At 32.2% G+C, this 62,500-nt stretch overlaps 4 protein-coding genes and 1 pseudogene across 4 annotated transcripts; 4 read left to right on the top strand and 1 right to left on the bottom strand.

Moving 5' to 3' along the window:
* Positions 1-10,942: 10,942 nt before the first annotated feature.
* LOC132741071 (uncharacterized) lies at positions 10,943-14,136 on the top strand (the record flags this gene model as incomplete). The annotated part of the gene is made up of 5 exons (XM_060729156.1): positions 10,943-11,026; positions 11,494-11,532; positions 11,764-12,017; positions 12,429-12,533; positions 13,508-14,136. Coding segments are annotated over 5 exons (1,022 nt in total), but the record flags the coding sequence as incomplete, so codon positions are not given.
* Positions 14,137-25,065: 10,929 nt separating this feature from the next.
* Positions 25,066-30,903, top strand: LOC132741070 (uncharacterized). The gene is made up of 4 exons (XM_060729155.1): positions 25,066-25,114; positions 25,437-25,519; positions 28,902-29,006; positions 29,810-30,903. The coding sequence occupies exons 1-4, from the start codon at positions 25,066-25,068 to the stop codon at positions 30,341-30,343; spliced, it is 771 nt and encodes a 256-aa protein (XP_060585138.1). The 3' UTR covers positions 30,344-30,903.
* Positions 30,904-32,792: 1,889 nt separating this feature from the next.
* Positions 32,793-34,216, bottom strand: LOC132741069 (histamine H3 receptor-like; annotated as a pseudogene).
* Positions 34,217-38,649: 4,433 nt separating this feature from the next.
* On the top strand, positions 38,650-44,202 carry LOC132741067 (heat shock 70 kDa protein 12B-like). The gene is made up of 5 exons (XM_060729153.1): positions 38,650-38,743; positions 41,816-42,118; positions 42,720-42,941; positions 43,315-43,471; positions 44,069-44,202. The coding sequence occupies exons 1-5, from the start codon at positions 38,741-38,743 to the stop codon at positions 44,179-44,181; spliced, it is 798 nt and encodes a 265-aa protein (XP_060585136.1). The 5' UTR covers positions 38,650-38,740; the 3' UTR covers positions 44,182-44,202.
* A 169-nt stretch (positions 44,203-44,371) lies between these two features.
* Positions 44,372-45,133, top strand: LOC132741068 (heat shock 70 kDa protein 12A-like). The gene has a single exon (XM_060729154.1). It carries the CDS (start codon positions 44,372-44,374, stop codon positions 45,131-45,133), a length of 762 nt encoding a protein of 253 aa, XP_060585137.1.
* Positions 45,134-62,500: the final 17,367 nt, after the last annotated feature.

Genomic DNA, 62,500 nt, shown 5'->3' with positions numbered 1-62,500 from the left:
TTTGCGGTCACGACGATAACATTTTTAATTTTAATGCGAATATGTACATGCAAATGAAAAAGATAGAGAAATGTGACTTAGATTTTTATAAGATATACCGCAGGATTTAAATCACGTTTTGTCCGAAGAATGTGCCGCAGAAATAAAGTCCGCAGAAATAAAAACATGCCAAAATTTTGAAAAACCGCAGAATTTGGAGCCCGCAGAAGATGAATGCATTAAATAACAAAATAATAAAATTAGTAAATAATCGTGCTTTTTAGAATATTAATCAAAATGTGAAAAATCTTAGTTCATAATAAAAAAAAGTTTTAAAAGGTAGACATGTACATTCTAGCAAAGAAAAAAAACACAACAAAAACAAGCAAACATACATACATAAATTCATATCGCTATTCATCGGTTATTATTTAAAGTTATTTTCATAGCTTAAAACTTGTTTGTTTGTTTCATTTTACGCCTTTTCCCAACAGTATTTCAGTCATATAGGCGGGTAGTTTCCTAACAATCGTTTCTGGAGAGTTACACCAGTACAAGATTACCTTCCTCCGTGCTAAACCAACAAATCATCTCCCGGGGATCGAACCCCCGCCAGAGAGGTAACTGGATTAGAAGTACCTAACTCCTCGACCACGGAGGCGGTTAAAGCAAGCTTAAAACAATTTCTAATGTAACAGTGATATTTTTCTCTGATTTGACAAAACATACTTATGGTAAAATACACATTTATATATAGAACGTATTTATCAATGATATAAAAATATTCCTTGTTGAGTTATTACCCATTATATGAAAGTATGTCAAATATATTTGTTATTCTCAATTGGGGAATGACAAACAGTTTCATCAAATGCTTTTAGCGCATTCCTCTATGAATAATTCAATGTTGTTATATATATAACATTAATGTATACTTTATGAATTTGCACAAAAACAAATACCGCATACTGTGTGTGTATGATTGTTCATAAATATACCAAGTAATTTCGTTGACAACAACTAGAACGGTGTATTCCATGAGAATAGAAACGGGCTTTGGTTTCAATTTATTCCAGAAAAAGGCCAATAATCGTGGGTTTTGTCAGCTTGATTGTATTCTCTAAGGCTAGAAACAGGTTTTGTGTTCAGTTTTGTAACTACTAGAAAGGCCTGTGGGTTTGGTCAGCTTGACTATATTCTCTGAGGCTAGAACAGGTCTTGGATTTCATTAAGAAATACTAAAAAGGCCTATCACCGTGGGTTTGGTCAGCTCAATTGCATTCCCTGGGTCTAGAACCGGGCTAAGTTTTCCGTTAAGAACTACTGAAAAGTCAAACCACCGTCGGATGGTCAGCATAAATGTATTCCCTGAGGCTAGAACCGGGCTTGGGATTTCGTTTTGAAAAACTAGAAATTATTATCACCGGGAATTTGGTCAGCTTGAACCGGATCTTGTTTTTAGTTAATAACAACTAAAAACTTAGTAGTAAAAAGGCTAAAACCGGGATTTGTTTTCTGTTAAGAAATACGGAAAAGACCTATCACCGTGGGTTTAATCAGCTTGCCGCCTGTATCCACTGAGGCTCGACGCGCGTCTAACTTTGCGTACAGAACTACTAGTAAGGCCTATCACAATGGGTTTGGTCAGCTTGACTGTATTCTCTGAGGCTAAAACCGGCTTGACTTTTCGTAAAGAACTACTAGTAAGGCCTATTACCATCGGTTTGGTCAGTTTTACAGTACTCCCTGAAGCTAAAACCGGGATAAGCTTTTCGTTAAGAATTATTAATATCGCCGTTGGTTTGGTCACCTTAACTGTATTACATTAGGCTAGAACAGGGCTTGGATTTCATTAAGAAATACTAAAAAGGCCTATCACCGTGGGTTTGGTCAGCTTAATTGTATTCCCTGGGTCAAGAACCGGGCTTAGTTTTCCGTTAAGAACTACTGAAAAGTCAAACCACCGTGGGATTGGTCAGCATAAATGTATTCCCTGAGGCTAGAACCGGGCTTGGGATTTCGTTTTGAAAAACTAGAAATTACTATCACCGGGAATTTGGTCAGATTAAACCGGATCTTGTTTTTAGTTAATAACAACGTAAAACTTAATAGTAAAAAGGCTAAAACCGGGATTTGTTTTCTGTTAAGAAATATGGAAAAGACCTATCACCGTGGGTTTAATCAGCTTGCCGCCTGTATCCACTGAGGCTCGAAGCGCGTCTAACTTTGCGTACAGAACTACTAGTAAGGCCTATCACAATGAGTTTGGTCAGCTTGACTGTATTCTCTGAGGCTAAAACCGGCTTGACTTTTCGTAAAGAACTACTAGTAAGGCCTATTACCATCGGTTTGGTCAGTTTTACAGTATTCCCTGAGGCTAAAACCGGGATAAGCTTTTCGTTAAGAATTATTAATATCACCGTTGGTTTGGTCACCTTAACTGTATTACATGAGGCTAGAACCAGGACGTGGATTTTCGTAAAGAACAACTAAAAAGGCCTGTCACCGTGGATTTGGTCAGCTTGACTGTATTCCCTGAGGATAGAACCGGGCGTGTCTTTTCGTTAAGAACAACTAAAAAGCCTAACACCGTGGGTTTGATCAGCTTTACTGTATTGTCTGAAGCAAGAGCAAGGCTTGGTTATCCGTTAAGAACAACAAGAAAGACCTATCATCGTGATTTTGGTCGACTTGACTGCATTCCTTAAGTCTAGAACAGGGCTTAGCTGTCCCTTTAATTTTATTAATAAGGCCTATCACCGTGGGTTTGGTCATTTTGACTGTATTCTGTGTGCTTGGCTTTTTGTTAAGAACTACTAGAAAGGCAAAACACCGTGGGTTTGGTCAATTTGACTGTATTCCCTTAGGTTAGAACCGGTTTAACATTTTAATAAGAAATAATAGAATTCTTATCACCGTATGTTTGGTTTCATTAATTAGTTTGTGACAAAAGCCGCTAAAGAACACGTTGTTACACTCACTGACATAGTGTTTAGTAAGTCAACGCTGCGTTGTTAAAATGAAAAGTTTCAGTAATGTCGTTATATCTTAGCAAATAATTCTGAATCTCTTTCAAACAGCAATATCAGGTAGAAAAGCCTATCTCAAGCAGACTGTACGAGGATTTCGGCTTAGCATGGCCGTCTTTTGCTCAAACTTTTTTGCTTTTCTGTGCATTAAATGTATACATTTTTGTGAATAAAAGAAAACAAGATTCTTAGGCCAACTGCTTAAACACCATTTGTCTAATTTCGTTGCGAACTCGATTTTGTACAAATTTTAAGGGTTTGCTTTACAAAAATAGCTGGCTCAAAGCCCTAGATAAAGTAAAAATGCGCATTGGGCACTTACGGTAGAAATGGCTCTACACTTGAGATAATTAAGTAGCATATGGCTAATTAAGATAAAACATTAGGCCTCGTTAAGACAAGTTTCTAATTGAACGATCATTTTTTATTACTCAATTAATGTTACATTCGGGCGAATATTGTCCCGCTTTTGCGGTGCTCTTGTTGGATTATACATTGGAACTTTCGAAAACACGTGTAGCGCCGATATATGTCCCAACGTCGAAAAATGTCCAAACGACGATAAATGTCCAAAAATTGACGATAAATGTCTCAATCGCCGATAAACGTCCAAAACTCCTTTAACGATAAATGTCCAAACGTTAACGAAAAATGTCGCAACAAATAAGGTGCTCATAAATGTCCAAATCAGTTAACGATAAATGTCTCAACTTAATATGTTAATTTGTAATTTATTGTATTGGATACTGTAACAGTCTATCCAACTAACCCGTGATTTTACCCTCTGGTTTACCCCCGACGAAATGTATCATATATTATTGTGCATGGCCAGTTGCAGATCCGGATGGGGCGCGGGGACATGTGCCTTCTTAACTCACCGGGGCAACCGCCTTAGAGTTTTGAAAGGCTACTTACATGTATCCCTTCAGTGTCAACCCAGATCAGTTTTCACGCAAATACGTCACCAGATGAGGGTATGCGCTATCAAACACCAGTAATTGGCAGTTAAGGTTTTGTATGTCCCTACAGTGTGGCACATTCAAGATCAACTTACATGGTTATACATGAATATAATGTATATATACTCAGGTAAATAATTAACTAAATAAGGGAAAGAAACTGCTACATTACCATTTTACAGCTTCTGATTGGCTATAATTATGTCGTATGAACAAGATAATTATTTCGTGAGAACAAAATATTATCTCGTGGGAACAAGATAATATCTCGTGGGAACAAGATAATATATTGTGGGAACAAGATAATATCTCGTGTGAACAAGATAAATAAAGACACCCATGTGTCACATCTGTGCCACCGTAATAGACACTTGACGTAATAGTATGTTTTCTTGCTGGGCTGGTTGGATACAAACATGTTCATTTAAAAATTACTTATATGTAAAATATTACCTTAAAAATATTATATAAATAACACATGGCTTTCATTTTGCATTATGCTAACTGGTTACTAAAGCATTATCGTTTTTATCAATACAGAGTAATGAAAGAGTTATGTACCCCAGGGTGATATAAGAAATATTCCCTGGGAAATATATTCTAGGACGGTGATATTCGATCAAAACTCATTGTAGGCCTATGGGAGTTTTACATTGAAGGATATATTGAGGTATAATAATATATAAATAACATATTTCTGTCGGGGTGATAGAGGATATTGTCAACCCAAGAAGTTGTATTTTACCCCGAGGCGCAGCCGAGGGTGATATGCCAGTTTAAGGGTTGGCAATATCCTCTATCACCCCGACAGCCATATGTTATTTATTTTATTATACAGAAAAAAACCTAAGGTTCCTAAACATTCATAAGAGAAAATACAGATCAACACTTCAAAATTACAGCGATTTTGATCTGTAAACACAAAAATGTATTGATAATAACAAGACAAACAGACAGACAGACAGACATATCGTTATTTCGTCATTAGAAATGAAAAACAACAACAACAAAATAAAATTATTATAATTATTATAAATGGATGCAAAATTACAATTATTTTTAATTATCTATCTATAGAATTTTCATAATTATGTAGTAATTTTTATACACGTGAACATGTACAAGCTTGTAACGGTTTCGCACGAACTTTTCGCTTTCCACGTGGGATTATTTGCTAAATAAAGATTTGTTTTATTTTTATTTAAATTGTATAAGCTAGTATGTATATTTTTGCATTATGTTAACTTGTTACTAAGGCATTATGACTATTATGAATACAGAGTTATGTAAGTGCCCCAGGGTGATAGAAGAAATATTCCCCGGGGAATATATTCTAGGAGGGTGATATTCGATCAGAACACATTGTAGCCCTATGGGAGTTTTACATTGAAGGATATATTGAGGTATAATAATATAAATGTTTAAAGACACCATCATATAGCAATTATAATGTTACTATTCGAATACTGTGTAATATTTTTTTTAATCTGTTGACAAAAACTTTTAACATTTCTTCTCCATTCGACAAACGTTATTTTGAAACTATCACAATTTGTCAATGAATATGAATAGGTGTTTGTGTGTAACGTATGTGATATATAATCGATATAATATGTACCCCTGTGCATCCCAGTGTCGTTGCCGTTCAGCATCATCAGACACAATTCTATGAATATTCAAAAGTACCAATCTAATGATAACAACCATTTTTGTACGTAAAGACAAATTCATCAACTGTAAAGAAAATTATTAGTTTATTTGCAGCAACTGAATAAATGAATATGGTAGAAATAAACATACCTCTTTTTCTGTCCAAAATGTTTCACATTTTCAAGTTATATTAGTGTTCGCTATTTATCAAACTGCGCTTTAGTCGTGAAAATAACTAAAATCCTGATTAATACATTTTCAAAAAACGTAGAATAAATTAATTCTGTCGATAGACTTCAGCAATTTGATGGTAGAAGCAAGAAATAATTTAAATATAGATAAATTATTATTGTACACAGACCACTTGCTCATTAGTCAACGTTTTATTCTTCAAATCATTTTCAAAGTACATGTACAAATAATGTCTGTACCAAACTCATATTTATGATACTTTCAAATCAATACTTATCTTGAAATCCAATTGATTTACATATGAATTATATAATTATTTTATATTTAATTGAACAGATCACCTATAACAGTGTTTTTACGGGTGATTTGCTACTCAAATCTTCCTCGGGTAAGTCGAGGAAGACTTTCAAATATGAATACCAATTCTACACTTAAGTTCACCTTGACCAAGGCATCCTCAATCCGTCCTTAACGAAGCCTTCCCCGAGTATGAGTGGAGGTTGAGTTCGAGTGACGACACTGAATATAGCTTTAAGTGTAGAGTAGCGCAATGCAGATGTTAACATATGTTTGTAAAACATGTATGCCACCCTAAACACAGCCAATTTAATATTATAACATTAGATTTTTAAATGTATATAAAAATTGCATAGTAAATTTGTTATGGAATACATGTATATCATTGCCATGGGGCAGAACCAATATGACCCATGGGTCCATGAATTGAGTAAACCTGTAGTTGTCAATGACACAATGTTACACACAAAATATCTTCTAAAAACAACCTTTTCATGGTGAGGTCACTGTGACCTTTACCTTTGACCTACTGACCCCCAAATCAATATGGGTCATTTACTAGTCATGACCAACCTTCACAACAAATATGAGGACCATCAGCCAAAGCATTATCTAGTTATTGAGCGGAAATGGCATGGTCTACGGACCGACGGACGAACAGACCGACCGACATGGGCAAAGCAATATACCCCCACTTCTTCGAAGGGGGGCATAATATCTTATTTTATTTGACTTTTTTATCGTTGACCATATAACCAACGTCCCCTGACGATTGTTAGTATATTATTTTTCGGGGGATAGTGCATGAAACAGAAGACGCCCCGTTTCAGAGGCGACCCTGGTTCTTTTAAGTGCCCGGTGTAAAGCACCAGTACAATGCACATCGGTTTAATTTATTTTTTTCCCTTTTAATAGTAAGGATAGACTGTATCCAACAATCAACTTATTTTCAAATACCCTTTTTAAACTTTCTTAACAATCTCACAAGCATTCCGCTAGAGTCCCGTCGGTCGGTCATGTGATCCAGGAACGACCGGGGTACGTCCGTAACTCTGTCGGCAACGTCCGGAATGATCAAGGGCTCTGCCGGGGCTCTACCGGTGATTGTCGGCACTCTATCTGACCGTACCGGGGCTCTGCCGGGATCATCCGGGACTCTGCCGACATCATCCGGGGCTGTGCTAGCATGGATCTCAGCTTTTATGATCTCTTTGATCGAAGACTTAAAAGCGTTTGAATATCGTGTTAGGTCATCCGTCGTCCATTACTATCTGCATTATCCGTAGTTTCAACTGGACTCTGCATGGATGGCCCGGAGTTCATCCTGGTTGTTATAAGTATGGACATTGGGTATCGCCGTAGTGCTACCGGGGTTATTGAGACTGCGACAATATTTTCATCCCGGATCGTCTGGGGTGGTCCTGGGCTTTGCCGGATGCTGGTGAGAACGCTACTTAAATCGGTACTTTTAATCCCTACAGAAACCTTTATAACTGACTGATTCATTACTGTTGATCATAGAAATAAGTGCAAATAACATATGAAAAGTTGAGACATTTATCGTTAACCGATTTGGACATTTATGGGCACCTAATTTGTTGCGACATTTTTCGTTAATTTTTGGACATTTATCGTTAAAGGAGTTTTGGACATTTATCGGCGATTGAGACATTTATCGTCAATTTTTGGAAATTTATCGTCGTTTGGACATTTTTTGACATTTGGACATATATCGGCGCTACAACACGTGATAGCTGTTTGATAACTCTAATTAAATGGAAAAAACACGTTCCATTTGTCGGCTTACATATTATTTTCTAAATGTTTCAAATATTTTCCCAAGTAATGAAAGAAATTGATGCTTGTTTCATAATTCTCATTTACTCCCAAGATTTATAAATTCATTCATTCATACATTTGATTTTTTTTTCGTTCTTTCTTTTTTTTATCAATTTATTTGTTCATTTATACAGCCGCTTATAACTAATTCATTCGTTCTTTCATTCGTTCAGTTCATTTTTTATTTTTATATTAATTGGTTGGTTTAAACAAGAACTTAAATTTAAACCAGTCATGTGGTTTATTTCCCAGTACAATCAGGTAAATTATGTGATATTCTGTACGAGTAAGGCATAACTTAAATTGTTAATGCAAGGTACCCATTTATCGACCAAGTACAAACTTAAGTAGAAACTTTTTTATCCAAACTGAAGGAAAGTTAGCTTCTAAAAGCATAATTCTTTCAAATTGAATGATTTAAGTAAGTCGTGGCCACGACATAGTATCTCCTCCTGCGCACGAGATAAATAAACACACACACACATGTCACCTTTGTGCCACCGTTCATATCGATTCAGTTCGATTTTTTTATGTTCTATTAACACTCATTAGGAAAGGGGGAATTAATCTTACTTTCAAAACATAATAATTTTTACTGAGTTGCTTTTCCTTCTTACATGTGATTAACGGTATATTAACATGTAGACAGCAAATTTTATACTGCTTTATACTTAAATTTGCAAAGCTTATGTACGAGCTCTGGTGGTTATTTAATTCATTGCATGATTATTGTGTTGATTTATTTTGGGTAGTGATTCATAAAATGCACATAATTATACAATTTTGGAATGATATGGTACTTATAATAGTGCAATCGTTTTATATAATATCATTATATAGCTTAAAAGAACTGTATGCTGTAATAAAGGATGTGACAACTTTTTTTTATATATGTACGTGTATATAATTATTCTTCTAAAACAATTTCGAAACACCCAAGAATATGTTAAATATACACCCAAATATTTTTACGCATTATAAGTAGTCATTAACATATATGCATCACTTTCTTATTTTAAAAAAATGGCTTATAATTGTTTTATCACCTACCTTTACTTACATCAAATGCAAATTCAGTAATATCTTTACAAATAATGCTTATTGGAACTTACAATATTGTTAAATCTTTATTTGAGCATTATATTTACGGAAAAAAAACTCATAAAAACTTTGGCGTCACATGATCTTTAAAGATCCAATTTATTGGATTGTTTTATATGAAATTTTTTTTTTCGGTTCAGCTTTTTGGAGATGGTACGGTTCTTTTAGGGTGCTTGCAAGAATTAGATGGCAACTGCCTAACTCTGTTCAATTTGTTGAAATTAAACCATTATGGAGGCCTTAGAGTGTGTCTCCAGAATAAGTTTAACACTTCCTTAAGTCAAACACGTAAACTTTTATTTCAATGAAGTAGAGATGACTTTATTGTAGATAAATTAAAATGTTAATATCTTAAAGGCATAGTTAAGCCTGTAAAATATACATCAATAAAGTTTGAAATCAGTTTATTGTTTTGCTTACAGAAATAATAAAATATCAGATTCATAGATGAAAGGTCAATGTTAAATCGTTTTAAAAATGAATTTAGCGGAAATATCGTGAATTTGAAAAGAGTTTTGCAAAGTAAATGTGAATTTTTAATTTTTATCACTATAGACAATTTCCTACGACCGTAGTGTCTAAATAGTCATTTTAAGTATTTCTGTATCATTCATGGTCCTGGGTTGATTGATAGTTTTAATTGTTTATTCGCTTGTATGACACTTTAAAAACGTTGGAAGTTTTCACAGATCAAGGACGTAGTGTACAGGTAATGACAATTACTTATTTTGTTTCTAATCTTTTTATTTCTTTCTTCTTCTTTTTTTTTTCATTTCTATATCGGAAGTACAAGTAATCTTTATTCCATGTATGTTGACATGATATATTAACTTATTTCAAAACAGGAAACGAAATTGTGAACGAAGTATTCCAAGTAATATGACGTTGCACTTAATGGGCATAAAAGATATCGAATGTGTTAGAAACATAGGATAACTATAAAAAAGGGTAAATATGCTATTAAAAACATACGCATTTGTATCATATACAAAATCATGATAACCACGTGCTTTACGTGCTGTGAGTTATTTATTAAGTTATCAGGTACTTAAGTGACCCTATGATCATTCAAGGGTGATCAGGTGAAGGTCAAAATAAAACTACATGTTGCAATAAATCATTTCAATGTTATAATTTACATGGAATGAACGCTATATAAGTTGTGTGTCCTAAGAAAAATTCTGTAATTTACCATCGAAATATATATTTTCCTTAATATTTTCGAATATCAACCATTGGTCGGTGACATAATAAAAGTAAATCATTTGAAACATATAGTCAATTTAGCTCCATTTGAAAAAAAAAAATAGCAAAATGTCTCTTTTAAGTATTTTTATTACAGGGGCCTAATAAAATGAGACACCAATCACCCGACGAATGCATTGCAAGGAAAGGTTAAGCATGAGTTTATTTAACTAGTATTTATATTTGATTCTAAAAGACATCAGTTATAATTTCAAAACCTTATATTATCATGTCACTGTCTGTAAATTATTTACAATAGGAAAGGAATTTATATAGTCGGTTCTGTATTCTAACTAAATGAAAAGATAAACAAAACTCCTGCTAAAAGTGTTGCTGTACATAACCATTTTTAGCTCGCGCCAATTTCGCCTTTTTTGTAAAACAATGGGGAAAACATCGCATTTGATCAAACATGCTTTTATAATATTATGTGATGATTTTTTATTTAAAAAAACATTGTTGTCATTTATATTACAAATGTAACTCTAGGGATTTTGTGATATTCATTTAACTTTTGAAGCTTGATGCTGTTATTGTTTAGATTAATATTGGAAGTGAAAGTTAACCAGTTATTTTCTATATTAATCAAATATATCATATTTATTACATGAATTATCAGATCAAATTGTCATATTTATATTATTATTTCAGATCAGAAATTGGCTGTGCGGGTCATAAAGTTTGTAGTGTCCATTTTCACCGTAGTTGGTGTAATAAAGATTCTAGATACACGATGTACGTATTTCTTTCAGTTTCGACTAATTAAATTAGAATTTTATATCCGCTTTCAGTGATTTAAATATCAATCACCATCTTGCTGTTATGTATTTTGTATTCAATTGAACAAAACAGGTTAGATGGAATTTAATGTATTTTGTTCCCAACAAAAGATTTCTATTATTTTTATTTATGGCAATATATATAAATGGAAATCCATTTGCAATTTAGTTCAAAGCAAACTGTTTCTCAATACATGTATACTCAAGAACAGTATAATATCCCAAATATTAAACACTTACATTCAAACTTGAATTCTTCAAATCCACCTCAGACACAGTTTCGGTTGTGAAAAAAACGTTAAAAAAGTCAGTATCTGATTCTTTATTATTTCTTTATAATCTAGTCCCCCGCCCCTACAACAACCTTTCCACAATCCTTTACAAACAGGATTTGCTGTATGTCGTTTACTTGTTTATTTACAGATTCTGAATCAGCGCCAGCAAGGGAGGTAACTTTCGGAAGTATGTAAATTTTGTATTAAATAATAAACATAACAGTTATGAAAATTAATAAAGCACTCCTTCATTGTAACATTATCTCATGAAAAGTAATACATGTATTACAGAATACAATTAAATGTGGTCATCAAATAATGTCACAGTTGGTATTCCAAGGTACCTCAATATGAGCGTCATAATTTGAATTTTATGTTTGTAAAGGCAAAATACATTTTCTTCTTTCGAATATTTCAGATTATGGTCCTGTCGAATGTGAAGACAAATTTAAATCGACACTTGCAGAAAATTTAAACGTCGTGAAAAACTACCCGAGGGGTACAGCAGACGAATTCATGTGGAAAATTGGCGGAAATTTGTCTGCTCCAGACGACATTCCAAAATTTCCAGTTATTGTTACTGCTATAGATTCTTTGCATTATCCCGAATCCATGGGGTTGTTTCGGTCAATACACCAAGGTATTATGGGAAACAGGAAGTACAGTGGTCTTGTGAAAATAATGTTTACGATCTTGGGCTAACTTCCCGCCAGCTGAAAACGGTAAATTGATTTAATTAATTTACATCATGTTTATTTTATAACGCTGGTGGTACAGTAAATGTAACACTTACTCAGAAAATCAACGTAAATATTCCTAAAACTAAAAGTTATCATTTTTCCACGACAGTTTATACATGTTTGAAAGATTGAGCGCTTTACTCACAGCAAATAATTGTCGGGAATGTTTCTGCCATCGGTCTTGCCAACTGTATAACAGTGTTATCGATTAAACATGGTGGAACTTTCTTTTTTCTGCTAATCAAAAGTTCACAATTTTGTTATTAAACATTTTATTAACCATATTTGATAATGATATTCAATTTTTAACAATGACTAATACCTTTTATATTACGATTTTTAGTTGAAGACAAAGTGCAGATGTGAAGTGCGATCATTTCCGTTCACGGAACTTCCGGAACATGTCCGAACAAAAGAAACATTTGCCTTTAAACCAATTATAATACAGGTTTTGTAACCCAATAATCTATTCATCATATTTTTTTTTTTCATTTCAAACATAGAAAAATGCAGTTTTCTTCGTTCATAGTTACAGTTCAAAATGTTTTTAAGCTTGAAATACTTCACAGTGCCCTTATTGGTTCTGCTTTCTACAAGTGACGTATTTTTTCACGTCAGAAGTTTTTAAAACTAGCATACTTATCATTTCTGATTCTACGAAAACGTCTTATAATTGATAATTATATAATAATTGATCATTGATATCGGACTCCATCAATTTCTCTCTAGGCAAGAAAGTTAATGTCACTTAAAGGGACTCCACTGAGGTTTTTTGACATGATGGGACTGGAAATATTTTTTCCAGATAAATGTACCATTTGATGTAGGTTTGGACCACTATTCTTTGTGCAAAATGTTAGATCATTCGCGCTCTTTGTTTTTTCAGAATTATTCAAATTGTAAAAAATGACCCAAAATGAAAAGCGTTTAAACTTTTTTCACTCAAATCGGGCAAAGAAAAGCATAAAAATACGATTTTCAATTTATTTCAAAGTATATTTCTAAACTATCTTTGCAAATATTTTGTTTAAAGTACCCAAGCTCATTTATGTAAGAAATTCAAATGTTATGTTTTTAGGCTTTTAAACCTCAGAGGAGTCCCTTTAATATGATACAAGAAATGATTCAGTCAATATTTAAAAACTAAGAAAAATAATGATTTAAATATATAGATGATATTGATTGCTGATTGCTGGTTCCGAAATTCATTGGCTGGGGTTAGAAATTGACGAAAGGTCAATGTCGCCTAGTCATCAATTCAGATTCATGAGTTATGACCATTGGAATGTCTGCAAATTTCTGAATTATAATGCATTTTTACAGCATGAATTCTTTATGATGTCATTTGTACATTTAGAACATTATCGTGGCAGCTTATTGTGAATCGTCACGTATATCTTATTGTATTATTTCTATTTACAGATTCTACTGGTTGAATTTGGTTTTGTTTGTTGGGTAGATGCTTCAATACGTTTCACAACTCCTGATATTGACGTAGGAATACAGTTCGCTATTGACAACAGTTTACTCTTTTACGTCAGACGTGACGTCAGCAAATCATATACAATCGCGAGACAAACTGATAGCAAAACGTTTACCTTTTTAAAAGAAGACGTGTGCAAGTTTAGAAACTTTACCGAGCTGGTCGGTGGCTTTTTGATGTTTCACTATGACACGGTTTCAAAAGTTATTGTGAATGCTTGGGCCTCGTGTGCCTTGAACAAACAATGTATTTCACCAGATAAAACGCCCCTGAAACCAGAGTGCAACTTACGTCACACACAAGATGGGCGGTGTCATAAATTTGACCAATCAGTGTTGAGTATTCTGATTCGTCACGTGATTCACGACACCAATGAATATCCACCTGATAGACAGCTTGATACTATTTTCGAAATACGGAAAAATGAAATTGACAATTATTTTGAAAATTGTAACCCAATTCTTAAGTGCTATTCTTAAATATTGTTAGGTGGTTATACTCCACATTTATTTTATTAATGTTCATGTGATATGATCTTATTTATGACCTCTTTTCTACAGATTCTAAAAATAAACATACCGTAAAACAGATACGTGTAACTCAGAGTTAGACTTCGTAAGTGATATTTCATTGTACATACTGAAACAAAATATCGCCTACAAATATGCACATTATAACGGACATCATAGCGTTATTGTGACTTCCGAGTCAATACAAAACATTCAAGTACCGCTTCGGTCCGTTACAATGGAATCGTTCCCGGCTTTAATTTGTAATAGCATCGGAATTAATACATATTCAAAGTAGTTCTACCACATTTGTAAAACGAATGTATATATTTGACATCCAAATGAAAATAAAGTCTGTTTCGGTATGATTTCGATTGAAAATATGTCTGAAAATAATTTTTAATTTAAATAGCCCAATTATAAACAAATCCGACTTAACAGATTGGCATTTTGCATTTTGTACTTTTGGTTTCTACAAACATGATTTCAAGTATAATAAAGTCATGGTTGGTTAAAACGTTAAGAAGTACACTGCGGAAGGGATGTATCTGTGAATTTTGTTGAGTCCGTTCTTATTGGTTATTTAAGTTTTTTTCCCCCGTAATTCAAATTTTCAAGAGCATGAGTTTTTACCGTTTTGTGCTTCCATTAAACTTCTTGTGCCATTGTATATGTTGGACGGTCTTGGATAATTTGCTGTTTGTTGTCTTTTCCGTTGTTGTTCTGGTCTGCGTTCTTGCGTTACCCTCGTTTTTTTTTGTTTCTGTTTCTTTATTTTTTCTTGTCTATTCTGTTATGTCTATAACTTTTATCACTCTTATTGTCTTCTGCAGGTGTTGTCTATATCACTACGTAAGTCTTATCGTGTCTTGTTTCATTTCTCTATTTGCTTTTTTATGCTGTTCTATTTTTTCGTCTGTTACACTGTTGTCTTATGGAATTTCCATGCTGTCCTTTTGCGTATGTACCATCTCTTTTATCTGAGAGATTTATATATGAATAGCGAGGTATGGACCTGTTTACCGCTTGATATGTAGCATGTTATTTATCTTGTTGTCTTTTCCATTTTTGTTTGTCCTGTTAAGTATTTATTATCGTTCCACTTTGTATTATTTCGTATTTTCCATTCCGTGCTATGTAATCTTTTCCTTTCATTGTTCTGTGGACTATTCCGTTAAGACTAACTATTGTATGTTCCATTAAATTTTGTCCTTGTTTTGTAAACATCCGTTGTTGTGTATGTGACCGGTACTCGTGTCCTATTTCTGTTCCTTCTCTTGTCTGTACCGTTGGTTTCCTTGTGTCTTGTTCCATTATGTTCCCTTTGTCTTGTAGACTGCTCCATTATGTCCGGGTGACGTCCATGTGTATTTGCTGTTTGCTATCTGTTCCGTTATGTCTCTTTTCTGCCTGGGTGGTGTCCATTGTTGTATGTTCTTTTCTGTCGTCTTTTTCTGTCTGTTCCGTTATGTGTCATTTCCCTTTTGCATTAGGTCCTGGTCAGTTTATACTGTATCTGTATGTTTAACCGTTAAGTCTCTATTTGCATGTCCTATACATTTAGTCCCCATATTCTGATTTTCTGCCAGTCTTGTAGTCATTCTTTTATTGGAGTAGCGGGGGATCGAACTCACGACCCCTTGATTGGTAGGCAGACAGTGTTACCACTGCACCATAGCGCCCGCTCTGAATAACAACTGTTTTTGAAAGTCCTTTACACATTATTACTTCAATAGCTTACAGCAAAATGTATTGCAATTAAATTTTAACACCTTTATTTAGGAAGTCAACCAACGTGACATTTTGTAAAGTAATATTTTTATAGATTACTTTACTGTTACTTTAAGATACCCTGGAAATTTAGAGGAGGGTATTAAGTAAAGATATTATCATTAATTTATTATTATTATTATTATTATTATTATTATTATTATCATTATTATTATTCGCTTAAGAACCAGGAGAAGCTCCTTGAATTTTTGTACATGTTTGTATATGTTTGTATCTGTATCTTGCACTATCCTCTTCAATCTAAAATGACTAATATTCATTTTTCTGGAGGACTTGCCAATAAGGCAAGTAGCAAGTATAAATAAATTCAAATACACACACTGACACACACTGAAGAATACTGTACAAGACTATAATTGTAATTATTTCCGTTTTTCAGTCTTATTTACATGTATATCATAACAAATCTGTAACAATATATAGTTTATCAATGACACCTGTGAAAAGGTTGTCAATGCAAGATTGTTACTATGTATCTTAAAAGATCCCGGATACCGGTTATTCTGACAGGCGCGTGATAACATTTTAACTCAATCAAAATTTTTCGGGCCTTTCCGTCAATCATCGGATAATGACCTGGCCTCAGACCACAATTCATGTCACTATATGTTCTATATAAACATTAAACCCTGTGGCAATATTACTAACTCTCCAATCAAATCAAAGTCAGTTGTGCTTACAGTACCATCCAAGATAAATAATTCTATCTATAGCAAACTAGGGGTCATTCATCATTTTTCCACAGCATTTCAGTTCAAAATACATCAGTCTGACAGTTTTCAGTAATTAGCCGGAACCATGTGAGTTCTGTCATGTAGAAAAACACTAAAAAAAAATACTTACTCGCATAAAATCTGGATCAAAATTGGCATTTACCAACTATTTGAAATGAATTCTGTCAGGAAATGGCCTTTTTTCTATCTCTTTCATTCAATTATTCATTTATATCTGGCATTAAACACAGGCACTCTTTTATGTGGATTTACTTCCTTATTGTGGTCAACGAAAGGCAAATAACTGTGGACTGATTCCTATTCTCGGACACAATAGTATAAAAACACAGAGCGGATACGGTATTTCGGTGTTGCCTACGCTAAAAAATTAAACCATTATATATAGTCATTCACACAAATACTATTACTATTAAGTGAGAAGCAATGTGCAATCTAGCAATAACAAATTTGCCATTGAAATAGTGACTCTGTTGAATTTATATAAAATCTGCAATGAGGCAATATCATGTGTTCGCATTTGCAATGTTTTAACTCTGTTAAATGAGCAGCAATGTGCTATTAAGTAGCGTAAAATAACGTGGTATCCTAATTTGCGAGTCAATTGTCACCACGTTCATTGTAAATAGAACAAAATTTTGCACCACACTACTATAATAGGAAGGGTTTGTTTTCGCCGTAAACGTACCTGGGCGATGCCCTACACAATTGCAACGATTTCCCCATTTCTACCCGTACACCGGCTGCTGTAAACCATTCAGAATGGAGATTTTTTCCATATGATAACAAGAAAAGCATTGATGCAAAGCATCAAAGGGCGACGCCAAAAGAATTTGATCCAGGTTTGCACCTAAATACTTAACAAAAGATGTGTACTTTATAGCAGTACCATTTCATGTGACCTGGAGGCTAGGCCCAGTTTAAGTTGAAACTTTAACAAAAAAGAAAAGACTCTGTCTTGCCAAGATGCAAAGACAATTTATAGTCAATTAACTAATCTTACGATTTATTTTACCAAATACAAGGATACCTGAGTCATCATCATATAATCACAGGCACGAGTATCGGACCTGGGAAGAAAAAGTATGACCAGATTGATAAAAAAACTGTGTTCATCTTAAAAGTGTCAAAAACCAAAAAAAAAAATGTAAATAATGACCCCCTTTAAAAATATACTATTAACTTAAAGTATATTTTTAAAGGGGGGTCATTATTTACATTTTTTTTGGTTTGTGACAATTTTAAGATGAACACAAGTTTTTTTATCAATCTGGTCATATTTTTTCTTCCCAGGTCTGATACTTGTGCCTGTGCATATAATAAAAGCTTATTGCTTAGGTTGCAGAGAATGTCAGACGTTTCACTCCCAAGACATTCCACTATTGAGACGTTTCACTCCCAAGACGGTTCACACCTAGACGTTTCACTCCCATTTTGTCAATTGTATGGACGTTTCACTCCCATTTTTTATATGTTTTTATTAAGAAAATTTATTTTCATTATGAAGGGGAAATTCAATTTAATGATTCATTTTGTTGAATTTGAGAGTATCGTTAAGAAGAATTTATGAATTTGAAGAATGATTATAAAAGTATAATTTTTCTGAAATATAAGAGAAAATGTAAATAATTATGATCTATACTGTAATAAGTATAGTATCAGCTCAGAAAAGTGAATTTTGTTCCATTTAAACAGTGTTTTGAAGAATTCCTGTTAATTATTAGAAGTAAGAATGTTGGTTTCAATGAGGACATAATTATGATGAATTATTAGAAGATTATCATTATACTCATTTAAATATGGTTTGAATGATAAGAGGTTTAAATGAAAGACAAATGTCTGAAATATCGTTTTTATTATAAGAGTAACAACATAATAAAAATTCTATTTATAATAAATCAAGAAAGATAGAATAACAAAATGAAAATGTTCATGAACAACAAAGACACATTGTAAGTACCAGTTTGAATATTGAAACCACTATCAGTACAGTAATTAAATAATATCAATATATGAAATATATTTATTAGTTTTTTTTTGTAAATATATTTATCAATGAAATGCAGAAAATGTGCATAAAATTAATTATTTTTTTATTATATTTTAAATTATTTCTTTATCAATTTATTGAACAGTAGCCATTAAACAAACTTAGGTAATTATGGCGTTAACAGTAATCTCATCACCTAATTAGTTGTATATTTAACACTGAGACCATCAATTAACAGTTGACATCACTATTAAATTAGTTGTATAAACATTGCACTTTAGCATCAACAGTTATTAATTAGTTGTTTATTGGACCATTGAAATACTTTTAGACAATGTTCAGCCAATTAAAACCAAAGTCATGGAAACAGAAACTCCCCCATAAGTTTTGGTTATAAATTATAACAAAAATAAAATAATATTTAATCAGATAATCATATTTAATATAAAATGTAAGATTATCTACAGATTTTTTTACTTATTGATATAAAAATATACTTAATGCAAAGAAAATCACTTATTAATTATTATCATTAACATCTTTAGAGAACTGCAACTTTCATACAATTAAATCCGGTCATGATATCCTTCCCTAAATAAGAATAAATATCTGAAAAAGTTTAGATCAAAGATCTTTCTTATAAAGTAAAAAATAAAAAAATAAAACTTTAACAATTATGACATACAAACTTTCATTTTTTAGTAAAATTAAGGTCCATTTGTAGTATATCATACGTATCAAAATAATTTTGGTATAAAATGGGAGTGAAATGTCTTCAAGACGTTTCACTCCCATTTGGGAGTGAAACGTCTTGGTGTGAACCGTCTTGGTGTGAACCGTCTCAATAGTGAAACGTCTGTCTACCGGTTGCAGACATGTCATTGACATATATTAGACATAAAAGAGGACCTAAAATGAACATCAGGGGGACACCATAGGTACTCAGAGCAGTAGTAGAAGGAGTACCAGCCACATCAACTAGCTGCTATCAGAGATAAGACTTGAACCATGTAAGAATGTCATTACATATGGCAGATGCTTGAAGTTCCATGAAGAAGAAGAAAAAGAACTTCTTCATGTGCAGTATAGTGTGATCAACTGTATCAAATGCTTTTTGTAGATCTAAAAGTATCATGCAATACTGCCTTTGTCCATTTCAAATAAAATACAATCTATTAAATGAATCAAACATGTGTCAGTTGAAAAACCACTTCTAAACCCTGACTTAAACTGCCTGACCATGACTCGAACCCATGACTTTCAGAAGACCAACTGAGCTATCCGGCCGGCTACACATTTTCTCTTTAATAATGAAATAGTTTTAAACCACAACATATTTCCCCACTCTATTGGTTTATGACCTTGAATTTCTGATGTTTACAGAGCATAGTGAATTAAACTCATGGTTATATGCAGTCACTGGATGAGAAAAACTTTCAGCTTGACCAGAACTCAAACCTGTGACCCACAGAATAATGTACCGCGGCTGTAAGCGATTGAACTATCTGGCCGCTTACACATTTTCTGGCCTAAATAGTGAACAGTTCTAAACCGTGACAGATATTTTAGATTTTTAAATTAACAGATAATTAATTCTTAATTAATAAATAAGAAATAAAAACCTTACATACTCATAGTCTAAATTAAAATAACAATTTATATATTATGTATAATTATTTTTACTAAAAAGGGCTTAGACAGTAAACTATTGGTTGTGCCATTATTTATAACAGGTCAATTTGAAAGTGAACATAACTGTGCTAATACATGTACAATATCTATTTTTTGTACGGATAAAAAACTAACCCTTTTTCTATGATAAGAAATTTTATGAAGGCTGATTTGTATTTTGCATCAAGGGCACTGGGCGAAAACATGAAAATGCAACAAACACACCACTTTGTGTCTGGCGCCCGGTTACTTTTTTGTACTTTGTTGGTTTTCATGTGGCAAAAATCACCCGCTATAAAATTTAGTGTACAAATTTATTCAAGGGCAAGTAACAAGACTACTCTATGAAAAGTCTGTTGTCGGGTTGACTCAGGAGACCTAAGCTTGGAAATTGAGACCGGTGTCCCTCCATTACAAATAGATAAGACAGAAGTTGTCCTTTTCAATCTATGCACATGTTAGAAAAAAATTAGAATAACCATTCAAAATATGATTTTTTGAGACTTTATCAATTATATTGCTTGATCCAAGTTTCAGGACATTTTCAATCAATACATGTATTATCATTTATAACTTTAAATGAAAGTCTCATCCCTTTAATAATAATGACATAACTGTAACTCTTTAAATTCAGAAATATTATAAGTCTCATCATATCAATATACTAAGATATACATGTATGCACATAACATTAATAATTCCCAGTTTCTATTAAATAAATATGAAATCCTAACATTAACATTGGTACTAATGGATGGAATTCAAAATCTAGTAGAATATATAAACTCTGTTATAGATACTATTATTAGCCAGCTAACACTGGGTATAAACAACTATAACCTGTAGACTGATCAATACATGTATTATCATTTATAAATTTAAATGCAAGTCTCATCCATCATAACTGTAAGTCTTTAAATACAGAAATACACATTATATCCATATACTATGATACACTTGTATGCACATTACATTAATAATTCTCAGGTTCCATTAAAAATAAATATAACATCCTATTAACAGGAATTCATAATCTTGTAGAAAGAAAACTATAATGTACATGATATTGTATAATATAAAAGTAAAAAAAATCTCAAATAGTCTATATCATGTGATACAGATTAAGTTGTGTTAGTGTCTAAACATTAAATGCATATCTCTTACAGTAACAAATACTGTCCCTCTTTTAACCTTCCATTAGACTTTACTATACAATGTATAACTAACTGCATATAATGTAATCAAGTGTTTAAAATGAGCACCTATATGTATAGCTTAAATATTCTACCTTTCATTTTTACCAAAGGTTATTTTAGTAACAATTCATATACAAACACATAGAAAATAATAATTTCACATAGTGATTAGAAGATGCCTCTAGCAGAATACCTATGTACCAACTGAACAAACTAGAAAAATCTGGTCTAGGGTATATCAAGCCAGTAAAAATATATATCAATATTCACTCATCAGGGCCTCTCTGCTTTTGATGACCTTACAACTGGTAAATTTTATAAAAAACAAAAAAATAGTAAGTAATACTAAATATAGAGTAGACAGAAAAGAACAAATAATTTAGTAAACATGAGTTACTTCCCCTTAAAAGAGAGAAAACCTGAAACCCAAAAGAACACCCTAAACATTAAAATTACGAAATGTTGCAGGCTCAGACAGTTTTATTAAGCCATGCAAATTAATGGTAAAGTATTCATAAAAAAATAGATGACCATCAGTTATTGCAGAAAATCGGATAGCTTTCAACATCCGGATACTGGTACACTTTGTAAAAACAACCATTCTGTGCAACAGATCAACGTAATATGGATAAAATCAATAGGGTAATCGTTAACAACAGTCCATTACCTATCCTTATACTCATTTGCAGGTGAACTTTCTTCTTGTAAGAACATTTTGAAAATATATAAATGAATTAACGAATGGATACGGCTTCAATGTAGACCACAACGATATTCGAAATCCGGGCTTTAGTATTGCCAATAAAACTAAGGGACAAGCTGTTAAACTGAGCCTGCAATTTCGTGAAAATAATATCACAATGCACATGCTTTTTATATAAAGTTATTAAATACAAATATAACAACACATTTGTTTACTTGATTTTTACGAATCAAAATAAATCTAATTAACTCAACATGAAATTAACTGCTAATAATAACAGCTCCTTCCATAGGCAAAAATAAAAAGCATTCCATATAAGACGACGCCGCTCACCGGCGTCGCCAATAAAATGGACGGCAAAAGATCTTAACAGGGTGCGCCTATAAGGCACATAAATGTTTTTTGGGTTACATATGTAGAGAGTTAAAACAACTGTATTCATGTAAGTATCTCGACACCATTGTGTCGGAATATTTTCCTTAAAAAGATGAAACATTAGCTCTGTTGTTCAGGGAAATGTCTATTTCAAGAAACAAATATTTTTTGACTACCTGACCGAACGGAATTCCTATCATTTTTCAAAATGCTTATACTTGTGTAACAATTTTACAATGGTGTCGTGGAAATGCCACCCTCTCGTAAGAAAATATTCAAACAAAATTATTTCTTTTATACAGATATGTTAACATTTTCTTAAACAAAACAATAACGTTGTAAGACAGCAGTTTTATATAGCTTAATACACTTTAACTTAAAGTTTATGAGTAATCATATTAAACATTATGATGGTACAGTACTAGTGTGCATGTCAGTGGATAGTACTATGTCGTAAATACTTCAACTCGATATAAAACTTGACAATTGATTTACCCTCGAGCTTTTCAGATGTAAATAAAAGTTTGAGTAAACATAATCTAAATTTATTGAAGTTCTGAAAATTGTAAACAATCGAAACAGTTTTAATGACTGTTAAAGATTGTTAAATTTTTCTTTCCTTGAAAACGTCATTTACTTTTGTCACAACGTTGTTGTTGTTGTTGTTTTTTGTTTGTTTTTTTAGATCTCCATTTAAAATGATATGCAAGTATGTCCTTCCATGCAAAAAATGTCCTTACGAAGGGGACAAACTTAGAACAAGTTCATAAGGCTTTGTTTTCTGGTTTAAAATAACGGAAGACGGCGCTGTTGTGAATACTTTTCGTTGTTTTGTCTCGATTTAAAATAGCTTAAGGATATGCTTGGTGCACTTAAACAACAAACGCACGGCGTCCAATTGCAAGCATCGTGTTTCCTTTCGTGTGATTGAGGTCTACTGCATTTTCGCCCCGTAATAGAGAAAATATACTTGTTTTTTTTGCGTTTTACAAACTGGACACATTGAGATATAAAATGTAACGTTTTTTTCATTTTTTTCGAAAAAAAAACAAAAACAAAAAAAACAATCGCGACAGTCAACACTTTCTAATTTTATCTTTTTTATCATTTTGCTCTTGTCGATTGAATATATATGCATTCAACATGGCACCATGGCTTGAACTACCGAAAACTGTGAAAATAAACCATACCTATAAGTCTGAAATTTTAAGTTCAAGAGGCAAAATAATGAGTTTTTATTTATTTTTAGTTTCTTATTCGCCAAAAGTGAGAGTGAGATACGAATTATACGGTACGATACTGTAACATACCTCTAAAAATGTAGCTTACGGTAGCTGAAAAGGAAGCAGGATAGCCCTTTACTCCTGACCACCAAGCTCATTGGATAAAATAGTATCTTAAAACCTTTGACCGGTTGTTGGCTTTGTTATATATTTAGTATCCAATAAGTAATAGAAAGAGCACCGAAACACGAGGTTATCTGATTTGTACGAGGGGGCGTAGCCCCCCGAGTATTAATCAGATTACCGAGTGTTTTGGTGTTCTTTCTCTTTTGTATCATAGTCAAACATAAAAACACGTTCCCTGTTGTTACAATATGAAACCCCGGCAAAAATGAACCAATGAACGAGCATCTAAATATGACATTTCTGTCGATTTCACTTTCACTGCCGTCACAATATGTAAACCCCAGCAAAAATGAGCCAATCAATGGGCATGCTTTGGAGTGCGGGTAACTAATACCCGCACTCCAGTTAACGCACTGTGCATGTATATGTATACGATTTAACCCTGACACATTTTCAACAGAAAGGTGTCCAAACAATGATACAAAGAGAATATAACTGTCGCTGTACGCAGAAGGTTAATGATTCTATTAATTTAAATGATCATAAATATGAAAGCCGAAAATATTTAAATATTTGGCTCAAAATGATCACAATTTAGTTTAATGAGACTCATTACCTTTCAATCCTGGCTATTTTATTAGTCATGCATGTTTACAGTTTGGCTTACATACAGTTACTCGTACGTTGATCACCTTCCGGTCATTTTAAACAGTATTACCGTAAATGTCTTAAAGCCATTTAAATATCAATTCCTAATAAAAATTTAACAACATGAAATGTGAATAGGATTTCAGACATAAGTTAGATGAAAATATAGATATGAAATGGAATAAGATAAAACAATGTACGGAGAAAATGCAAGGTATTCTTTAAATTTATATAAAATAATGTTTATATTGTTAGATCTTATATATCATTATGTATGTTATACGTGCATTCATTACATTAAGCACGTGTTAACTAAGAATCATGTAGTTTGTAGAAATGAGGTCGTAACAGGTAAATGGTCACACACTTATGTCACATACTTATGTTGAGAAACACAAGTTTACTTCCACCATGCCTCCTTGTTTTAGATTTAATATAATTATGATCCATCTTAATATCCTTTTTTATGCAAGTGTTTTGAATACAGGCATCAATGAAGCTAAAAAAAGGCAATGATCAAATTTTAGATATAAAATGCTTCGACGCTTGCCAAGTCAGTTTGAGATTAGAGGGTTAAGACTAGGTAATAGATAATTGTTATATCTATGCTTTAGTGCTTAAATGTATAAAGTATGTTTATAATTCATTTCACAAAAACGTCTGAAATCCGTTGTTACCTCCGAATATTAAGATAAACATGTATAAATATATTTAAATAGTTAGTTCGTTATTTGCGTAAAAAATGCTATGTTGTACTGTGATTGTCTTTAAACATGTATGTAAAACTATGCAGCTTAACGTACATGTATATCTATGAAAAAAAGAAGAATATGAACGGACTTAATGTAAGCAAACTTTATCAACGTTCTTTCATTTATTTTATATGTTTGTTGTTTTTCTTTCAGGTGACTCATTACAATTCGTTGTAGTATTCGTTCTGTTTTTGGCAGTGTTTGGACTTTTTATCGGAAACAAATACAATGGTAGCGTATGAGAATGTTGTTGGTTATCATATGAGTTTTTATAAGGAATGCGTTTTATAGCTATTCAGATTATTAAAAGTGCAATCCTGGATGTTTTATAACTTTAGATATATATATTTTGTAAGTATTGATATATTGAAACTTTATTTTTCTTTGGAAAGGATGTTTTGTTATTCTTCTATTTCAGGCCTTTCTAATAATATGAAAGCGCATCCGGTTGGAAAATATGATTTAAATGACCAATCAAAGTGTAAATATACATGTTATTATCATTGTTGTTGTTGTTTTTGTTGTTGTTGCTGTTGCTGCTGCTGCTGTTGATGATGATGTTGTTGTTGTTGTTGTTGTTTTTTATGTTTTATATTTTAAGAAAAGTATTCTGCATTTAAAAAGAAAACTTGCAAAGATGTTAAGGAAACAATTGATTGAAAACTGCGAAGTAAAATTGCACGAGATGCTTAGTTATTAGTGATATAAGAAATACAATATCGCACAAATGCATTTCGATTATCATGAATGATTAACAAGGAATCTACGAACACGACTTTTGCAAATTAAGAAAAAGAAAACATCGTTTTTGTTCAGTTTTACAAGTCAGCTTTATTCATTCACTGTTTAAGTCTTTGTTTAGTTACGGAGGGCTATCTTCAAATGTGCTTAATAAAAATAATGTACTTTATTTATTGAAGGGCTTTCAAAGACCTGTGACAAAACCTTCGCTCCAAGCTTTTATGAAAAAATTTTCATGTTTCAAAAATTACCCGAAAAATGATCGACCGTTACTATCAAAAAATTTTGGGGGGAATTAACTCAACCATCAAAAAGGGGTCATTTCCCGTTTTATTTAAACGATGGATTTCCGCACATCCGTTTATCAAGGGGGTGTTCTTTTCCTTACATCCATATTAAATGCGAGAAAATAAGGGGAAAAATCGTCTGATTTTGTAAAATTTTTGGGTTATCAATCGCAATTAAGAGTGGTAAGTATCAAAAGGTTTTTAACCCTTTTAAAATGACACTTTAAACTAGTGTCATTTTTCGTTTTAAAGGTGTAATTCTATATTTTATGCACCGCTTCCGTTTTCACTCGGACCACCTCGACGGTTATTATTAAGCCGAAAAGTTGTAACTGTTCCGTTATCGGAATACCCCGCCTATCATCATTAAGTTATATTGAAATGGCGGTGCCCAACTAGATATGACTCTTCAAATTTCACTGATAGGTATAGAAATCTAAAAACTTTTTAATTGTTTTTTATCCTTTTAAATATACACGTGTAGTCTATAGCCAGGCAAGCCGAGGCTCGGACCCGCTTCGCAGACCCGGTCCTCTCCTATTTATCATTTTTCAAAGTATCATTTTGCAAAAGTTTTATCTTCTTGAGAGCAACACCTATTTGTATAATACGTATTTACCTTTGATCCGTAAATAGTTATAAAGGTAAAGTAGTAACTTGTATTCATTTATCGAAATATAAACGGCACCCTTGGTAAAAATAAAACAAATATTCCAAAACATGGAATTCGCAATTATATTTGTAAGGATCTGACATTCTAGCATTATTCTGAAATGTACGTACAACAGATCTTATAATGAAATCCATGTGACATTGTGAAATCCTATAGCTTCATCTATTGTTGACTTCTACAAGATATAAAGATTCAATTACCTGATTGATCTGAAGGAACCCTGTATTAACACTTATTGACTTTGCAATTTAAGCTGATAGAAATGTTAAACTTACCTTATTGTATAGCAGAAAACTGATTTTCTCTTTACATTTTCTGTGTAGCAGACGTTCAATGACAGACATCTTTGAAATCTGTCACTTCATATTTTACATTGAAGATTTCTTATTGTTAATATCAATTTCAGTCAAATTCAATTCAAGAACGTAATTTATGTAAAGTTTATGATTGATTAAGGTCAGAAATCCTTAAGTATTCACTACATGTTTTTGTATATTAACGATTTTCGTATGTGGATTTTATATGAGATTTCAATATGGCCGCCATTGAAATCCATGATTTCAGATTCAGAAATTCGACCGTCTGTCTATTGGAAGATTTCCGGATTTCTGTTGTTTCATTGGTGGATTTCAAACATCGAACCTTATAAAAGTCGGAATCCAACCAATGTTGTCACTTCGGTCTTGACCTCCAAGTAGTGTAAATAAAGTTTTAAACCGCCAAAGTTCAAATTCAATAAACATCTTACAAACGTTATTGTTATCCAAACTTGTAAGTTGGTATGTACTTAAATCCAATATTATTTACTCACTAGACACTGTTGTTGCCGAAATACTTGTTATAAACTTAGAAAACTGTATAAGAATTGTATTTATTTTCCCCCTCCTGACATACGTTTACATATTACTTAGCACAGCGAAAGAAACGTGTTACTTTTATGAGATATTTTATATTTAAATTGATGCCTGTTGTATTAAGTTTGTTCGTAGCAAATTGTCTAGAACATTCACACGTCAAAAAGTTCCTTTTTATGCTATTACATATTACAACTTTATATACTAAAATTCATTTAGACAGCATTCCTTCAGATTCATGTTAATTTTCATGAAAACTCTGAAAATTATTTAAAAGTAAAACGTTGTGAAGTGAACAAAGGAAGTAATTTACACGTTACAACCAGTAAATTACTATGAAAGAAGACAAATAATACCAAAATAGCCCTTAAACTATCAGGTAAGCTCAAAAGCTCAATGAAGAACGCTGAACTGTGAATCGGGCGACCCGGGTTCGATTCCCGGGCGTCGCAGGTCAGCGTCTGTGTGATTGATCATCAAATCCTTTCTACGGTTATTCACACTGATTTTCTTGAACTATTTTGTCTCATCTGGAGAAATGTAGCTTTAAACGCACAATGAAGAAAATTCTGAACAAATGCTCTCTTCAGGTTGTACTAATAATATCTGTCATATTTTGCGGTTCGGATCGGAATATCCGTCCCGAGGTGACCCGCCCATTGGGCGGTAACGAGGCTTGCCGAGTTACCGCCCATGGGCGGGTGACCGAGGGACGGATATTCCGATCCGAACCGCAAACATATGTCAGATATTTTTTCTTGCATATTCTACCATATTCCATTATATTTTAAATTCTTTATCTTTATTTTCAATGAAAATTTATATCATTACAACCGTAACTACTTTCATTCAACAGCGTATGAATTACAAAATTATTCATAACGGTAAAATGACGTCATCTTTATCGTGCCATTGTACAGCACGCGACTCATCTGGAACCCCCCATGCCAGATGAAATTTCCGGCATGGGTAAAACTAACGGAAACGCCAGTCTGATATGCAAGAAAAGTTTATTCGATTTTTTTTTTGTTTTTCTATATGCATTACATTATTTTGTTTTCAGCTACGTAAAAAGTGTCAGTGTGAAATAAGACGGTTTCCATTTGAAGAATTTCCGCCACATGTTCGCAAACTGAAAACATATGCATTTAAACCTATAATAATTCAGGTAAGAAATCTACCGAAAGAATGCCAGTGAAAAACTAAACCCACGTCATTTAAACTATAAAGTTGTATTTATCAAAATTTTAAACTATGCCTATAAGAACAGAGCGGTGACGGAGGGGGGCGTCTCAATATTCTACTGCTTTGACTTGGCAGCAAGCAGTATAGAAATAAATGTGACTGCAAGGGAATTCGAGCTGGTCTGTGTTTTTTTTAAAATGCATATTGATGCTACTTTTGCCACTGGTGAGAAAAGGTAAATATAGAAAAAAGCTAAACATTGTTTTAGTTTTATGGCAATCATGTATTTTATTTTGAAGTTGTGCGCAATTTTATTGCATATTTAATTTAGTATATAGCATAAAAGTAAACTATTTTGACTGTGCTAAACCTATTTTTGAAATAAAGCGCTAAACAACTGAAAATGTAAATGAAGTTTTAAACAGTATGCCAGAGAAAGAAATTGCTTATAAGTTTAATTTGAAATAAAGCGCTAAGCATATGAATGGAAAAAAAGAACGCTCAAAAGTGAACCTCTTAGATATCTCTGTCTTGTTTTATTAGTAAAGATAAACTGAAATTGCACCTTTTAACATCCGTGCCGCAGTTCTACCTCTTTCTCAATTACAAAGTTTCCCAAACCAAAATGGATACTGTAGTATTATTTTTTTGTGTGTGAAAATTGCTTCTATCAAATGACGAATAAACTTTAGAATTGTTCGATTCTAAACAAGATACCGGTACTTGACATGCTTATATGTGAATAGTTCAACTATAAATCAACATACTTTCTTGTTATCTTTTTAGATGGCCCTTCTGGAGTTTGGTTTTGTTTGGTGGATTGATATTTCAGTGAAATTGCTAAGGGTTAATTTAGACAATGCAATAAACTATGCAAGGAAAAACAGTATGTTGTTCTTTGTGGAAAGAAAAAATCCCAAAAAAGTCAGCATAGCGAAACAAACGGACATTCGAACTTTTAATTATTTAGCAGAAGATGTATGTAAATACAGACCATTCGGAGAAGTTTGGGCAACAACAGTTTTGTTTTATTATGACCATGTTACCAAAGTTGTTGTGAATGCATGGGCGTCGTGCGCTTTGAATGAGGCATGTATTGCACCGGTTGGGGAGGATAAACTGAAATGTGATTTCCTTGATCTAAGCGACGGGAGATGTCATCGATTTGACCAATCAGTACTAGGGATCATTGTGCGACGCTTATATCATGAGCAAAATGAATATCCGCTAGACAAAGAACTGAATAGTATTTATTATATTGGAAGGCGAGAATTTGTAAACTATTTTGAACATTGTAGTTTTGAATTTATGTGTTACTAATAATGAAATCTAAGACTGTATATATATATATTTTGCAGAATTTTATCGGTGATTTATATAAAGTTAGCATGTCTATGGGATGACGTCATTCTGCCGGTATAAATAAAAATTTGCAAACTTATTCCGGAGGCTGTTTAATGCAAATTTATAAAAACAGCCTGAAATAAAGAACGATGTGGTAATTTCTTTTTGCAATATAATTTATAGCGAGCTGAAAGAGCATGCCTTAAGTATAAGGGCCTAATCGCAAAGCGAGCATTATGGTAACGCAAGTTTCTTGAAGTGATGGATTTGAAGTTTGTTGCGGAAGTACAGCAAAATTATGGGTAATAAGATTGCCTCTTCTTCATCGGAGGTAATTTTGGTTCCCTGTTCTATTATATTTTGACTACGCCATGAATCAGTACCAACATGTTACCTGCACTATTTTTACCAAAGCACGTCGGGAAACAGTTTTTCTGGTTTCATAATGTACGTCTTGTGCAAAATGACAATCTATTGTGTAGAAGTAAATATTCAATACATGCTTAATATAAGTTTATGTTTTTATGACATATGCAAACTGTCCGTGGTCGAGGGGTAAGAGTCGATGACTTCTAATCTAGTTAACTCTCTGGCATGGATTCGATCCCCCGGGAGATGCTTTGGTAGTTTAGCACGGAGGAAGGTAGTCTAGTACTGGTGTAACTCTCCAGGAACGATGGTTAGGAAACTACCCGCCTATATGACTGAAATACTGTTGGGAAAAGGCGTAGAGTGAAACAAACAACAAACATAACATGTTTATGTTGGAAAACAGCAGAAAATAGAAGAATATATTATTTCATTTTATGTTAACATTTGTCCAGGATCCAGGAACGTATTAGATATATGGGGAAAAGTAATTAAATATATTTGTGCTGTTTGTGGTAATAAAAGGCAAAAATACACATCGTTAAATTCTTTTGATTATGCGTATTTTATAGCTGTTATATTCATTATTCAATTTATATTATTATATATAGTCTATATGACGGCGGGCGTATCGTAACTTATCGATAAACTACATCTAAGTTAAATTTTCTAGTTATTTGAACATTTTGTTGAATCTCTTTTTATTGGTGTGTGGTTGGCCGTTTTTGCATGTGTTCTGTTTAATGTTAACTGTGTTTTTTATTGGCCGTGAAGTACTTGTTGTCTGTATTTGTTAACATATCTTCTGTTGTTCTTGTTGTCTGTCCCGTTGTTGTTTGTCTTTAACTGTACTGTATAAGCTTTTTTTGTCTTCGATGCCCGTTGTCTGTTCTACTTTCTTGTTTGTTTTTATTGTCTTCTTCCATTGAGTTTCTTTCTCTTTTTTTTTTGGTTTCGTGTCTTGGTATTTTCTTTGTCTAGGTTTCTTGTTGTCTGATCACTTGAATGCTCCGTTAAGTCGTTGCTGTCATTTTCCCCGTGACGTCCCTTTTAGTATGTCTTTAGGTTTTTCGCTACCTGTTCCGTTATCCGTCTTAGTCATTCTTATATACTCATACTCTTATAGTGTTTTAGCGAGGTATCGAAATCCCGACCTTTCCGTTAGGGCTCTTATTGTCGTTTCCAATGTTGTGCTGTCCTGTAAGTTGTTATTATCTGTACCGTTTTGTTTTCTGTTCTAGTTGTTCTGTTTAGTCATGTTAACATATTCCGTTGTTGCATATTCCGTTTTTCCAATAGCGGTCCTGGTTTCCTGATCCGTTTAAGACTTCTGTGGTCTGTATCGTTGATGTCCCTGTGTCTTGTTCCATTAGGTCCCTTTTGTATGTTTCGTTTCCGTCTAATTCATTCAGTGTATTGTAGAATACTCCTTTTAGTATTTGTTGTTATCTGCCGAGTGACGTCACTTTTTGTATTTCTTTTGCGTTATGCATCTTTCATTAGGTCTTTTAAATTGGTTCCTGTCCGTTTAGTCTGTATCTGTATGTTTTAACCGTTTAGTCCTATATGTTTCAGTTTTGTCAGTCTCGTAATCATTTCATTCTTTAGGTGCTGTAGCGGGGGATCGAACTCACGACCCCTTGATTGGTAGACAGACAGTGTTACCACTGCACCATAGCGCCCGCTCTGAATAGAAACAGTTTTTGAAAGTCCTATATACATTATTACTTCAATGGCTAACAAAAAAAAAGGTATCGCATTTAAATTTTAACACCTTATTTTAGGTAGTGAACCCACGTGACTTTTAAAATCGTTAACGTACTGTACTCGATTAAAGTATATAACAAGCATAACAAGAGAATTCTGTAAGTTAAATATTTATTCAATGAATTAGATAAGAGCATATCCATCTTAGCCATGAGTTTTTATTCAACTATTCATATTAAATTAAATAAATTTCATGAAATCTATTTGTTTGCAAAATATAAGGTAGTTTGAATGTACTTTGCGACATCCCCAGTCTAGTAGTTACTGCATTATACTTAAAGTTCCACATCTAGCCAGCTGTCTGACATGTTGTTTCAGTGTTATGCGGGTAGACTTGGTTCTTGCAACAGAAAATGTACTTCTTGAAGTGGAATCTATATCTAGAACTGTTTATTGCATATAAAAAACGGATTGATTGCCGACTTTGACCATAGCAACCAATTCATACTTTCATAGAAGCTTGTGTTAACACATTCATTGCCACAGAATGAAATTACTATCGTTGTTATAGTGTATGGAGCCCAACATGCAAGGAAAACTAGGACCAGGATCGCCAAAAATCGTGCTGCTTTTGCATCCCGCTTAAATCGCGAATGTTCGTTCTTATTTTTAGACTTTCTTCTGAAACTGTTCTCTAAGGTTCCGAAGAAACTGAATCGAGCTGAACGTTTAGGAATCACGGAAAGTGATATTCTGTTATGTAAATTATTATGAGAAGTCGACATGCAATTTCTCATTAATGACTTTTGTTACATTTTCTATTTTTCCTGAATCAGGTCTAATTCCCTTTTCATCATGATCTTCTTCAGTAATATGTTCTGTACTATTCAGCAATATCTTTGGCATATTCGATAAGCGTCCTGAAGAATACAGAATCTTTGGTACATTCGGCATTCCAAATTTTCCTACGTCCAAACGTTCCACCATCATCCTTTTCGAACGCTTATATTGGTCAGCTTTTATATGCATAATTTCTTGGATCTCTGTTATTTCCTTTGTTATTGATGAAGATCTTATAATAGGTTTCGGATTGACACTGTTTGGACTGCCAATTCTGCTTTTAATGTGTTGATATATCATAACATTCATGATTGCTAATCCTACAACTGGTATAACAAAACTCAATAATTGCAGATGTTGTTGTAAACACAAAATTATATGCAATTCAACGTCACAGTCCAAAGGTTCCACTGTCGTATAACCCACCAAATAATTCCAGCCAATAATTGCTGGCCCGTATAACAGAAATGAAATTATCCAGGACAGAATAACCAAGAGTTTAGCTTTCTGTTGTGTCATTTTTGAAGAATAGAAGGGTCCGTATTTAACAAGGTATAGTCTATCGAAACTTAACAATAGTATTAGCAAGATTGATTCAAGACATAATGTAAAATCTATAACATTCCATACTTTACAAAACGTATCACCAAATTCCCAGACAAATTCTTGAAGCGTATAGACTGCATAAAATGGCATACTTATGCATCCTATTAAAAGGTCTGTAGTAGCTAAATTAAAAATAAAGAAGTCATAAACAGTATGAAGTCTTTTGTCAGTGATGTAAGCGATTATTGTTGCTGCGTTGCCGCTTATAGCAAATAAGACTAAAATTGAAATTAAACATGCTGATATCACTCGAAACGTTGTTGTCATTCGAATGAAATCATATTCATAATAATCATAATTATCCGAGCTGCTATTGTTTTCTTCCATTTTTAAACACTTTTCAATAATGCTAAACTGTTACACTAAAATATTAACTCATAATTCAGAAGTCAATATGACTTAAACACTAGATTTGTAAAACTAGTAAAACTAGATTTGTGAGTAACACTTTTTCTGTAGTCAATATTATTTCAAATTAACGTCAAAATTATATAAATAATCAGTAAAATAGATTTTAATTTTTCAAAATTAATGATTTATGATCCAATCAAACTGCACATAACACAACATTGTTTACAAGCAAGACGCTTTTTTGAACACGGTGCTTTAAACACATATAGGTTCCTTCTTAATTTTGAAAATAATGCGCCACTTACATAGAAAAATATATATTATGTATAATTCTTTGATATATATTCTGTTCAAACAGCTTCACACTTGTATCCATTTAAAAATACAACATGTTCGTTTGTTGAATACAGCAATACCGAAACTGACGTTAAAATCCGATCATGTAACAATGGTTAACCTTCATAGAACATGTTCAAATATTTGATAATGGCATAATCAGATATTAAGTAAGATATAGTATAAATTAAAAGTAGTCCGAATAACTGGATGATAAGAAGTCAATGACTGCAATAAACATAATGTACAGGTAGTTTGATTACTACTATAAACGAATCATAAATTAGAAGTATGTGTATTGTAAATTTGTAATTATAAGTTATTTAACGTTTATGTGTATAATGCAGAAATATACACATACACATTCTTTAGGCCGAGAACACAGCTGAAAAAATGATTTATCAAATATAAAACAATGGTTGATCCATTGATTAAAAAAACACATCATGATTTATTATTTTCAGTTGCTTATTAACAATAATTCTTTTTCTCAGAAATAAATGACATATTCTAAAAAGTCTTATTATAAAAGTATAAAACTTATTCTTACACCATGTGACAGACATGATTTTATTTTTTAAATAATTAATTAATTAAACTGACTATAAAGCTATATGCCTCCACCAATTGGCCATATTATTTTAAGAAAATTAATCAAACTTTAGCAAATTGTAGATCTACCAAGATTTTAAGAAAGGTTAAAAAGACTCTAGTAAAAATTGATATGGCATGTGCGATTAATGACTCATCTTGCAGTAATTGCTATATATCTGCAGCGTGATTAAAGCAGTAATTAAGGACCATTTTGCATATTTTGACAATTTTGGTTATTTACGTGCCTTACATGTGTAATTTTCTATGTACCAGTCACTGTAAATCACTTCTTTGTTCCCTTCACAATGTTTAACTCTTAAAAACAAATTCAAAATACTGGAGTCATGTTGCTTTCATGTCAATGATTATAATTGAAAACATGTTCAGATCAGTACCCTACACTTATTCAAAAGTAAATGTATTCGGACTCATAAGATTTATTTTACAGCGCAAACTTAATAACCTTCACAATTAAAAAATAAGAAAAAGAACAAAAAGCATCAATAAGCATACTCAAATCTAAATGATCAATTCTTATCCTTAATCAGGACTGGGAATCAAAACTGCGTCGTATCCAACAAAATGTAAACAAACGCCGCCATCTTGGAACGAAAAATGTATGTTTTTGTTTATAACTATTTTTGTTGAAAATGACTGAAAACCAGATATATGTATTAACACGCTACACATTTTTCCGCTTCGTTCCGTATATGTAAAACAAAAGTTATAGCGAACTTGCAACTCGAAGCGGAGCAGAATTTTTATTAAAATGATGGATACGACGCAGTTCATATTGCCTTATCTATCGTTTTTTCCTTCAAATAAATTATATACTCGTTTTCAGAGTTCACCATAAACTTCAAAACATAATTTTGCATCATTTACTAAACTTTATTAAAAAATGATGTTTATTTTCTAAGAAAATAATGATTTTTACGAAATGATACGACGCAGTTGAAAATTAAATATGATACGAAGCAGTTGTATTTTAATTGCAGGCTGCATATTGGTTAAACTATTTAAATTATGTGCTAGGTATGCTAATAACGTCCAACGACATTTTTTGTTTACGACTTAAGTCAAAAGCAGAGGTCACTCATTGGTTTCATAAAAATGGAAATGTAATACAATTCTTTAAAGGCTGCATTTTTCGGTCGCATTTTAGTACCTATCATAAGCATCAGCTGTGCAAAATGCAATATACATTGAAACACGTGATCGCACACCCATATGACAACGTGTTCTAGTGTTGCCTTAGCTTTTAAACTTGTTCCCATGATTTCGAAATGGGAGTGGTTACTATTTTTGATACAACATTCAATCTTCCAGTATAACCTCTCCTGGACCCTGTATTAATCAGGAACTACTTTTTTATATAAAAAGAGAAAGAATTACAAATTTTGAAAAGGTCTCTCGCTATCGGGAGAGAGCTATGCGCAAATTGCATTCCTATCTTTGTTACTTGTAATTAGCAATAATTTCTGTCAAATCCGTTATTACTTATGTCTTTATCGTGCCGATTTTATTGTATTCAACTTCTTAATAATCGATGAGGATAGATGGGTTTTATTATTTGAAACTGAACATTAAATTTTTAAAATTATATTATAAATGGTTAAGCTACAATTTATTTTTGCAGGTAGGTTATGCGTTCCGTTTAGTCATTTTATGTTCAGCGCCGAGAACTTTACCGCTGATTTTGTTGTACTCGCATTTCTTTATCGCCGTTGGGAAAGGTCTACGGAATGTATTTTTTATATTTGCACTTAAGTATCATTCTTCTTCATCGAAAAACTTTAAATTTTCAAAACCGAGTTACATATGATAAAAGCTACAAATTATTTTGTAAAGAAAGTGTCCGTTTTGCAAAGGTATTTTTACGCTGTGCACCGATAAATTTGATACAGATATAGGCAGACATGATTTTTCAACAGTATTGGAGAAGTTTACAAAATATTGAACAGAAAATTTAGGTCAGATTATCGCACCGAATTTTCAACAGACTAGAGACATGACATCTTAACATACCTTCATATTTTATGAATTGCCTGAAAACGTAAACAAAAATTTTCAGAAAACGACTTCACAAAGGATTACCCCCTGTTTACATTGAAAATTTATCTGTAAGTCATACCGAAATAAGAAATTTAAATGTTATTCTCTTTATAATTAATTCAAATATTTATGATCTTAAAACTTCACGCCAGAAGTTAATAAAAAAGCTGCTTATTTGTACAGCTCACTTTAACAAATTTTGTTGAAAAAACAAATCAGACAGGTGTGTCCGACCGACGCCGAGCTGTTTATGTTTACTGACTTCAAATCACTTGGACTGAACTGCTATGATTTCGAAAACCACCAAATATTTTTATTCTTTCATGTGGAAAACCTATCAAGCTAGTTTAAAAATGTCGATGGTTCTCTGCAGGTGCAGCATTTTGCCTGAAATAATGCACAAAGGCGCTAATATGTAGAGTGAAAGTTTGAGAAGAAGTCATTACCAAGAACATGCAGAACCACAGTTAACTTAGAGCGTAGCTAGCCAAAATGAATTCAAGTTTATAGATTTCTACATTTTTTTTACATTTTTTTTTTGCAAAAAAAAAATAGGGATGATATTGATATAAGAACTTATTTCAGGTATTATGATCAATTAGGTAACATGTTCATGTTTAACTGAAAAATAGCTTCCGCAATGAAACCTTTCAAATTATATGTTATACTGGACATGACACAATGTATTCTTAATAATCAAAAGCAATAGAACATTGCTATACACCGCAAATAATCCGGGTTTTTTTTATCTTGCGCAAATGATAATTCCATAAATTTAAATAGAAATATGTTGCCAAAATTATCCCTGTTGAAAAGACTGCCAAAAATACAACTGCGTCGTATCATATTTTATTTTTATTTTCAATTGCGTCGTATCATTTCGTAAAAATCATTATTCTCTTTTTAATGAAAGTTTAGTAAATGAGGCAAAATTATATTTCAAAGTTTATGGTGAACTCGGAAACGAATATATAATTGATTTGAAGGAAAAAACGATAGATAAAGCAATATGAACTGCGTCGTATCCACATATTTTAATAAAATTTCTGCCCCGCTTCGAGTTGCAAGTTCGCTATAACTTTTGTTTTACAAAATAGTTGTGTAAGCAACATATTCCGAACGAAGCGGAAAAAAGTGTAGCGTGTTAATACATATATCTGGTTTTCAGTCATTTCCAACAAAAAGAGTTATAAACAAAAACATACATTTTGCGTTCCAAGATGGCGGCGTTTGTTTACATTTTGTAGGATACGACGCATTTTTGATTCCCAGCCCTGTTAATGCGATGGGTTTTTTTCTGGCGCAAATTTTAGCGGATAACAAATTTTACAATACGTGGATATACAGCTTATTTTTTATTTCATGATAATACTCAGTCATCTCTTATCATACACATATTTTATTCATTATACCACCGTCTACATATATTGACGGTGTCGGTCGATAACCCTGTGTTATCGTTATTTTTCTGCATAGACTACTTCCTGGTTTAAATTGTGACACAACAAAAAATCAATGGTAAATATTCTTATATAATAATGATATAATATAACATTTATACAACTTTGAAACGATTGCATAACATCGGATTTGTTTAGATGTACCACCGTAAGTGAGAAGCATTGTTTTAACTTAAATGTTCCAATTTCAAATCAACTTTCGGTTTTGATTTCATCATATTAAATTGCTTTGTTACTTCATATGTACCTAAAAAGGCAAAGGCTCGTATTACACGTTTTAATTGGCTATAGATAAGTTACAGCCCAAGTAAGAATTGTTTCATTGTAATATTTTAGTGTACATGTTTGTGGGCAGACGATTGTTTTAATTTTCTCGTAGACTTTCATTCATAAACATACATTAAAATTGAGTAATTATGCTAAATATGTGGTTCTGCGGGATAATCAAATGTCTGACACATCAAAATAATCTTCCTAATATATATCGTTGACCGACCAACCGGTCACACAGCCCAAATAGAAAAATAACTTTGTTAACACCCTAGGGGCTACTGTTCCAATCCAAATATCCTAGAAATTTTTAAGAAAGGCTGTAAATATGATAATGTATAAATAAATAAATATAGATTAAACTGTACAGTAAAAAACCGTTTTTTGCAACTGAAACGAATGTTTTAAATGACAAAAGGAACAAGAGGGCCATGATGGCCCTTATATCGCTCACCTTATTATGAACGTTTAATGCCATTTTATTTGGGCTGTGTGAATCAATCAATCAAAAAACCATATTCAAACTTGACATAGAAATATATAATTATGTCATATTAAAATACATTATAGACAATTTATCACAGATTTATCTATCACATAATTTGTAACACAATAATTATTTGAAAAAAAAAAAACTTTTCATTCATAATTTTCTCAAAGATCTAGTTGACTTCAAGGCAATATATACAACACAGGAGAACCCATGAAAGTTCAATATTAAATAGAGAACATATTTCAAATTTGGTCCTTTGATGGAAACAAATATATTTTTTGAGAACTGGCATTTTAGTCCATGCTTAAAGATAATATACTGGACTGATGTTATATTTCTAAGATTAAATGATATTAATTTCTATTGCACATTATGTTAATTACACCTATCACACTTTACAGGAATAATTCTATGAATATGACTAGTTATCACACCAATGAAAACTATCTATTTATATCTGGGTCACATGGGTTTTAAAGCTAGGTCACACAACCAAAATATGAAAAAATCTTATTAACACTCTAGAGGCTACTGTTTTGATCCAAATATCCTCGAAATTAGTCATAAAGTTTGTTTTTGTGATTTCTATGTCAAGTTCGAATATGGGTCATCTGGAGTCAAAAACTAGGTCACAGAGCCCAAATATGTAAAAATCATGTAAACACTAGAGTCTATTGTTTTGATCCAAATATCCTGGAAATTGGTTGGTGATTTATTGGTTAATTTCCAATATGGGTCATCTTTGGTTGAAAACTAGGTCACACAGCCCAAATAAAATGGCATTGAACGTTCATAATCAGGTGAGCGATATAAGGACCATAATTGCCCTCTTGTTCCTTTTGTCATTTAAAACATTCGTTTCAGTTGCAAATTACGTTTTTTTACTGTACATTTAATCTATATTTATCTAAATTTGATAAACAATTCAAATATACATGAAAGATAATTTATTCGTAAAATAAATACATTTAACTTTTAATTAGGATACAACGTCAAGATATATGTGTATAGTTTAACTTGCCAACTTAACTTATCCTATTGCCGTTATGTATGAAGTTGCTTATTCTTACTGAACTATACGTTATTATTAATTCCTGTTAAAGCTATCGTTTTTAGTCCCCTACAGGTTTACCGGAGGGGACTTTAGGTTTACCCTCCGTCCGTCTGTCTGTCTGTCCGTCCGTCCGTCCGTCTGTCAGTCCGTCAGTCCGTCCGTCCACAAAACTGGATCCCGCAATAACTTGAAAAGTACTGAAAATATTTTTATGAAACTTGGTATATGGATAGAAGGCAGTATGGAGATTATGCACGTCTTTTTCTTTTCTTCCTATGTTGAAAATTCTGGTTGCTATGGCAACAAATAGGCTGAAAATATGGCAAATTTTACACATAAACTGGATCCAGTGATAACGCAAAAAGTACTGGAAATATTATTATGAAACTTGACATATGGGTAGATGGCAGTCTCGAGATTATGCACGTCTTTTTCTGTTCTTTCTATTTTGAAATTTCTGGTTGCTATGGCAACAAATAGGCTGAAAATATGGCAAATTTTACACATAAACTGGATCCAGTGATAACGCAAAAAGTACTGGAAATATTTTTATGAAACTTGACATATGGGTAGATGGCAGTCTTGAGATTATGCACGTCTTTTTCTTTTCTTCCTATGTTGAAAATTCTGGTTGCTATGGCAACACATAGACTGAAAATATGGCAAATTTTACACATAAACTGAATCCAGTGATAACTCAAAAAGTACTGGAAATATTTTTATGAAACTTGACATATGGGTAAATAGCAGTCTTGAGAATATGCATGTCTTAGCTGTTCTTCCTATTTTGAAAAAATATCAGTTGCCTTGGCAAAAAATAGGCTTAAAACATGGCAAATATAACAATATTTGTGATTAGTCAAAAAGAGCTGAAAATTTTTATGAAATTGCATCTTTAATTCAAGAGTTATCTCGTCTTTAAGAATTTTGCTTTTAAAATGTAATATTTTGGTAACAGGGATGTTTCAAATATTAACTTTAGAGTGTCCTTCAGTTCGTCTGTCTGTCTGTTCATAAAAACTGTTTCCTATGATCTCTTTTAAAGAACTTTTCTAACAAATTTACTTAAAATAGAGAAAAATTGAAACATTATAGTGAATGGCCAATGGCCCTTCAGAATGTTGATGGGGTTCTAACCGGTAGGGGACTTATGGATTGCTTGCAATACTATGATAATTGCTTGTTCTTTATGTCTTTCAAACTTTTATCAGTATGGAAAACACTGGCAGATTCTCATCCCCCCATGTCCCTCATTAAGCATGAACCTTCTATTGTTCTCGCAAATTTTTACATACAATGTTATCACTACACAGGCAACTGGTGATCGACTGTTAGTTGGGGCAATAGATTTTGGAACGTCATTTTCTGGTTGGGCATTCTCTTTTAAACATGAAAATGAAAGAAGTCCCCCAGGTGCAACCGTCAAAGTTTGGCATGCAGGAACGATAACCACAGAGAAAACACCGACGTGTTTATTGCTGAAAGCAGACGGAACATTTGATTCATTTGGCTATGATGCAGAAAAAAGATATGGAGAGCTCTCAGCCCAACATCTACACTCGGAATACTTCTTCTTCAGGCAGTTTAAAATGAAGCTCTTTGAACCGTTTGGAAAGGTATAAAATTAGTAATTGAAAAATAAACTGAAATAGCTTTTATGTTTTTAAACGTTTTTGTATGGTAGATGTTATATATTGGTATAACAATATGTAACTGAAAGTAAAATATAAAAAAAAAAACAGACTATTAAATAAGTAACACATGGATTTTTTGCCAATAGCAAAAATGTCATCTCGGGGAATATATTACAGAATTCTTATGACGGATGACATTTTTACTGTTACACAATGTTGATGATCTGAAATTGTTTGACACATAATTATTCACATTACAATTACTTGCGATGAAAACAGATGTTTACTTTTGACTATACAACAAAAAGATATATTATTCGCGAAGCACTCCAGAGTGCAAACAACTTAATTTTATGGGTGGCAAAGTCACTCTTGTGATGCCCTATCGTACTGAACTTACCGGTAACAGTGCAATTTTTTTGCCAAGTGGTTCACTTGCATCAATTCTTTAAGAATAACTTCTAGATGCCTTTCGGAAATTAACATCTCGAAGAAAGTAATAAAATATAATCTTAAAGATGTAATGCTAAGAACTGCTAGAGAAAGTCATTATTATATTGCATTTCTTGTTGTATTTTACAAGGGTATTAAAAGAGATATGATGATACGTGATGAGATTGGAAAGCAGTTTCTAGCAATAGATGTGTTTGCAATATCGATAAAATACCTGGTAGAGGATTTGATTAAAATTGTTAATCAGCGAATAACAGGCGAATTATTACCCACTGATATCGGCTGGGTATTAACAGTTCCTGCAATATGGTCAGATGCATCAAAGCAGTTTATGAGAGAGGCGGCGATAAAAGTGTGTATCCTAATTTACCTTATATCTTATACATTCTATATGAAGTTTTTTTTAAATATATGTAAAACTAATCTGCTAAAAATCCACTCTGTTCGACAGGTTTTGTAGATCTGTATGGTTTTACAATTCGTAACTTCTTTCTATACGTCTTCAATCAATGAATTTTTATATGTTTTGCAATCTTAAACGTTTATGTAGGTCTAGTAATCAGCACATGCGTGCTAGATTGTTCATTTACAAGAAAAAATATCATTTCTACATTCCAACATAAATGGTCAAACCTGGTATCGGGAATGACTTTATAAAAAGATGCATCCATTTCTTATTCAAAATATAACTTTCTGTAAACAATTTACTTCTCTTTTTTTTACAGGCTGGCATTTACAATGACCAGCTTAGAGTTGCTCTGGAACCCGAAGCTGCTTCAATATATTGCCGCCATTTACCAGTAGATGCATCAACAAACGAGAGTAAACTAGCAATATCAAATCTTCCGATTGGTACCAAATATATGGTTCTAGACGCAGGAGGTATTTAATGTTTTAATACACCTGTTATGGTAAATAGTAAGACATTCAAAGTCACACTTTCAAAGTGACACTTGACCAAACTATGAGTAAACGTCGACTGTTCAGGTAAAAATCAAAATAACATTTCGTCTTATTTGTTTTTTTTAATTTTATAATAAACATAATCTGAATTATCAATATCCCCCATGACCTATCTATATTTATCAATAACATTCAGTTGTTTTGTTTTTCTTAAAGTAGAGCACTCTTTTTATTTGTTAAGCAGTTTAATTATTATATCCTTAATTTAAGTCATTATCATTTATTGGCCAATGACCATCATAATAGCAAATCTTTTGAAATATGTAAGTACTTTTGCTCATTGTGACAGTAAAAAAAGAGCATTAAGTTACTTTTACTTAATTTTGTCTGATTATGAGTGTATCAAAAAAGCGTAATGCCAATATAGTGTTTGAATATATAGCTTCATCCTGGACCTTTGAATCGTCAGTTTTCTTAAATAAATCGTCATATGCATTTGTAAATATTAACTAGAAATATAGCTCTAATCAGCTCTTGAAAATGTTTATCTAAATATATTTATTCATTGAAATTAAGGTGGTACAATCGATATCACAGTCCACGAGGTTCAAGAATCTAACACGCTAAGAGAAGTAAGAGCAGCAAATGGCGGTGCTTGGGTGGAAAACTTTGGTGAACAAAGCATTTGAGGAATTCTTAAGGGAAATTGTTTGGTGATCTAGTGATCGAGTCTTTCAAAATGAAAAGATACTGAAGATTGGCTTTACATGTCACTTCAATTTTGAAGCAAAGAAGAGACAGATAGAAATCAAATCGCCTAGGTACATCACCTTTCGTTTACCATTATCTCTGATTGAATTATGTGAAAGGTTAAATGGAATGCATATTCGGGATGCAGTTGCTGCCTCAAAGTATGCTGAAATAGTTGATATAGTCCGTGATAAACTTAAACTCTCAAAAGTTGTTTTTTTCTATATGTTTGGTCAAACATTACAAAGAACAGTTGATCATGTTAAATTTTTATTTAGAGAAACAACCATTAGAGAAGTCGATATCATTCTTATGGTTGGTGGGTTTTCAGAATCACAGTTGCTGCAGCAAGCTCTGAAAGAAGCATTTCCGAATAAAGAAATAGTCGTTCCATTTAACCCTTCATCGTGTGTACTAAGAGGTGCCTTGATGTATGGCCATACACCTTTGACGATAAATGGCAGAATTCTAAAGTATACATATGGCGTAGAATCATGTATAGACTTTAAAGAAGGTCACCACCCGGATAAGAAGAAAATAAATACGGATGCCGGGTTTTGCTGTGAAGATAAATTTTCAATCTTTGTGGCGAAAGATACCGTTGTTAAGTCAAATGACACGTACATCAAAAAAAGATTTACGACACTTTACAAGTATCAAAAAGCAATGACTGTTAGTTGCTTCCTATCTGAGAAGAAAAATCCAAATTATGTTGATGAAGATGGATGTTTAGAAATAGCACAAATTGAAATATATCTTGACAATCCTGACGAACGTTTAGACCGCACAGTTAGTGTCTCTATGGCGTTTGGTGATACAGAAATCACGGTGGATGCTGAGGATGAAAGAACCGGGAATAAAGCAAGAGCAGTTATAGATTTTCTAGGTTGAAGCCGTGATGTAAATAAAAGAATGATACAACAATCGTTGAAACAATATAATTAGCAAGAAAAGTGTAATATGATATAAGACTTCTTGACTTAAAAGGCTATCAAAGACAACATTTCAATTTTGTCATAAAATTTATATCAAGTGTTTCACGTGACAAGCTAAATAACGCCTCGAAAACGTTTTCTAACTCATTAGAATTAAAACAATTAGTTAAATTTGCCTAAAAAATAATTATTTACATAAACTAAAAACTAAATTATAGAAAATGATAGAAATGAGTCTATCTTGAAAATGTATAGCTAATCGCAACACATTTACATTTATTTACATATATTAATTAAATCAAATGTGAGATTTATACATAACATGGTACTATAATTGATAAATTGATTAAATATACTAGTATTTTGCTGTTACTACTAGAAAGGAAACGCCTCCGTGGTCGAGGGGTTAAAGTCGATGACTTCTAATCCAGTTACCTCTCTGGCGTGGGTTTGATCCCCGGGAGATGCTTTGGTAGTTTAGCGCGGAGGAAGGTAGTCTATTACTGGTGTAACTCTCCAGGAACGATGGTTAGGAAACTACCCGCCTACATGACTAAAATACTGTTGAAAAAGGGGTCAAATGAAACAAACAAACAAACAAACAAACTAGAAAGGACTCTCACCGTGGGTTGTGAAAGCCGTCTGTATTTCCTGAAGCTAGAACCGGGCTTGGGTTTTCGTTAAGAACAACTAGAAAAGCCTATCACCGTGAGTTAGGACAGCTTGACTGTATTCACTGAGTGAAGAACCGGGCTTTGGTTCTCGAACAACTAGAAAGGTCTATTACCGTGTGTTTGGGCAGTTTGACTGTATTTTTTGAGGGTAGAAACCGGTTTGTTTTTTTAGTTTATAACTAGTTTATAACTTGACCATGTTGACTGAATTCCCTCGGCTAAAAACGGATATAACTACCAGAAAAGCCTTTCATCGTGAAATTGGTCAGCTTAATTTCATTCCATGAGGCTAGAACAGTCTTGGGTTTTCGTTAAGATCTACTAGAAAGGCCTATCATCGTGGGTTTGGTCTGCTTGAGTGTCTCCCTGGGGCCAAAAACGGGTTTGGGTTTACGTTAAGAACTGATTGAAAGGCCTTTCACCGTTGAATTTTTCAGCTTGATTGTATACAATGAGGCTAGAACCGGGCTTCGGCTTTCGTTTATTACTACAAGAAAGGACTATTACCGTAAATTTGGTCAGCATGGATGTATTTCCGGAGGTAAAAACCGATGGAATTTCGTAATTAACAACTAGAAAGGCCTATTTCCGCAGGTTTGGTCAACTTGACTGTATTTCCTGAGGCTTGAACAGTCTTGGGTCTTCGTCAAGAACAACATGTAATAGAAAGCCTATCACAATGGCTTGGGGACCATACGCCGCTTTTCATAGAATGGCATGGAAGTGTCACATTGAAGGTTCCATGATAACCGCCGTATGAGCACATTTGCAGATGTTTATAAATTCAAAATTTTACTATTTCATGTTTAAATGATGAATTCTGCTTAAGCCGGTGCTAGGGGGCGTGTACGGTAGCTTACACTTTCCAGTACCGCCCATGAACAGGCTCATTCAAACCGAGCCTGCAACATTTTCAATTTTGCCGTGTTGGGCTTTCTTTAGGGATTATGTATTTATATATTTCGTTAGCTTGACTTTATTCACTGAGGCTAGAACAGTGCTTTGGTTGGTCATACCATAAATTTATACAGAAAGAAATTCAGCTTAGAATGTTGATTGGGTTTTTGTTGTATAAGTCTAGAAATCAACACCTTATCATTTTAAATCAAAGTGATTTTACTTTCATTCTTAAAAAACATGATGTCATTAACCTGTTAAAAAAAATTAAATTGTTTCTGACTCTTCTTATCAGTTTATTTCTATCAATTATCTAGACATTCCCCAAAGACGCTAGCTCGAGATGCCAGTATGCTCGACTTGAAGAAGTTTCAAGTTAATTCAATATATATTCCAATTATGCATATTAACAATAAAAAACATGAGACATTTGTAATAATCAATTATAATGATGAATAAAATAAACAGTCACATTAACATGTAAGGACATCACTGTATGAATATATAAGATGTAAAAATAGGTTTCGGGTTTATCAATAATCACCTAAAGTAATACAAGAAAAAGAAAGAAAACAATTTATTTTATGCTTTTCAGTGGATTACTGATTTATCCGTGAAAATTATATTTGGTAATTTCACAGTGAAAATTATCAAAATATAATTTCACTCTTTTCAATGACGAAACTACTTTTTCAAGATATTCCCCATGTGGTACCTTAATTTTATTTTTGCTGACAATTCTAACAATGTCAGGCTGTTTAAAGAAAAAGCAAAGCTGATATTGATAAATAACTTAAATGTCAAAAGTAATAAAAACTTTAAAAAAGAAGAAAACTTACTTCTATTCATTCAAATTCCAATCACAAAATTTCGTCTCTTAATTTTTTGTTCTGAAAAATACATTCCTTCCCCCATGCAAAACTGCTCTTGATGACATTTGGGCATATTAAAGTATCCTACGAGCAATAACTGCCGTATGCTTTATAAAAAATTGAAAAGCATTGACCAGCCATCACTCGAAGAATAAGTAAAAAAAACAGCGATCTTGAGCAAGCTTCCAAGTTTTCCATTTTCCTAGCTCCTTTTCTGAATGTTTTCACATCTGTCAACACTTATTTTTTGTCTGTTACAATCCTCAAATAAGTTTTCTTTCTTTTAAAAAGGTGTATGACTAACAAATCCAAATTATATCCCTCTGAATCTTACACAATTATTTTCCTCCCATGAAATACACAACTTTAAAAAATGGCTGCCGCTTACAATTTACAAAGCCAGGTCAAATATAAATTCGCAGTAAGTAAAAGAAATATGGATGGATGGTTGGACTTTTTCTCCTACAAGAATTGTTTGTTTTTATTATTAAAACAAGCGATCATTCATATTTTTTTAATAAAATGAATAAATATCACCGTCATTTAATGTTGATTGGCGGACTTATTTTTCAGCTCAAGACTTCTTGTTTATAATGAGAAATTCCGACTAAATGGGGCTCTCAATGGGGGAAACAGTTTTAACATTAACGTTAAAATTATGAAAATTTCGTTTAAACTTGTTTTTAAGCATAAAATAAAAAGAAAATTTGTCTGTTTGTTGTGTAAGATGTAATTTTATTTCATCTCGTGAACTTTAAAAACAGTATTCTCACTCGTGGCTACGCTAGTCGTGAGAATACTGTTTTTAAAGCCCACTCGATGAAATAAAATTTCATCTTACACACAAACAAACAAATATCCTCTATTTAATCTGTCAAACAAAGTGTAACTGTTTCTTGTCTTGAACGCTAATTGACTAATTATTAGTGTTTTGGTGTCCATGTTCCTGACACATTATATCTTTAATTTTATTTACTATTTATTTGATGCGAATTTTGTTGGCTGTCAATGGCACGCGTTTTGTGTAAATATTACACAGTATTACTAGGTAAGACAAATAGTGTTATAATTATCTGCTAATGTAAGAAACTCATGCACATCATGAATATTTACACGTGGTCTAGACTATAGTTTGGTTTTAGCGAGGAAAGATATGTTAATACTATTTTAAATAATAATGTAAATGCGTTAGAAATTAACTTAAAGGCAATTATTATAATAGATTGTATGTCAATTTCATTGAATATGAGCCAGCCTAAACACAGCCGATTATTAATTTTGAACAACATTTAAAAAAGTAAGGAGACAATGGGATATAGTTAGTTTGTCAGGACAGAAACTGGAGAACTGGTATGCAGTAAAGCTTTCCTGTTTCTGTATAGGATTAACAAAATAGGATAAATAAATTAGGAATAATAAACATACATTTTTAAAGGGAAAAGCCATTCCAGGAAAAAACACTGTTTGAATTTCCAAAACTAAGACTAAATCTGACAATACCATTTCATTATTAGCATGTTTTGAGGATTATGTAAAATAGGAAAAACAGAATCCCTAAAGAAAGCCCAACACGACAAAATTGAAAATGTGGCAGGCTCCGTTTGATTGAGCCTGTTCATGGACGATACTGGAAAATGTAAGTTACCGTCCACGCCCAATAGCACCGGCGTAAGCAGAATTCAACATTTAAACACGAAAACGGTAAGATTTGAACTTAGAAATATCCGCAGATGTGTTCATACGGATGTGTTCATACGGAAATGTTCATATGGATATGTTCATATGTGTTCATTACATAAAATATCATGTGTATTTTATTCCTCTCTAGCACGATGTACTGTTGCCTAGCGGCTCTTCATCAGTTCATGTGTGTGGGCAGTACATGATGGAGACAGCGTCAACCGTAAGCAAGTCCATATTTTTTATATATGGACAAAGCATTTCCCACACATTACAAATTAAAAAGGTGAGATTTAGTACCGTGAAAATTTTAATATTCCATTGAATTCATGTAACCTTTTGTTTTTAATAACATGACTTTGATAATTTAGATCCAGTTCCCATTATTAAGAGATTTTATTACTCATACTTGAAGGAATAAACAGGTGTTCTAGTTGCAAGAAAAGAATTTTTAAAGCATTGCCGAAACAAAGCAAAAGTTATAATTATAGCACTTTCTATGATTATCAAAAACTTTGCAAAGAATTTCAAAATGATTCATTTTGAATACAATAAATGAGTACATGGAGTACCAGTTGATGAGATGAATATGTTGTTTATAACTTGAATATATAAATGTTTACAAACCACTGCATTTACTTAATGCAGCATACGTGGAATGCTGGTCAGATGCAGAACACACCTTTCCTGCACAAAGGGTTCTAATTAAAAAGACATAAAACTTTTAAGAAAGATTCACAATTGTTGACATATGTAAGTTTAATTAATGATTTAAGGAATAGTAGAGCATTTATAAGATTTTAGATATGCTATATTTTGGGCATTTTGTACCAAATCTTTATCAATGTGAAAGAAAAGGAGATACAAATCTAAAAGTTTCCTCGTTTTAGCATTTTAAGGTTTAATTCTATATAGTTTAATGATCTAATAATTATTCAGTTCATAGTTTTTACGATGATTCTTTTGTTAAAGGCCAGTACTTAGTTACTTTTAGTATTTATCAGGAGTGACGAAAATATAATTAAGACTAACACTCTAATTTAGATATTTAAGTCCTAATTAAGATTTAGAAAATACTAAATAGGATATTATAAATTCAAACTTAGGAACACTTTTCATTAGTGAAGAATCTTACACCAAGCACGGACAAAGTAACTCCTTATTTTTTTAACGATATAGAATCAAGACCACATTATGATTATATTTGTAAAGGATTTCGGATAACAACTAGACTTTTCGAGTATGCGCCTCTATATATCTTTTATTTTCACACATAAGCATAAAACAAAGCGATTCTCTGAAACAAATGATAACGTTATTAACTAATACATTCATTTCTGATATAAACTTAACAAATAAATAATAGAATAAAATAATTAAATAATTATTTCCTATGACGAAGAATCTTAATAAACATAAGTACAGTTAAAATCCATAAAATAAATAATCGTAAACATTGATTTAAATTAATAAATACTTCATTAGAAAATTCTTTTTTATCCGTAAACAAATAAATAAATAAATAAATCAAAATAATTTAAGCAGCTATCATACTGACTATAATGTCTTTCACGTCAAAACCTTTAAAATACAGTTTCAGCTTAAACGTTTAACGCCGCTACATATAACGGAAGTAACCTTTTTAAATTCATGCCAAACAATTACGTCAAAATGACGCGCTAAACTGTTCAGCGCGTAACGTTAAATAAATTGGCGCAAAACAACGTTTAACGTTGAAATATATTTTAATTAGAATCGGTAATAAACGATTCTTACAATATTATTTCAAATTGGGATATTTAAAAAGCCTTATAAGCACGGTGTAACTATTTATTCGTTGTTCGTTTGGACTTTAAATTCGTAATACTTCAAACCCCGTTTAAAGTCCATAATTGTTTTCTTTCTGGACAACAATTCTTCATAGAGAGAAAACGGAAACACACTTTCATAGCTTGCGAGCATATACAATACCTCACCATGGCTTACCATTACCATCACCGATCACTGTACCTTTCTTTGGGACATGTATCTTCCAAAAACAGGAAATATACTACCAATCGTAGCACCTCGGCTATTATTTATGATAACTTATCAATAATTGTGTAACACTGTTAAAACTAATCCGAAATTTGACAGAAAGGGCCCCGAGAACATGCTATTGTCATACACAGTTAGGGTTTATATTTTCAACACAGTAACCGATATATGTACGTGTAATTTTAAATTTAAAATATATATATTCTACATGTAACATTAATATTGATTTCAAGTTAAATAGATACGTTTAATATTATATGACATGGCATACAATACATGGTATGTGAAATTGATAGTATTTGTAAAGATATAGCATTGCCAGATGTTGCTGAGTAAATAAAAAATTTCTACTCTTTACTGAATCATGAAAACCAACAACAACGTTTTCCTTTTTTTAACATAATATATTATGTAACTAAAGGTGATTCCGATTATTTCACAATAAAACTGTGACATTATAGAACTAGTAACGCTTTACATCTATAAAGTATCAATGTGTTATTCTTTATAAAAGTTGTCAAAAGCTTCCAATCTGTTAATTGAAACAAGATGGCCACTAGAGCTGAAAATAGAATAAAAGTGTTTAATGACATTTTGTCCTCAGTCATCCGAAAGATTTTGATAAAACTTTACAAAAATAATCATTTGATTACCATAGCTCTCTCATGCGGCAGAATAAATTAGTTGTATACAGTGGGATAAGAATGTTAGTTTACTATTTAACATGAGTTACTTCCTTATCTTATACTAGATTTTTTTTTAAAAAGACCCATTAAAAGTCGTTTACCATCCCCTCCGGGAAATAAGCAATATCACTAATTTGAATTTTAAACGTACTTTAAAATGTAATGCAGTTCTCAATATTTTTTTTCATCATTTTACAATGTTTTATATAAATATATAAAATAGCTGGCGTACATGTAAGACTGAATGCGACAAAAGAGACCGGTTTTTTTTAATCTTCATGGACTTTAAATATATTTGTAACTTGGAATTTTACACTGAACTCGGAGGTATAGTGAAAGGATATTAATTTAATTATATGTTAATGTTAAATTTCGGGAATCAATTTACCCAGTTACTTCTTATTTTGTATAATGGGCATGTCCTTCTTTTAATTAAAGAAACTGAGGTTTAATGGGAATATTTTTTCAAAACTTGTGTTCCACTTGGGATAGATATGGACAAATAACTTGTGTGCAAAATTGCATATCATTCCCTCACATTTTTACAGCATAATTATTCAATTGTGCAAACTGGCTGTTGCGTTAATTTTCTCACACACCGGGATAAAAATAAAATCGTGCATTAAATCGATTTTAATTTTCAATCTAAATGTATTTCTTTATTTTATGTAAGTCGTATTTTGCAGTATTTTCTGTTTAAAGACTAGTGTATCACTTGATCTTTGCAATTATTATAATATTAAATTTTATGTTTTATGCTTCTTGACCTTAGTGGAGGTCCTTTAATGTCTGTTAAGGGTTTGCAAAATTAAATTTGGAATGGATTGACTCTGGTACAAATATATTTAAAGTCCCTGAAGATTAAAAAAACCGGTCTCCGGCCTCTTTTATTGAAAACAGTCATTCTTCTATTCATCACTTTCCTTGTCTTCAGTATTTTTTTAACTAGCGACCTTAAGACTAAGTACCATTCTACGACGTCATGTGACCAAGTTTTGATTAAGGCCAAACGTGAGCACGTGCAAGAAACATTACTGAAAAAGGTCAGACACTATTGTTCCACTGATACCATTGGCGGCAATAAATCTTATTTCGAGTTTTTGGAACGCAATTCGCTCAATTTTAGTTGTCCTCGGTCTTTGGAAAACTTGAATCATCCGAGGCCACTAGTTGCACTGGCAAGCTATCCTGGCTCAAGTAATACTTTGGCATGACAATTATTGGAGACTGTCACAGGTAAAGAAAACTTTTTTCGGACATAGTATACAGAGATTACAAATCATTTTGTTAGACATCTTTATGCTATAACGTGTTGGTTATATCTAACAGGTTCAAATTTAAAGACGGTAACTAAATGTTATACAAAATGATATACAAAGTATATTTGTTAGATTTTGCAGAATCGGGGGGAAGATATTTAGTTTCTTCTGTAACACAAGGTATATTTCTATAGTTTGCAGCTAAGCAAACACACATCCTCTATCTAACCATGAATGCAAAATGCAATATTATAGTATGTATCACTAAAATCATACATAGTTGTAAGTGGTATCAACTATGTATTTTAGCTTTCGTATTTATTTTCTATGTCTTTTCGCATTGCCATACCAAATTGCAGTGCTAGATATTTTCATAAGCAATACACTATCAGTTGGTCCATACAAATGATGTCTAAAAAATAGAAAATGGCTGGCCAAAACATTCGTATCACCTGCGTATTATACACTTTAGTATATTTTTACTTCTTCCTTCTAACATTTCTAGGAATATATACTGGCAGCGTGTATCCTGATTGGAATTTTCCTGGTTCCAAGTTGTGCCCAAATAGCGGGAAAGTATGTATCATAAAGACACATAGTAATGATAGTAAGACTTACCACAATGATTGCAAAGAATGTCCAGGGTTGTTTTTAAATTACTCATGCTTCATCCTCATCCTTCGAAATCCCTACGATGCATTAATTGCAGAATTCAATCGACGCTACGCAAGGAAACCCAGAATATCAAGTGATAAAGAACATTTTAATGCAGGAAAACATTTAGCCCCATCGTATTATTTCTCAATCGATACAGTAAGTATTTTTCTCTTTAAAGAGGTAAGAAAGCCTAAAAAGATAAAAAAAAATTATACATAAAATACATAGATCAAATGGAAAATTCTGCAAAGAAAAATATAAAAAATATGCTCAGAATTAGATTTAAGATAGAATGTTTGTACGATTTTTTACCCGAATTCAGTGAAAAGCGTTGCAACAGTTTTCATTTTTAAGTTACGTCGCTTTCCATTATAAAAATGCTTGAAAAAATGGGTAAGAGAAGGACCTGAAACTTTGCACACAAGGATTTGGTCTAGATCTTTATCAAAGAGTATGCAAATCACGGAAAAATCATTTCAAATCTTGTCATGTGAAAAAAATAAATAAATTGCTTTGTTCAACTGATTGGAATTAGATTTGTGTGAAAGTCATTAATTTAATGTTGTATTTTTCTCCCTTGTATCCTCCATGATATCAAATGTTTCAGAATGGAGACAATATGTCGAGAGTGACGTAACATGGTGGCAGCTTATGGCCCTCTATTGGATGCAAGACATATACATACCGCGACATGTTTTAGTTTATGAACGGTTGCTCGATGATAAATTTCTTGAATTGATCAAAGCAGTGAAGTTTTTAAACTAAAATGTGACTTTTAATTCTTTATATTGTTTATCAAACAACATGTCAAACATTTATAAAAGAGTAAAACCAAAATGGATGACGAAAGAAAAACTGTTTGATAAATCTTTAAGGGAACATGTAAATGGTGCAATAGATACTGTACGAGACTAGATCCAGGATTAAATCTAACGGATATTTTAGATGGTTATAAATTACCGCTTTAACAAAACATGGTTAAGATAAAAAAGATAAAACTTATTTTGATTAATGTTTACTTGTATTTGATTTTTTTCTTAAACTGCTACTGTTGTTTACAAAGTTCTTGATGCATTGTTGTTTTATGTCCTGTTTTTATTCTATTTCAGACACTTATGCACTCATTCACTTAATTATCAATATAGATAATTACATTTAGAAATGTTTACCTGTATTTGATATTTTGAAAAACTTCTACTTTTGTTAACAACGTTCTTGATGTGTTTATGTTTTTATTCCTGGCTACATTTATTTCACACTCATACACTCATTCACTAAATCAAACGAGTACATCATCACATTCGAGCACTCAACAACAAACACTGACATCCTGTAACGAACACTCATTCACTGAATTATCCGTATACATAACCACATTCCATAACTCAGCAACCAACACGCCTATCCTGCAACTAACACTCATTCACTTAATAATCCGTATACATTATTACATTCCATCACTCAATTACCCACACTCACACCCATTAACTAACACTCATTCACTAAATTATCCGTATACATTATCACATTCCATCACTCAAGAACCCACACTCACATATTGAAACAAACACTCATTCCCTAAATTATCCGTATACATTGACACATTCCACCACTCAACAACCAACATTCACATCCTTTAACTAACACTCATTTACTAAATTATCCGTATACATAATTACATTCCATCATTCAACAACCCAATCTAACATCCTGTAACTAACACTCATTCACTAAATTATCCGTATACACATTCCACCACTCAACAACCAACACTCACATCCTGTCACTAACACTTATTCACTAAATAATCCGTATTCATTATTACATTCCATCACTCAACAACCAATACTCACATCCAATAACTAACACTCATTCACTAAATTATCCGTATACATGATAACATTCCATCACTCAACAACCAACACTAACATCCTGTCAATAACACTCATTCACTACATTATACGTATACATTGACACATTCCATCACTTAACAACCAACACTTCTATCTTGTAACTAACACTCATTCATTAAATAATTCGTATACATTACTACATTCCATCACTCAACAAACCTTATTCACATCCATTAACTAACACTCATTCATTAAATTATCCGTATACATTGACACATTCCATCACTTAATAACCAACACTCCTATCCTGTAAATAACACGCATTCACTAAATAATCGGTATACATTATTACATTCCATCACTCAACAACTCATACTAACATCCTGTAACTAACACTCATTATCTAAATAATCCGTATACATTATTACATTCCATTTCTCAACAACCCGAACTAACATTCTATAACTAACACTTATTCACTAAATAAACCGTATACATTGACACATTCCATCACTCAACAACCCACACTGACATTCTGTAACTAACACTCATTCACTAAATTATCCGTATACATTGATACATTCCATAACTCAGCAACCAGCACTCACATCCTGTAACTAACACTCATTCACTAAATTATCCATATACATTGGCACATTCCATAACTTAGCAACCAGCACTCACATCCTGTAACTAACACTCATTCACTAAATTATCCGTATACATTATCACATTCCATCACTCAACAACCAACCCTTACATCCTGTCAATAACACTCATTCACTACATTATACGTATACATTGACACATTCCATCACTTAACAACCAACACTTCTATTTTGTAACTAACACTCATTCATTAAATAATTCGTATACATCATTACATTCCATCACTCAACAACCCTTACTCACATCTATTAACTAACACTCATTCATTAAATTATCCGCAAACACTGACACATTCCATCACTTAATAACCAACACTCCTATCCTGTAAATAACACGCATTCACTAAATAATCGGTATACATTATTACATTCCATCACTCAACAACCCATACTAACATCCTGTAACTAAAACTCATTCACTAAATAATCCGTATACATTATTACATTCCATCACTCAACAACCCACACTAACATTCTATAACTAGCACTCATTCACTAAATAATCCGTATACATTATTACATTCCATCACTCAACAACCCGAACTAACATTCTATAACTAACACTCATTCACTAAATAAACCGTATACATTGACACATTCCATCACTCAACAACCCACTCTAACATTCTGTAACTAACACTCATTCACTAAATAATCCGTATACATTGACACATTCCATAAGTCAGCAACCAACACCCACATCCTGTAACTAACACTTATCCACTAAATTATCCATATACATTATGACGTTCCATCATTCAATAACCCACACTCACATCATGTAACTTACAGTTAGTTAGTTACTCATTTTCATATAATTCATTTATATTGCCAGGGTCTACGTGACTTAAAACTCAAACAAAACAATACAAATGTTAGATAATTACTCGTATGCAAAAATTTTTTTATTGTATTTATGGCAGACTATTCCCCGACTCAGCTTACAAAAGATCGGACGGTTCTTTTAAGGTGACTAAAGGAGTTAGACGGCAATTCCCTCAATCAGTTAAATCAGTAAAACTCGTTACATGTCCTTGAGTGTGGTTTATAACCCAACCTCCAGAAAAAATCATTTTTAGAACTTCCTTAACTTGGACACGTAAACTTTTATTTCAATCAAATAGAAATGACTTTATTGTAGATAAATTGATATTTTAATATCTTAAAGGCATAGTTTAGCCTGTTTGATGTATATAAATAAAATTTGAGTTAAATTTATTGTTTTGCTTACAGACATAATTAAATATCAGATTTATACATTAAAGGTTTATCTTAAATCGTTTTGAAAATAAATTTAGCGAAAATAGCATAGTTTTGTAAAGTTAATGTGAACGGCTTTATTTCTCATAATAAAGAATTCTTTCCTTCGACAGTAGTCCCTAAGTTTCATTTAAGTATTTCTGTATAAATCATTGTTCTTGCTTGAAAATTGCTTATTATTGGTTTTCCCTTGCAAGTATGGTTCTTTAAAACGTTGGAAGTTTTCACAGATCAAGGACGTGTAAAGGTAATGACAATTATTCATTTTGTTTCTAGTCTTTTTTTATTTCATTTTTTTTTTCATTTTTATACCGGAAGTACAAGTAATCTTTTGCCATGAATGTTGATATTCTAACTTATTTCAAAACACGGAACGAAATTATGTACGAAGTTTTGAAAGTAATATGAGGTTCCACTTAAGGGGCATAATAGATATCGGAATTTGTAAGAAACATAGGATAATTATAAAATAGGGTAAGTTTGCTATTAAAAAGATACGCATTTGTAGCATATACAAAATCATGTTAACCACGTGCTTTACGTGCTGTGATTTATTTCATAAGTTAAGAGGTACTTAAGTGACCCTATGATCATTCAAGGGGAATCAAAGAAAAGCAAAGTCAAAATAAAACTACATATTGCAATAAATAATTTCAATTTTATAATTTACATTGCATGAACGATAAATAACTAGTGTGTCCTAAGAAAATTTCTGTAAGTATTCATCGAAACATAAATTATCCTGAATATTTTCGAATATCAACTATTGGTCAGTAATATAATAACTGTAAATCTTTTGAAACATATTGTCAATTCATTTCCATTTGAAAATGTAAAAAAGATGGCAAAATGTCTCTTAAAGTATTTTCATTTCAGGGCCTTGTAACATGAGACACCAATCACCCGACGAATGCATTGCAAGAAAAGGTTAAACATGAGTTAATTTATCTATTTATATTTGATTCTTTAACACATAAATTATAATTTCAAAACCATATATTATCATGTCACTGTCTGTAAATTATTTACAATAGGAAAGGAATTTATATAGTCGGTTCTGTACTCCAACTAAATGAAAAGATAAGCAAAACTCCTGATAAAAGTGTTGCTGTACATGACCAATATTAGCTCGCGCCAATTTTGCCTTTTTTGTAAAACAATGGGGAAAACATCGCATTTTATCAAAAATGCTTTTATAATATTATGTGATGATTTTTTATTTAAAAAAAACAAAACATTGTTGTCACTTATATTACAAATGTAGCTCTAGGGATTTTGTGATATTCATTTAACTTTTGAAGCTTGATGCTGTTATTGTTTAGATTAGTACTAGAAGTGAAAATTAACCATTTATTTTCTATATTAATCGAATATATCATATTTATTACATAAATTATCAGATCAAAATGTCATATTTATATTATTATTTCAGATCAGAAATTGGCTGTGCGGGTCTTAAAGTTTGTAGTGTCAATTTTCACCGTAGTTGGTGTAATAAAGATTCTAGATACACGACGTACGTATTTCTTTCAGTTTCGACTTATAAAATTAGAATTTTATATCCGCTTTCAGTGATTTAAATATCAATCACCATCTTGCTGTGATGTATCTGTATCAATTGAACAAAAATGACTAGATGGAATTCAATGTATTTTGTTCCCAACAAAATATTTCTATTATTTTTATTTATGGCAATATATATTAAAAGAATTCCATTTGCAATTTATTTCAAAGCAAACTATTTCTCAATATACTCAAGAATTGTTAAATATCCCGAACATTAAATACTTTAGTAGATTTGAATTCTTCAAAACCACCATAGACACAGTTTTAGGTGTGGAAAAAAAAACGTAAATTAAAGTCAGTATCTGATTCTTTATTATTTTTTTATAATCCAGTCCCCTCGCCCCCGCAACAACTTTTCACAGTCCTTTACAAACAGGATTTGCTGTATGTCGTTTACTTGTTTATTTCAGCGCCAGCAATGGAGGTAACTTTCGGAAGTATGTATATTTTGTATTAAATAACAATAGAAACAGTTATTAAAATTAATAAAGCATTCCTTAATCGTGCCATTATCGCGTAAATACGGAATATTATGTTGTAGTAGCTTTCTGAGGCTCTGTATTTTGCTACGAGCAGCGGTGGAAAATTAATATCTCGCGAGACCAAAGGTCGAGCGAGATATCAATGTTCCAACTTTGCGAGTAGAAAAATACATAGTCTCAGAAAGCTACTACAACATAATTTTCCTTTTATTATATACCTTTTCGTTTTATTCAGAAAATGAAATGTAGTTGTCAAGAAATAAATTCATGACTGACGGATGAATACGTAATTCTTGCAAATAGGCCACGCCTTTAATAATTTTGGTTCCCGTTTCCAAATGCAACGCTATACAAAGCTAAGATCGGGACCAACGTCAAAAATAGTCCGGCACTTCCATATATGGTACCGTATTTGTCACTAACATAATACGGAAATTTCTATCCGTTGAAGCGTATTTGCGCTTCAATATTTGCGTGTATTTTAGGGAGAAAATTTATAGGTATATAATAAAAACTAATATATGCAATATAGAATACAATTAAAGACGTTTTCGGTAGTTTTCTGTGCGCATCGTAATGCGCTTCCAAGAAAGATAATCACGGATAATTAATCTTCAAATGAAGGTCAAGTTGAATAGTATTCGGATAAGTGTTTAAATTTCGGCTATAAGCAAATAATTGTTAAATAATACAGAACAGATATTTCTAAATGTTCAAAAGGAGATCGGTTCAAAAGAATTAGAGGTCGTTTAGACAACATCACATAAAGGATTTCTCCAAGCATTAGTACGACAGCATTGATGATAATTCTGCGCGCGTTACCCCACCCACTTGTGGTATAGTGAGGAAAGTGCGTCGCGACTTGATTACTGGCAGACAACTAGGCAAAGAAGTTTAAAATGATATATATTTAAAAGTGTTGAATAAAAAACAAAATTAATATCTAAGAAATGTTCCGAATTTCATTATTTTCTTTGTAAATTTCTGAATACTTGCTTACTGTTCGGGTATGTTAGTCGAGTGAAAAAAATAATATGGCCCGAGATATGTGTTAAAAAGATATTCAGTGTCATTTACTTGATATAACATCAAAAGAAAAAGAAATTTTTATTACAACATGTTTTTGTTGTATATTGGACAACACATTTAGTATAACACTGATATTTCTTAAGAATGCGTGGTAATTTTGACAGTTGGCATATGCGGTAACGATTGAAACTGCCCGTTTACAAAAAAAACTAACACGTCAACATATATATTTTATTTCTATTTTTGAATCCACCATCAAATGTTACTTGATATATCAATAATGTAGAAAATTCTATGAAAGAAATTTCTTGATAGCTTTAATTTTTTACAGAATTCATGTTTTTTTTCTCATTTTTTGTTTAGTTAAAAAGCATGAAAACTTATTTTTTAAAGAAATATGTTCCAATTATCGTTTGTTTTATACAGAACCCTAAGATAAAGCAAGCTTTGTTTAAAATTATGTTTATTGTGAGTGTAATAAGCTATTTTATACATTATTATAACACAGTTTGGCTATTTTGACAATTTTGAGATATACGGTTACCATGGAAACTGCCATTTTTCAAAAAATCCAACACGCAAACATATATTTTTATTTTTCTTTTTTAATGTGTCATTAAATTTTACACAACATACAAAAAAAATTAGAAAATCCTATGAAACACTTTTTTCAATATCACTAATTATTCTCAGAATTCATGTTTATTTTTCTCATTTTTTGTTCGGTTGAGGAACATGGAAAACTCAGTTTTTAAAGAAATATGTTCAGATTATCATTTGTTTCATACAGAATCATTAGATAAGATTATCTTTGCATAAAACAATGCTCGTTGTGTGTTTTAAGCTATCTTATACATTTTCTATTCGTTATAACACAGTTAGGCTATTTTGACAGTTTTTAGATATACGGTTACCATGGAAACTGCCATTTTACAAGAAATCCAACACGTCAACATATATTTTTCTTTTTACCCGTCATTAAATTTTACACATCATACAAAAAATTTAGAAAATTCTATGAAAGGATTAATATTTCATAAAACTGTAGAAAATGTCTTAAATGTGGTCATCAAATAATGTCACAGTTGGTATTCCAAAATACCTCAATATGAGCCTCTTAATTTGAATCGTATGTTTGTAAAGGCAAAATACTTTTTTCTTCTTTCGAATATTTTAGATTATGGTCCTGTCGAATGTGAAGACAGATTTAGATCGACACTTGCAGAAAATCTAAACGTCGTGAAAAACTACCCGAGAGGTACAGCAGACGAATTCATGTGGAAAATTGGCGGGAATCTGTCTGCACCAGACGACATTCCAAAGTTTCCAGTTATTGTTACTGCTTTAGATTCTTTGCATTATCCCGAATCCATGGGATTGTTTCGGTCAATACACCAAGGTATTATGGGAAACAGGAAGTACAGTGGTCTTGTGAAAATAATTGTGTACGATCTTGGGCTAACTTCCCGCCAGCTGAAAACGGTAAATTGATTTATTTAAACATGTTTATTTTATAACGCTGTGGTACAGTAAATGTAACACTTACTCAAAAATCAACTAAAACTAAACTAAAACTAAAAGTGATCAATTTTCCAGGATAGTGTATACATGTTTTAAAGATTGAGCGCTTTACTTACATTAAAAACTTGTTGGGAACATATCTGCCATCGGTCTTGCCAACCGTAAAACAGTGTTATCGTTTT

This window comes from Ruditapes philippinarum, unplaced genomic scaffold, assembly GCF_026571515.1.
Source record: "Ruditapes philippinarum isolate M1 unplaced genomic scaffold, ASM2657151v2 ctg11525_1_1_1_1, whole genome shotgun sequence".
Lineage (NCBI taxonomy): Eukaryota > Metazoa > Mollusca > Bivalvia > Venerida > Veneridae > Ruditapes > Ruditapes philippinarum.
This window is presented reverse-complemented; position numbering and strand designations above follow the sequence as displayed.

Bases quoted from the DNA above. Each gene is read 5' to 3' on its own strand.
- LOC132741068 (XM_060729154.1), top strand. From the start codon at position 44,372: ATGCATATTCGGGATGCAGTTGCTGCCTCAAAGTATGCTGAAATAGTT.
- LOC132741070 (XM_060729155.1), top strand. From the start codon at position 25,066: ATGCTTCGACGCTTGCCAAGTCAGTTTGAGATTAGAGGGTTAAGACTA. The intron at 25,520-28,901 runs GTATGAGAATGT...TTTTGTTTTCAG, and splicing joins GAAACAAATACAATGGTAGC to CTACGTAAAAAGTGTCAGTG. The intron at 29,007-29,809 runs GTAAGAAATCTA...TTATCTTTTTAG, and splicing joins TTAAACCTATAATAATTCAG to ATGGCCCTTCTGGAGTTTGG.
- LOC132741067 (XM_060729153.1), top strand. The intron at 42,119-42,719 runs GTATAAAATTAG...GTATTTTACAAG, and splicing joins TCTTTGAACCGTTTGGAAAG to GGTATTAAAAGAGATATGAT. The intron at 42,942-43,314 runs GTGTGTATCCTA...TTTTTTTTACAG, and splicing joins TGAGAGAGGCGGCGATAAAA to GCTGGCATTTACAATGACCA.